This window comes from Cricetulus griseus, chromosome 5 (genome assembly GCF_003668045.3).
Source record: "Cricetulus griseus strain 17A/GY chromosome 5, alternate assembly CriGri-PICRH-1.0, whole genome shotgun sequence".
Lineage (NCBI taxonomy): Eukaryota > Metazoa > Chordata > Mammalia > Rodentia > Cricetidae > Cricetulus > Cricetulus griseus.
In genome coordinates this window covers 103,602,392-103,653,398 of record NC_048598.1, presented here as the reverse complement: position 1 = coordinate 103,653,398, position 51,007 = coordinate 103,602,392, and the positions used below count along the sequence as shown (strand labels likewise).

General features: G+C 46.3%; 1 protein-coding gene across 1 annotated transcript; it reads right to left on the bottom strand.

The window, feature by feature from the left end:
- Positions 1 to 1,834: 1,834 nt before the first annotated feature.
- Positions 1,835 to 34,895, bottom strand: Lgmn (legumain). Its single transcript, XM_027419160.2, has 14 exons — positions 34,739 to 34,895; positions 21,677 to 21,845; positions 13,954 to 14,051; positions 12,754 to 12,835; positions 11,370 to 11,455; positions 10,554 to 10,629; positions 9,553 to 9,615; positions 8,851 to 8,917; positions 7,681 to 7,799; positions 7,501 to 7,590; positions 5,785 to 5,985; positions 3,393 to 3,563; positions 2,565 to 2,632; positions 1,835 to 2,308 (listed from the first exon to the last, which is right to left on the bottom strand). Exons 2-14 carry the CDS (start codon positions 21,827 to 21,829, stop codon positions 2,266 to 2,268), a joined length of 1,317 nt encoding a protein of 438 aa, XP_027274961.1. The 5' UTR covers positions 21,830 to 21,845; positions 34,739 to 34,895; the 3' UTR covers positions 1,835 to 2,265.
- Positions 34,896 to 51,007: the final 16,112 nt, after the last annotated feature.

The following is a 51,007-nucleotide window of genomic DNA, read 5'->3' as shown; positions in this document are numbered from 1 at the left end:
GACACCCTCAAAATATAACTGGTAACAGCCCACTGTTGTTGGCCTTACCACTAACATGATAGTCCATAGCATAGGTTTAAGGTTTTGTTGTTAATGTTCTTTTATGTATATGACTGTTTTGTCTGGATGTCCATTGTATACCACATATGTTCATGGTGTCTGTGGAGGCCAGACGATAGCACTGGGCCCCCAGGAACTAGAGTTACATACAGTTGTGAGCCACCATGAGGATGCTGGGAATTGAACCCGGGTCCTCTAGAACAGTCAGTGTTCTTAATCACTGAGCCATTTGTCCAGCCCCATAACAGCCTAGGATGTTATATTTTGTGTCTTATATTTGGTGAAAGGAGTGAGATTTGCATGAGATCACTCACTCTTCACTAGGATATGAAGACACCTGAAGAGACAGGTAAGTTCCATGTCCTTGTCCCAAGGTCTTGAGCTGATAAAAAGAGATGGCTGTTACTGCAGCTAGGATGCAACACTATCTTTCTTTGTTTACATGTCTCTTTATTGTTGGTGGTGCCACGTGTGGGGTGTGTGTGTATATAAACTTCACCTTTTCATTATAGGTCTGTATAACTTACTGTAGTGATAAAATCTTATCTACATATTTTATACATTCATGGAATACCTTTAACTTTATTTCTAGGTTATATAGGTCATCTGTAGTTTTCAAATCTCCAAAAGCAGCCCTACTCCCACATATACCCACATAATTCAAACCCATGGGTGTCGGAGGTTTCAATGACCTTGCATTGCTGAGCCACCACAACGGTCACTTCCTAACCCATCACCTCTGAAGGGAATATGAACCAGGCATGAAGGAGTCCTGTGTCCTGGCTCCTGGGGGTTGGGGGCGGCTGAGACAGGAGGACTCCTGAGTTCCGGGCCTGCCTGGCAACACAGTGAGATCCTATAAGAGGGGGGAGACTGAAGGAGCAGGCTTGTACCTATCAGCAGTCACTCCCATTTAGTCCCTCCTTAGTCCCTTGTACCAATAAGCTTCTGCACATCTCACCTGTGATAGTTTTAGCTACTGGCTTAATTGGCCTAACAATGCTGTACCCTATATAGACTCTGTTCCTTTTCACTGCAGTACAATATTCCCGGGTGGACATAGCAGCACTTGACTTCACGTCTCCAACAAACCTATCACTAGACCTTTGGTGGCCTCAGCTCTGGGGCGTGTCCCCTCCCTGCCTTGCCCTTGACCATGCTGCTAGAGATGCATGACATGTAGAGGGCCTGAGAACAGCTGCTTTTGGTGGTGGTTGTGGGTTAGGCTGTTTCATCATGCTGAACAACAACAAAAAAAAACTTAGGGAGGGAGGACTTACTAACACTTTGCTTCACAGTCTCAGAGGGTTTGGTTCACGGTAACTTGGACAGGACATCATGGGAGCGGGAATGCAGTAAAAGGGGGTTCTATACTTCTCAGTGGGCAAGAAACTGAGCGAAAGGAAGAGCCTTGGGATCAAGCATATCCTCCACAGTAAGTCACCTCTAGCTAGGTCCACATCCTGAAAGCTTCAGAACTTCCCCAAATGTGCTGCTATCCAGGGACCAAGCACTCAGCATTGAAGCCGGTTGGGAACATTCCCCATTCAAACCGTAGCAGGTAGGGAGAGATGGAGAGGCAGAAGCAAATTTAAGGACAAAAAGACCCCTGAAGTTGAAGGGGAGGAAGAACAGCATTCCAGAACACGAGAAACAGCAGTGGAGAACAGAGAGGTGGGAGCCAGAACAGAGCCCACCACGAGGGTAAAACAGGCCATGAAGCCAGAGGCCACTTCACTTTTTTTTTTTTTTAAAGACATCCATCACCACAGAATAAAATACAAAAGCAATCAAAAAATTATATTTTCTAAAAATAATTCTCCCTTAGAGGCTTGCAGCCCTCTTCAGTAAAATCACTGTGAAGATGGAAATGGGTTTCAGCTTCAAATTTCTCAAAAGATTCCTTCAATGGCTACACAAGTCGCAGTGAATTTGCTCTTGAAAGCTAATGGACAAAAAAAAACAAAAAAACAAAAAACAAACTCCTAAACAGCAAAAGTTCCTTCTCCAGAGAGCTTTGCCACCCGAACCGGCTTCTTAGTGGGTCAGTATCCTCAGAAAGCAAGCCCTGGGAGGGGCTTACAGCATTCCTGGCCAGCAGGGCTTAGGTAGCGCCTCTGGCCCCACCCTTTCAGTCTCCAGGTTGGTACACATTCCAATGGACCGTGTTCACTCTTCCGGAAGCACCGGGAAGAAGGCAGCTATTCAGTAGTGACTAAGGCACACCTTGTCCATGGCCATCTTTATCCTGCAAGAGACAGGAAGATGAATTTGGTGAGTTAGGCTAACCCTGAATAATGCAAGATATAATCAAATCCTGGGCAGGAGTCATTTAGGACAAAGTCCTTGGTCATCACCACTGGGACCCTGGCCCCTCTGATTCCACTGAACAAAACTGGGCCATGGAACTACTGTCTACTTAGGCCAAGTCTTCCCAGGCCAGTGGTGTGTTCCCAGATCCATTCGGAATGATACCCATCTTCCTAGTGCCAAGTGCTGTTTACCTGTCAATCGGATATGGCTTCTCACAGAGGTTGGCCAGCACATACAAATGCCTCAAGGCATACTCGTACTGCAAGAGAACAGAGAGCCACACATGAGCATCTCAGCATGCGGTCCGCTTGCCTAGCTTCTGCTTTCAGACACAAAGCCATTTACTTTAGCCAGGGCTTCTAGGTCTGTTTAGGTCATGGATCTTCCCTCTTTTGTCAATCTACGGGTATTTACAGACTCTTCCCAGGAGAGATACACATATGTAAGGGCCACACACAACCTCAGGAGAGTCTGCTAAAGTGCTGTTGAGTGGAAGGGTAGGACTCGCTGGCCAATGCCGGATGGTGGGGGACCCCAAAATCAGGGGAAAGGAATGGCATACCAACGCCAAACAGGATGACAAAGATGCAAAAAGCAGGCTCTGCCAAGGCTTGGTCTACAGGCCGGTTTGCCCACGTTTCTCCAGCAGGATCCAAGCATTCCATTGTAACCACAGGACTTTTTAGGGGACAACTAGCTGACTGACACACTACAACTGGCAGAAGCATCATTCTTGCCTCTCCATGAACCAGGGTGTGCTTAGGGAATGATCAGGAGGAAGAAGCCAGCGTTAGCAGATGTGAGGGTCAGGTGAGGGGTGGGGCCACATCATCGAGAAGCAACAGTCATGGGAGCTGTCACCCATGACTCTGGTAGACTCTCTGGGACTATGACATATAATCTCAAACTGGGGCGTCTATGTCCCTAAGCCCCAGACAGAACTTCCTATAAGCCAATGCACCTGAGCTTAGCTTTCAGAGCTCAGCTGCAGGGAGGCCTGAGGACCCGGCTGGACTCACCGTGGGGGAGTGCCAGTTAAAGCAGTGTGTGCGGAAGTGGGTCACAGCCTCCTGGTAGCAGTCATGTGCCATGAGCACAGCTCTTTCCGACAGAAGTCTCTCAGCAGTTTCCCCGAACCCTGCCAGCAGGGAGACGATCTTATGCACAGACTTCTCAATGACGTGCCTGGCCTAGGAAGAAAAGACAGCATTTCAAAACCGTCCTGGCTTAATGTACTCTCTCTGAGCCCTACGGTAAGAAACACATGCAAAGAACTCCCTTGACACAGCCTTCGACCCATGATGGATTAAAACAGGCCGAGAAATGCATTCAAGAGAGATGGAAGGTATGTGCTTGGTTTCTGTGACACTGGAAAGATCTGGCCTTCTTGACCTTCTACCACCATGGAAAAACTGACACCTGACACGTGGAGGGAGCAGCCTGTGCCGCATTTAAACCTGCTTCGGAAGCACACCGATAGCCTCCTCATTTGATGATGTGTGCTCCAGGGGCACCTTTTCCTGCTCAGGACACCACGGTTGGTTGAATAGAAAGCAGAGGCCCCAGGTTCCTCCCAGAGGATAAAACAACACTGTAAAGAAGACACTGCTGACCCCGCCGATGACTCCAGCATGGTCTCTGGATACACACATTCTTCACATTTACCACCCACTGTGTGCTGGACCCACGTGTGGTCCCGAATCCAGGGTCCCTAGAGCTCTGTGGGCCCTGTAACAGCTTCCCTACACTTCAGCCAAAACCCCAGAGCTGCAGAGTCAATATCAGCACAGTGTCCAGCTGTCTTCTCTCATGCTGGGCATGGAAAGGTTTGTATATGTGTGTGAAGCGATGCTATTCTGCACACACACAAAAATGCTTTTGTTTTTTAAAACAGTTACTTTTCAGAAAGCATACAAGGGAGTTTCTTATGGTTATTTCTGAATAAGTTATATTTTTTTAATCTTGGCTTTTTTAAGATTTTATTTATTATGTATACAGCTTTCTGCCTGCATGCCAGCAGAGGACACCAGATCTCATTTAAGGTGGTTGTGAGCCACCATGTGGTTGCCGGGAATTGAACTCAGGACCTCTGGAAGAGCAGTCGGTGCTCTTAACCGCTGAGCCATCTCTCCAGCCCCCTAATCTTGATTTTTTTAAATTATTTTGCATAAAAACGTAATGATGCAACCGTTACCAGGAAACTGTTAAATCCAGTAAGAGTATAGGCTTAGAAATAGTTTTCAGAGAAATTTTACCATGTATACAATTACTCAATGAAACTCTGGTTTAGTTTCTGTGACTACCCAGAGGATAGCGACAAAATGACCTTTTGCATAATTGTTATTTGTTTTGAGACAGGGTCTCATGTAATGCAGGTTGACCTCTAACTCAGTATGTAGCTGAGAACTCTGACCTCCCTGCCCCCACCTCCCAAGTGCTAAGATTTAAGGCATTTGACACATTGCCTGAATCATTTTAACTCTTAATGCAGTAACAAGAGACATAATAACCACCATGGACAACAAAACCTCCTTAGGATCAATAAACAAAAGCTATTAAGAGGCCAAAGATTAGAAAGGAAAAGGACAGTTATTCCCACTGTGTTTGACACCAGTTGAAAAACACAACCTGGCCACTCAAGTTGTTATTTTCAAGGGAACAAGTTTCCAAAAACAAAACAGCAACTAAAGCTAAGCTGGGGAAGTGGCTCAGCTGGTATAGTGCTTGCCCACATGCATGAAACCTTGGGTTCAATTCCTAACCCTAAAGGAGGATCAGAAGCTCAAGGTTATCCGCTGCTACACAGCAAGTTGGAGAAGGCCAGCCTGGGATATATGAGAGTCTACTTGAAAGAAAATAAAATGGGGATTTTTTTTTAAAAAACCTTTCCATCAATGTGCCACATTGACTGGGGAGAAGCATTAACACAGAGTGGCTTTGTTGGAACAGACAGGCAGGAAGGAGAGAATACACAGCTATGATTAAAAGGATCCTCCTGCCAATTCCATCAATTACTGAACATAGCAACAGTGGTGACAGACAACAGTTGCAGGAAGAGCTTCACGCTGTGACCATGAGACAACCTGGTTGGATTTAAAAATTGACTAGTGACTAGATGTAGTGAAACAAACACTGGAAGGGGTGACCCACAGGCCAGAGCATCTTAGCAGGGTTCTGAGGAGTTGGACCTCCAATTCTTTCCTTTCTGCCATTAAAGAGGTCAAGTCATTATAAATAATGAAAACAACTGCTCTGCCATTTCCTCTGCTTTCCAAGAGCAAAGAGACCATTTCTCTATCTGGAGAGGAAGGCACTCCAAGATCTTCAGGGGACACGCACGCACGCGCACACACACGCCTTCTGTCTAGACTGGCCCAGCCTCTAGGAAGAGTCCCTTTGGCCACTGCTTACATCCAGAAGCCGCTGGATCTGCCCGACAAGATTCTGGGATTGCTTCAGGTCATTGGTGCTCATCAGCTTCCTTTTCAGGATGGTCAGGGGCACCTCTGGGCTGGGAGTGAGGTCAAGGCGTGTGACTGGAGGCAGAGAGATGGGGGAGCTGGTGCTGTGCTTCATACCCTGAAACTGCATCACTTTCATGGTAGAGATAGACTGTGGAGGGGAGAAAATACAAACACAAACCATTTGGTGAGGAAAGCAGGTGTGCCAAGCATACCCTGGCTCGACCCCTCTGTGAGGTGGTCACAGTTCCCTCCTAGCTTTAGGAACTCCTAAGGACCCTAGTCACCTGAAAACTCAGAGACACAGACAGGCAGGATGACACACTTGTGTGGCTGAAATCCACCACTGAAGAACTTCAAAAATACCCAGTGTGCTTTGCAGCAAGAGCTCCTTCACATGCAAAGCCAGCTGCAGATCCACAGCTGTGCAAAGTTTGTTTTAACTTTGGCAACCCTGGATGTGCTCATCACCCCTGCTCCCCTGCCTATCTCCAGGGACCAGCAACAAGGAGGTTCCAGGTATCTGTCCAGGCTGGAGCTGAAGTCTAGATCCCATGAGAAAAGCAGAGCTAGGACCATGGGCCTCAGGTACTCACAAAATACGCACAAAGTGCCAGTCTGTGTCTACTTACACAGGTCAACACAAACCCAGGGAAAGAAATGACTTAAGTTTTCTCGTTCTCAAAGCAAGCAACATTAATGGGAAAACAGCATGTTCCAAAAGATCCACCACAGACAGACAGACACACCCTCTAACCCTAACCAACTGGAAATGGTCCAAGGTAAGCACCTGTACTGAGAATGGGAAGCTGAAGACAAAGCCATATAGCAGGGCAGGGCATTCCCAGAGTTCCCTCCTCCACCCACTCAAGTGCCAGGCCAGGCCAAAGCAACCTGGACACACTTCTTGTGTGCTGTGGCTATTCTCCCCCCCCCCCCCCCCCCCCCGCTGACAGGCTCACAGTCTCTCAGGCCCCCACTCTACAGAATGTGTTAAAGAGAGCTGGTCTTTCTGCTATGAATTTTCTTCTAGAATGCCAGAGCTTGCACCCAAGAACAGATCTCAGTTGGCAAGCTCTTAGGCCTGGGGAATGGCATAATTTTAGGGTTTGTTTTGAGCCTAGCTATATATCCAAAGCCTTCCCACCCAAGGCTCAAGGTTTCTGTAGTCAGAGAGCAAGCCCCTGAGTACAACTATCTGACCATGTTGGTCTTTGCTGGACAGAGTTACCAGTGGGGTATGTGTGAACAGTCTCCAACTTCTAGCCAATAGGTAAACTAACGACTTGCAACTTGGCATGCAAAATATGGGATTCAGTGGGCAGTCATGAAATAGAACATATGCTTTCAGTCTCCATAGCCTCTTGTCATGTGACAGGCCCTTGCTCACCGCTTCCCACACACAACCTTGTCTGGTGTACCTGGCTACCCTGCAAGCAAGGGCACAGGTCCAAAGAGCTCACCCCAATGCCCTGGTCTGTAAGTACGAACCTAGCAGGTCTGGTTCCTGAGCCCGAGCCCCCGGGGAGAGAGTGGCTCTATGAGGCAGAGCCATTCTGAGACCATTCCACACCTGGATCCATTTCTCTTTATCAAGAGACAAAGTTCTAAATGAGCATGCTTGGGGCTCCAGGACTAGGAAATTAGCAAGCAAGGCCCTACTCACTTTGTTCCCATACTGCATGACATGGCTAGTGTTGGTGTGGGATTTCACCAGGTGGTACTGCTTGTGGAGCGTCTCTTTGGTCAGATCTTCCTGCAAATAGAAAAACATGGAAGTCCTTTGAGGACCGAAGCCTGAGGGCTACACTGTAGCAGGCTGGCCGGCCCTGACCAAGGGTCTTACCACATCGGAGTCTTCCATCCAATTGACACTGTACCAGTCACCCAGGTATGTGTTTCTCTCCTCATCATAGTAGCAGGCGTAAGAGGACTCGTGGGGGTTGGCCGCAGTAGTTGCATAAACTACAATGGATTAAAGATATCTTTGAAGCATGTTTTACTCCTGGCCTGGGACAACCCTTGAAAGTGGGGTCCCTCCTTTACCCTGGTGACATCAAAGCTGTACTCAGCACTGGTAGAGCATGGCCCTGTCTATTCAGAACAATAACTCCTCTCAAACATGGAGGGAAGATAGAAGGGACTCTTGATGCAGCTATGAGCAAAATCTTCTGTACTTGTGTGTTTAGAACATAATTGAGGGGAAGATGGCTGACAGGTTTTAATGAATTGAGAAACTCGAAAATGGGCCCAATTTGGTTTCTAGGGAGGGTTGACAATTATTTAGAAAACCCTGAAATAGGGGACCGGGGGTGCAGCAGAGTGTTTGCAGAGCAAGTGTGAGGCCCTACAAAACAGTTAAACTAAAAAAAGCCAAGCATGGCAGTGCATGCCTGTAATCCCAGCACTTGGGAGGCAGAGGGAAAATCAGGAGTTCAAAGTCATCCTCAGTTATACAGCAAGTCTGCGATCAGCCTGGTCTGTCTCATACAAACCACTCAGCTGGCCAGGACCTTTAGAGTACATTTAAGACGTGACTCTTACCATGCAGTCACTATCCCCACATTCAGGGACCAAGTCACCTGCCTGAGATTAGAGAGACTGGGTAACCAACACATAACAAAGGAACAGAGCTGGTCCAGTCTGGGCAGCCATTGTAAAGCTTGCATAGAGACTCTTCTTGATACCACTGTTTTGGGGGGTTGTTGTTTTTAGAATTTATTTTTATTTTGTGAGTATGAGTGTTTGCCTGTTCATGTATCTCGAACCTAGGGAGCCAGCAGAGGGCATCAGCTCCCCTGAAACTGGAGTTATAGGTGGTTATGCACCTCCATGGCCCCAAACCCAGGCCTTCTACGAGAACAGCAGGTGCTCCTAACCACTAAGCTGGATCTGGCCACAAGCATGTCCTCCATCTGCCTATCAGGCTGCCCTCAGTGGCCCTGTGCAGGTGGAGCACTTGGTCTCAAACAGTCAGTATCTAAGGACAACCACCCTCAGCCTGTTCAACACTTACCATTGATGTCATTGGGCAGGTGGTTCATCATGGAGCCAGACTCACAAGCTTCAATGTAGAACACCATCTGCAAGGGCATCCAAGACAGGTGAGCTCCCAGCAGGCAGTGCCAGCCATTGGGCTGTCCTGTCACTCTCCATCCCTACCCACTATCCTTTGCTCTGGATTTGGGGAGTCACTGTTGCTGGACGGAAGCCATTTGGCAGAAACTAATCACATTTCTTCACTAATGGAGTAAAGTGGTCTGTGTTAGCAGAGTGCAGGGAAGACTGGAGCTGTACAGCGCTGAAGACAGTGGTTCTAATACCTGACAGTGAGCAGCTCCAGGGAGCCAGGCCACAAGGCGGCCATCTTTCTGCATTAACATCATATATACCCCACCCTCTACCGTTTGTATAGAGGGTACAGAGAGGAAAATGCCAGGGGGGACAGAGAATAAGGTAGTGGGTGTCCTTCCAATTGTCCCAAACTGCAGCAGCTAATTCACAGCCCCTGTCAAGTCCTGCTAGGTCCAAGCTGGGGGTGGGGCCCACACTGTGTTGTAACAAGCTCTCCAGGAGGTACAGTGAATCCTGGGAACCCACGGGTCAAAAATGACCAAGTGAAAACGCTATCCAGAAAGCCCAGCTGTGCCAGCGTTGGCTTCACTCCTGTACCTTCCTCGGGCTCCTCCTCCCCAAGGCACTCAGGAACTTAAGTTACCTTCTGGTACATTTTGTGTTCATACATGTAGCGAATGGTCTTGTTCAGGTCCTTGACATGAAGCTGAAAGGGAAGAAGGTGGACATTCAGACCAGCACCCCAGAGAAGCCACCAACACCTTCTAAAGTCCTTTTCCCAATCAGTAAAAGAAACCACGGTGAGCTGGGCGATGGTGGCGCACACCTTTAATCCCAGCATTCGGGAGGCAGAGGCAGGCGGATCTCTGTGAGTTCCAGGCCAGCCTGGTCTACAAGAGCTAGTTCCAGGACAGCCTCCAAAGCCACAGAGAAACCCTGTCTCGAAAAAAAGAAAAAGAAACCACAGTAAGCCGTAAAATCTAGATTGCCATCTCAGCTATCCCATTTACACACTGAAAGACAAGAGACACTTCTCCATGTACAGCTTTGACCTTGGCACTCAGACTTTCTTGTACTGTGTTGTCTGTAATGGACTCAGCCCTAACTGACACTATGTGGCATAGAGAGAAACAGCTAGAAAATACAACTTCCCAACTACATTTGTCCCCCCACACCCCACTACAACATTGCTACCAACCCCAGCAGAACATCAGAAAACATAGGTTTAATCTCAACACTCAGGCCTTGTTTTCTATTTTCCTTTAAATTTTAAAGATAAAACTATTCTTTTTATGTCTCTTTAAAGAGTTAAGAAGAGGGCGGTGAGATGACTCAGCAGGTAAGAGCTTTGCTGCCAAGCCTGATGACCTGAGTTCGATCCCCAGGACCTGCAGGATGGAAGATGAAAACCGACTCCCAAAAATTATCCCTAGACCTCTACATGTGTGACGTGGCATACATGCACATAAAATAAATAAATGTAAAAATCAATATTTAATACTTAATGTTAAGAAAAATCGCTAAAGGCATTGGTGGTACATCAGTGGTACAGCGCTTAGCTAATGTACACAAGGCCCTGCATTCAATCCCCACTATCTAATGACAATAACAAAAACTCATGATCAAAATGGTAAGAAGACTCACGTCCTCATTAGGGAACACAAGAAGTCCAGTAGCTCCATGGTCCGTGAAGTAAACAAACACATGATCCTGGGGACCACTGCCAAAAGAGGACAGAAGAGAGTGAGCCAGAGAAACCACAGCTTCCCTCCCATGTTCCTGAAAAGCTGCCTTCATCAAAAAGTTAAGTTTGAGCAGAGACAGGCATTGGTATTGCACGCCTTTAATCCCAGGAGGCAGGGGCAGGTGGATATCTGTGAGTTCGAGGCCAGTCTGGTCTACAGAACGAGTGCCAGGACAGCCTCCAAAGCAATACAGAGAAACCCTGTCTCAAAAAAACCAAAAAGAAAAAAAAGGTTTGAGCAGGGCATGGTAGCATGTGCCTTAATACCAGCACTTGGGAGACTAGGAGGCAGCCTGATCTATCTAATAATGAGTTTCAAGTCAGCAAGGACTAGATAGTGAGACCCTGTCTCAAAAAAAGTAGAAAGGGGAAAATACACACACATACATGAATGGCAGGCTCATGATAACTTTAGAGGCTGAGTTGGACAACAAGTTCAAGAGCGGCCAGGACAATTTAGTGACACCCTGTATCAAAAAATAAATAATGGGATGGTATGCTAGGGAGAGACAGGCTGGCTAGGGCTGTAGCTTAATGAAACGTGGATGAAAGGGGTATGTGACACAGAAACAACCCTGTGTGACTTTATCCCAGCTCAGGACAAAGCTGTCCTAACTTCTCAAAGGTGACAAGAGCAAAGAATTGCGCCCCTTTCGGTCCTCTGTGTAAGGCTGCAGCTCTAAGAGTGTGGAATCCGAAAAACAGACAGTAGGTACCTCCTCAAGACTTTTCCCGATCCTTTGCCCTTCACAGCCTCTGCGTCACCTCTCAACACGGCGAGGAAGTTCTCCGGAGTCACATCCTACAAGGAATTGGGAGTCAAAGCCAGAGCAGCTGTTACTTCCAGGCACATTTGATAGAGTAAGACAGGCCCAGGGTACCCAGCTTTCCAGCTCAATAGCAACACTTCGACACCAGGCCAGGATGACGTTCCTCGAGCCCAGGCCCTGTGAACTGTGAAAATGCCATCTTATCTTGTTTGGGACTAGTGGCAACTCACCAAGCCTTTCATTCCTTCTCAACAACTATGAAGTGGGGGACTGCCCCCCCTGGAAAAAAAAAAGATTCTGCTAGCTCAGAGAGAAAATAGAGAGAGGGCAAGAGAAGAGCAATGAGTTAGGGCCTTGATTTGCCTCCAGCTTGCTACCTCAGATCACCAGTCCCAAGGATCCTAGATGTCCAAGGATACTTGATCATCAAAAATAATGCAAAAGGTAGAAAGAAAAAACAAAAACACATCACCCCCAATTCTACCGCCTAGGATTTAAACATCCCTATAGACCTATAAAGAAAGAAATTATCTCTTGAGATGAGATCCACTATATTGCATATATATTAAATTTCCATTTGAATTTAAGAGACCATAAAGTGAAACAAAACTGAAAGAAATGTTAAGCTTTGGGTCAGTGTTTCTTTGCCTTGTAAGACAACCTTAGAAAGTTAAGAAAAGTATAAAGACCATAAATGACAATTTACATGGTATCAATAAACTGAGAGGAAATTAACCATTTGGGGAGAAACGTATTAGAATATTAATTTTTTAAAAAAAGATCTGCCAGGCGTTAGTGATGCATGCCTTTAATCCCAGCACTTGGGAGGCAGAGGCAGGCAGATCTCTGTGTGTTCGAGACCAGCCTGGTCTACAAGAACTAGTTCTATGACAGCCTCTAAAGCCACAGAGAAACCCTGTCTCAAAAAACCAAAAATACAAACAAAAAAGATCTATCTTTAAAGCCAGGCAGTAGCTCACACCTTTAATCCCAGCACTTGGGAGGCAGGGGCAGGTGGATCTCTGTGAGTTGAAGACCAGCCTGGTCTACAAGAGCTAGTTCCAGGACAGCCCCCAAAGCCACAGAGAAACCCTGTGTCAGGGAAAAAAAAAAGGAACCCATCTCTCAAAAATTGGCACAAACAACTAAGGCTGAGGATGTGACTCTGTGGTAGAACACGTGACTATATTATATGAAGCCCTGGTTACAGCCCCAGCTCCCTCTCCCCCAGGGAATCCCTCTCCACTCACTTCTTAAGCACAAATAAGGGAGGGGAGATATCAATGAACTAAGACCCAAAGCCACTGGCTTCAGGTGAGCATGCCCTTACCTCTCCTGTGTAGTCCTTCAGGACCCCTGCATACACATCTGTACCATTAGGTCGGTTGATCACAATGCCTGGAGTAGGGTTGCTGAAAATTAAAGGTAAAGGACACAATTAAAACACATATGTGTTTCCCCCTCAAAACCCGCCATCATATGAACAAACAGCAGACAACTCTGCTCCTGAAGATACTTCCTGTCGCCTGGATAGGCACCAGTGCATGTTGCTTGAGCAGCTGGGGATCTCAGCAACCTGTTAACAGGCCCTTGAAAGTCCTAAGCAACTTGTTTTCATATTCCATACCACATCAAAGTGCAAAAGCATGAATTCGGTTCTCAAACAGAGTGCCCCAGAAGGATGAAACAAGTTCACAGCTTCTGATTCACCCAACAGTCACTGTTCTGGCAAGTGTGACATCACTGGTGAGAGCAGAGAGGAAAAGAGATCTTAAAACCCTGGAGAGGATCCAAAGTGCAGGTGTCCTGCCCCTGCTGGTAACCAGAGCATCTTAGAGTAAGATCATGCAAACAACACTGCTCTCAAAAAAAAAAAAAAAAAAAAAAGCCTGTGGTGCTGACAAACAGCTTTAATCCCTGTACTCAGGAAGCAGAGACAGGTGGATCTCTGTGAGTTCAAGGCCAGCCTGATCTCCAGAGCAAGTTCCAAGACAGCCAGGGCTACTCAGAGAAATCCTATCTAAAAAAACCAAACAGGACACAAAGCAAAACTGAACACCCAGGCTCAAGTGCCACAATCAGAAGGGACTCTGCCAGAGCCCAGGAGTTGCTTAGCTCAGAGCCATACCTGTCTTTTCTCAGTTCCCAGAAAACTTGGGCAAGTGTGCAAGAGAACTGTATATAAGACTAAACACATGCCAGAAAGGAGCATGGTGGGAGGTCCTGCACAGACTAGAACCATCTTCAGGCAAGTGCCTCAGCTCAGAGATTGAGGACAGCTCCCAACTTCGGGGTGCAGTGCTTTAACCTCTCTGCTTTGACCCTCTCAAGAGTACCTCCTTTTGCTCGTCTCCAGTTTCCCACCACCCCCACGGTGCCCTAACACATGCTGGGAGCTCAACACATGACAATCCCTGTGGCTTTTATCCCGGGGCCACCATTCCACACTGGGCCACTGTCCTAAGGAGCCCCATAAGTCTGACTGTTTTTAAATTCTGTTTCATGGCCAAGTTCAAAGCTCCCCACTTACTCTTCAGAGTTGGCAATGTCGTCGTACATCATCACTATGATCTGCTCATCAGGAATCCCGTTCCGGTGAATGATCTGGTAAGCGTGGCATGCATCTGCCTGGAAGAAATTATTCCCCTGGCTTTTAGATATCACAGGGGAGGCAGTCCATTTCGAGGTGCTTCTATCTTACAGAAGGCTCCCTACTGGCCAAGGTTTGAAATGATTATTTTTTACAACATTCATTTTTTTTTAACTTCAATTTTAAAAGATCCCCACTCTTATCCACATACGTGTCTGATAGTAAGGCAGTACAATCAGGCCCATGTGTGGAAACACATGGGCACAGATATGCATAAATACACAGGCACAGGTGTTTATACACACAGGCACACACTATCACACCTGCAGGTTAACAGGCCCTTGAAAGTCCTAAGCAACTTGTTTTCATATTCCATACCACATCAAAGTGCAAAAGCATGAATTCGGTTCTCAAACAGAGTGCCCCAGAAGGATGAAGCAACAAGTTCACAGCTTCTGATTCACCCAACAGTCACTGTTCTGGCAAGTGTGACATCTCAAAGTCCAACTCAGAAGGCAGGCTTGTGAGGCACATCTGTAATCCCTGTTCTTTGGAAGTATATGCAGGAGAAACAGGAGTTCAAGGCCAGTCTGGACTACAGAGCAAGATAGATAGATAGATAGATAGATAGATAGATAGGTAGGTAGGTAGGTAGGTAGGTAGGTAGGTAGGTAGGTAGGTAGGTAGACAGACAGACAGACAGACAGATAAATAGACAGACAGACAGAGCAAGCAAGCACAATTTAGGAACTGCTGTTTTGGTGATGATGGTTAGGAATGTAGCTCAGTTGGCAGAGTGCTTGCCTAGCATGCCAAAAGCTCTAAGTTCAAGCACACCACCACACAAACTGGTATGATGGGGCACACTTGCATTTGTAATACATTTTGGGGAGGTAAAGGCAGACAAGAAGATCAAGTTCCTTAGCTGTGCAATGAGTTTGAAGTCAGCCTAGGCAACATGAGATCCTGTCTTTAAAGAAAATGATTAGTGCCTGGCAGTGGTGGCGCACACCTTTATTCCCAGCAATCAGGAGGCAGAGGCAGAGAGGCAGGCAGATCTGTCAGGGCCAGCCTGGTCTACAGAGCAAGTTCCAGAGCTGGCTCCAAAGCTACAGAGAAACCCTGTCTTGAAACACCACCAACAAAAATGATTAGTATCATAATTTGAAACAAAAAAAAAAAGGCAATCAAAGGGAACAGAAACCATCCCTGTTGGAATTCCTGGTTTCAGTTGGTCACACTACACTCTGTGCAGAACAACTGAGGTCAGGGAGGAAGGAAACACATTGCCTAACTTTTCACTAACAATGTCATTCCAGGAACAGACTCCTATATAAACACAGCTGTGACTAGCAGCAGCACCCTTAGGCAGACACTGCAGTATATACAGCTACAACACAGCACCTCACGAAACACATGAGGTGTCGAAGAAGAAAATAAAGCATGCACAATGCCAGGCTTCTGCCTGCAGATGTCCATTCAGACGGACCTGTGTGGTGGCAAATACTTGGGTTTAGCATCCATTTGCTGTGACTGCTATGGGAAGCATGGGTTCAGCACTCAGGAGCTGTCAGACAAGTGGGCCCGCTAAGTGTGAGACCAAGTGCGGCGACCTTTCCATCTGCTCTGGACTGACCTCGGGCCCCTATCTCATTAGTTCTCAGTCGATAAAGGTCCAACGTACAGCTGGGGGACAGGGGGTGACCCACTCTAATCACAGTAGGCTCGTGGAGAAAAAAGCCAAGCATTTTGACTACAGATCTCTTCATGCAAGAAAGAGCAGCAGGGTCCTCGGAAGTAGCCAGCTGCCCCTGCCTTACTTAGTAAAAGGGCTCTGCCCTGAGTTACTATGAAATCAAGTGGAGTTCAATGAACTCAGATAATGTGGAATCAGCACAACTGGTGTTTTCCCCTCAGAAAAAGCCAAAGGAGGTGATGCTGAGCTGAGCATGACCTCATTACAGGGAGCAGAAATCACTGTGACTCAGCTGACTTCAAGGCTGACACTGGGAGTTGGCCAGCCTCACTGAGGAATCCCGTACTGAAGCCTCTCACAATGTCACGGGTACAGTGGGCATCACCCATCAGCACCAGCTGTAAGCGCAGTAGATAGGTCACTTGAAGCGAAGGCTAAATACAGTTGGTGTGTGCTGTATTTATTCCTGGGGAAAAGCTTTCTCACCAGGTATGCTTGCCTGATAGGTGCATGCAGCTCCCCCCTCCTGACCTCCTACATCCTGCTTCCTCAGAATCCTGCCTCCCAGGCTATCTGCACCCAAGTGCAGTGGTGGGGAGGTGCTGAGCTGGGGGGGGGGGGCGTCTGCAGTGCCTGGCCCAGCCTTCCACCAAGTCCAAAGGAAGAGGCTGAGGTTTAGTGAGCTGATGTCCTTTGTTCCCGTTATACAGCAGGTACTATAGGGAGAGCAACTCCAGCTACCCCAAACACTCACCATCTTCATCACCGTTGGGTTCACAGCCCCACCCCAGCCCCACCCAGGGCTCCCCAACCCTCTCCCTGCATGCCTTCTTCAAAGGATGCTTTGCCTCAAGCACAGGCAGCTGACCTTTGCACAAATGAAGACTAACTTCAAAGCCTAAGTGAACAGCTTGTCTCGAGGACAGACTGTATGGCTGGCACTGTCTGCTGCTGCCAGCACCCTGCGGCTTCCCCTCCCCAACTCCTGCTGCCTGAATCCAGTCCCCATCAGTCTGCATTTTGCCTCTCTGCACTCCAAACACTCAAACACTTACTGCCTGGCCCTTCCTGGAAGAGTCTGCTGATTGGTCCTAAGACAGGCAATAGTGGTGAGGATGGGGTTGGGGGAGGTCTAAGCAGGCTCACAGGGTCCGGGGTGCCACACCCCTGTTAGTACTTACACAGAAATCAACCCAACTTCTCTATAAAAAAAAAAAAAAATTGTATTAGCCAGGCATGGTGGCACACACCTTTAATCCCAGCACTGGAAGGCAGAGGCGAGTGGATTTCTGTAAGTTTACATAGTGAGTTTCTGAACAGCCAGAATTTAAAAAAAAAAAAAAAAAGTACAGAGTCTCACTATATAACCCCAACTAGGCTAGAAATCACTATGTAGATGAGGCTAGCCTCAAACAGATCCACCTGCCTCTGCCTCCTGAGCACTGAGATCAAAGGCGTGCACCACCATGACAGTGTCCATCAAATTTCAGCTGCCTGGTTCTGTCAAAATGAAGAAAATGAGGCTTGGTAAGTTTGTCCTTCTAAGTCAGCTCACTGTTCACTTAGTCCCGCTCTCCCCACCATCCCTATTCCAGTCTCTCTGGACTGTGAATCACTCTAACATAATCCCATCAGGAACTTCTCTGAGTCAGAACCAGAAACTCCCTTCCCTTCTCCAGGAACTGATGTTAACATAAGCATGTGATCTGTGATGCAACTGTCGCCGGCCAGACAGGGCAAAGTCCCCCACTGTAAGGAAATGCTTACACGAGAGAGAGAGCCAGGCGGATAACTGGCACAGGTGGCCTCTCCTCTACAGAGCTGCTGTAATCATTTTGTAACAAGGAGCACTTATCTGGACACAGGACCTCAAAATTGGAAAACGGATGAGTCAAATGGGCCTGAGTTTAGGTGGCCAACCTAGGGCTCTCCACACTTGCCATTTAAAACACGGAGGAGGCTCTGGTACCTAACAGACTGGCTACTGCCTTGCTGTGGTTTTGTGTTGCCACAGCTCACACACAACACTCAGCTCTCCCACAGCCCCTTCTGCAGAGGCTCCCTGCCCTCCCCTCTCTTACCCCCATTCTCCAATTGTCTCTCTCTCCTTCTCAGCCCCCTCTCTCTCTCTCACACACACACATCTTACGAGTCTCTATTGCTGCAACGAAACACCATGACCATAAAGCAAGTCGGGAAGGAAAGGGTTTATTTGTCTTACACTTCCAGATCACTGTTGACTAAAAGAAGTCAGGACAGGAATTCAAACAGGGCAAGAACATGGAGGCAGGAGCTGATGCAGAGGCCATGGAGGGGAGCTGCTTACTGACTTACTCCACATGGCTTGCTCAGCCTGCTTACTTATAGAACCCAGGACCATCCCCCCCACCATGGGCTGGGCACTCCTCCATTGATCACTAATTGAAAAATGCCTTACAGCTGCATCTCATGGAGGCATTTCCTCAACTAAGGCTCCTTTCTCTCTGATGACTCTAGCTTATGTCAAGTTGACACACAAAATCAGCCAACACAGCTGGGCGTTTATGGTGCACGCCTTTAATCCCAGCACTTGGGAGGCAGAGGCAGGCGGATCTCTCTGAGTTCGAGGCCAGCCTGGTCTCCAGAGCAAGTGCCAGGATAGGCTCCAAAGCTACACAGAGAAACCCTGTCTCAGGGGGAAAAAAAAAAATCAGCCATCACCCCACACATACACACCTGACCAAATATCTGATACTTGGGTGTTCCCACAGGAACCAGTTTTGTTAATATGAGGCCAGTGGGCCTTTTCTCCTGGTTCTGTATCCCCTACCACATCACTTGCAAAGCATGGGCCCCCAAGTAAAAAAGTTAAATGGAATGGTGAGCCAGCTCAAGTCAATTCTACCTTAATGCCTCAGGAGATGCTATGGGGAGGACAGTTTAGAATGTTACACACTGTCAGACACTGACAGTGGAAGGCTAAGGAACACAACTGATCCGTTCCCTTTGGTTTACCTGATTTTTCTAAGTCTTCTGTGCTAACTTTAAACACATGTTAATTTTAAATCAAAGTGTAATCCCAAGCACTCAGGAGGTTGAACCGGGAGGATAGCTTTGAATTCAAGGCTAGCCTGGACAAGAGCATGAGACCCTGTTTTGAAGAAAATGCAATAAAGTAGGAGATGGCCGTGAGTTAGACACCAGCAGTGGCTACAAACAACCAAAACAAACCATAATTAAAAAAAGAAAAAAGACTTAGAAGCTAAGGCACTGAAGGTAATGTTTAACGGGTGTCTCTTCCTAAGTTGGTGGTATAAAAACAAAGTGACTGATGAAATAGCAGGCTTGCCGCCTGTGGTCTGTGCTTAACTTATCTTTTCACTCAAAGGAAAAGCAATCAGTATGATAACAGCTCTTACTCAGGCCAAATTTCCTCTCTGGCCAGCACACAAAGGCCATCCAAGAGGAGTCAGAACTTCACCTAAGCAGAGAACCTTGATTACACACAGACAAACGTACGGACACACACAGGGAAGGACATGGCTCCATCTGTGCCAATCTCACTGTTCGGGAGCCAAGTGCCTGCGCCACGGACACTCTAAACTGAGACATCCTGGACTCATATATGCACTGGATTTCAAGGATCTAGCATCAGGAAAGCACATAGGGGCCAGCAAGATAGCTCTACTGGGAGAGGGGCTTGCTGCCACGTCTGACAACCTGAGTTCGATCCCTGCAAGTTGTCCTCTGGCCTCCACACATATGTGCCATAGAATGCTTGTAAATAAATCTAATGAAAACTTTAAAAAAAAAAAGAATGTAGGCTATCTCAACAGTAATTTTTATATTAATTACATGGTGAATTGATATTCATCTGGACATCTGGTTTAAATGAGATGTGAAAATTAATTTCCTATATCTATTTTCTGTGTTTATACATTTGTGTAGAGGGGTGTGTGTGTGTGTGTGTGTGTGTGTGTGTGTGTGTAGGCAAATGAACAATCTGGGCCTCAGGTGCTATGGTGGTTTGAATAAGAATGATTCCCATTAGGCTCATCATATATTTACATGCTTGGTCCCCAGTTGGTGAACTCCTTGGAAGGATTATGAGGTGTGGCCTTATTGGAGTAAGCGTGTCACTGGGGTGGGCTTTGAAGTTTCAACAGCCCACACCAATCCTCTGAAACAATATGCAAGCCCCCAATTAAATACTTTCTTTTGTAAGAGTTGCCTTGACCTATGACAGGTAATATTCACTTTATTTTTATTTGTGTATGTTTATGTCTGCCTAGTTGTGTGTACATGTTATGTGTAGTTTCCCAGGGAGTCCAGAAGAGGGCATCAGATCCCCCTGGAGGCTGTGAGATGCTTGATATGGAAGCGGAGACTCAAACCCAGGTCCTCTAGAAGTGCTATTAACCACTGAGCCACCTCTCCAGCCTACCCAACACTACAGACCCCCTTTTTGAGACATGGTCTCTCACTGGCTGGCCACTGAGTCCCAGAGATCCACCTACCACCACCTCCTTACATCGAGTCGGGACTACAAGTGCACCCCAATATTCCTGGGTGTTATTTTTCTAAGCGGGTTCTAGGGGTTGAACTCAGGTGCTAGTGCTTGCACAACAGACATTCCACTGAACACATGATCTTGTTAGCCCCTCCTACATATTTTAAGCTTTTTCAAATGTGGCTGCTAGGAGTTTTTCCATGACTCATGCAGCTCTTCCTGGAGCAGGCGGATCTAAGCCAGCAGGCTGGGTCTGTAGTCTGCCCAACCCGCCATGATATACTGCTTGCCTGCTACACCACACTGAACAGGCTGCTGGCCACCTCCACCCAAATGTTGATGGATACAGGGGATTAAGAAAGGTTGGGCTCCACACAGCCACACTGAGAGGATTAAGGACCTCAGAATGCCCTGAGGAGAGCCTACAACACGATCCTGTGAAAATTTACACACCTTGCATGGAAAGTTTAAATTAACTTGTTGGTTTGGTTTGGTCTTTTGAGACAGTTTCTCTGTATAGGCCTGGCTGTCCTGGAACTAGCTCTGTTCTGTAGACCACACTGGCTTCAAAGACCTGCCTGCCTCTGCTTCCAAGTGCTAGGACTAAAGGTGTGTGCCACCACACCCGGCTAAATCAACTTTTTTAAATGAGTGTTATCAGTCACATAAAAATCAGCCTTTAAAATACAGTGTGGCCAGGCAGTGGTGGCCCATGCCAGCACTTGGGAGGCAGAGGCAAGCAGATCTCTGTGAGTTCGAGACCAGCCTGGTCTACAGAGTTAGTTCCAGGACAGCCTCCAAAGCCACAGAGAAACCCTATCTCCAAAAACATTAATTAATTAATTAATTAATTAAAATACAGTGTGGTAGTTTCCCGTTCTCTACCCATGCAGCCATGACTAGAACATTCTCCTTGGAGTGGGGTCTCTGGATACGGGGTAACTGGTCACCTTTCTCCAGCACTGCCAAGCTGCTGCCCCAAGGCCACCCCTTCTTCTTCCTGGCAGAAGGCTGGCTGTTAACTGGGCTTTTCCCTCCCTCTCACTTCCACACTACCTTGCAGGAAATACCAGGAGAGATGATGCAAGCAGAGGGACAGAGGTGTTGGGGGCAGAGGGGCCAGGACCGTTCCTCAGAGCTTCAGCCTTGCTTGCCTCTAGCCCTCAGTGTCCTTTCTGTAAAGTGAAGGTGTTAGCCCAAGGGCTCTCACCTGGTAACCTTGCACCCAGGATATGTGGTGATGTCTGAAGACGTTTTGATTTTAAATTGTGACAGGCAGGCAAGTGATGCCGCTATCAGTTCAGACACAGTACTAACCCAAAGGGAATAATACTGGGTCCTGAAGGCCACCAGTACGGGAGGCAAAAAAAAAACAAACCCACATTAGATTGAGGCAAAGGCAAAATTGTCTTCCACAATGACCACTTCAATTCGTGGACACACAGCCAGTGAGTGATAAAGAAACCTCAGTTTCTTACCTGGTGCCGGTAATTATACCAGCCATTGGAGCCCGCCACAATCACCACCCAGTGCTTGCCAGCATCCTCAGGATCATCCACACCGACCGCAAGAGCACCAGCACCCAGTGCCAGGCTGAGCAGCACAGCCGCTTTCCAGATCATTCTGCACATCGTCAGCTACAGAAGGCTAGAAAGGGAAATGCAGAGCCGGTTTTAAAGGGAAAAGAATTACCGGAGATAACGTCACAGCACCTGGGTCAAGAGGGTGGACCGCTTAGCCCAGAGGAATGTGCTGAAGGTAACAAGGTTGGCGGAAGAACCTCTTGGAGCTGTGGTCACTGGTAGGGGGCAAAGGGCAATCCTGTCCCTACCTCCCAAACCTCCGCACAAGGGCCAGAAAGCACCTGGGTCAACTTCTCAAGTTCCTACCACAACCCAGAATGCAACAGATGACATCCCAGCAATCCCGTGCTAGTGATATGTCCACAGCGCACGCACTCTGAATTGTTTGTGCAAGAACACACATGTGACCTGGCTGCGCATAGGAAAAATGTGCAAAGCAGACATAAACTTTAACAGGAAATTTTTGTTGTTGTTGTCGGTTTTTTGCTGAGTGGTGAGTGGAACAGGGCAATGTCCCAAACTGCCTTTTTTTTTTTTTTTTTTTTTTTTTTTGGTTTTTCAAGACAGGGTTCTTTGGAGCCTATCCTGGCACTCGTTCTGGAGACCAGGCTGGCCTCGAACTCAGAGAGAGCCACCTGCCTCTGCTTCCCAAGTGTTGGGTGGGATTAAAAGCGTGAGCCATCAACGCCCGGCTAAACTGCCTCTTTTTATTATAACAAATGTTTATTACTTGCCAAATGTATTTACATTTTTTTAAATTTATTCATGGGGGTGGGGTATGTACTGCCATGTTGTGGAGGTCACATGACAACTTTAGGGCATCAGTTCTCTCCTTCCACTCTGGATCCCAGGGACTGAATTCAAGTCAGCTGGCTTGGCAGTGAGCACCTTTACCACTGAGCCATCTCACCAGCTCCAATTTAGATTACTTATAAACTGTATTCAGTACAATGAACAATAGTGTGACCTCATGTTTTCAGGAAGGGGGGGAAAGGAAGAGAGGGAGAGGGGGAGAGGGGGAAAGGGAGAGAGGGAGAGAGGGAGAGAGGGAGGGAGGGAGAGAGGGAGAGAGGGAGAGAGGGAGGGAGGGAGAGAGAGATGCTGCACCTGTGTTAAAGATTCTACAAGACCAAAGGCCTGAGTTTCAAGATTATGGAGTTAAAATGTTACAGACTGGAGCCAAATTACCTTGGGCTACTTTTAGCCCTTTGAAAGTCACTCATTGTCCTCCCGTGTCTAACTTAACATCCTTGTGACTATCAAAACTTTAGAATATAGGCTTAGCAGACTACTAGAGTCCACCAATCCAAAAGCCAAGAATGTCATCAGTTAGCATCTGAAGTCTACAGCAGTGACGCCCTTTGCTGTCTATGGTCCCCACCACTAGATATGGTAAATACTTAGGTTAATGACTTTGTTTTGTCCCTAATGAAAATCACATATAACCACCTCCACACGGTATTTGTATTCCCTGGGTCATGGTCACTCATACGTGGCTCCAGAACAAAAGCTCTTATTCCCTCTGAGGTGAGGGCTGGTTTTGGGTCAACAATGGTGATGGACAATTTAACCCTCAGTGTGAGCCATCTGGATAAGTTATAATCAAACTGTGATTCCTGTTTTTGTCTGACACTTAACAAGTACATATGTCTGTGGACTAGGTGAGCAAACATTTTCACGGGTTTTACAAGAAGGGAGGTTAAGAGCACAAGTGCCACTCTTGCAGGGGAGCTACACTCGGTTCCCAGCATCCATGTTGGGCGGCTCATAACTGCCCTTAACTCCAGCTCCAGAAGTCTGGCACCCTCTGCCACAGGCACCCACACTCATTCACACATACCCATATACATACATAATTAATTAATAATACAAATAAGTATTTCTTCTTTTTCTTTACTTTTTGAGACAGAGTTTCTCCACGTAGCCTTTTCTGTCCTGGAACTAACTCACTCTGTAGACCAGACTAGCCTCGAACTCACAGAGATCTGCCTGCCTCTGCCTCTCGAGTGCTGGGAGTAAAGGCCACCACCACCCAGCTAAAATAAATATTTCTTAAATGAAATGAGGGAGCCAGGAGGAGGTCTGAAGTGACATATCCAATGTTTCTGGAGAGTTATCCTTGGCCAAAGACCAGTCTTATGTGTTCTAGATTCCTGGCTCATTCGTTTCTGTCCCAGAGTTCTTCATCTCAAGACTCTATGCCTCAGGAATTACCCAGTCCAAATTATACTCTAATGCCAAAACTTATTTTGTATTGTTTTGAGACAAATGTCTTGATTTGTCTCCAACACCTAGGAAACAATCCTCCTGCCTCAGCTTCCAGAAAAACTCGGACTGCAGGCACATCCCACCACACATGCTAATGCCAAAACTTTAAAAACCCTCAAAAACCCTTTTAACATACAAGGTAGTAATAAGGCCGTATGCTGGCCACCACACATTGTGACACTAGCCTCTCCCTGTGTCCTGACTCATGTGTTCTGAAATGACACGCCCAGGCCTGTGACCCTGCGATAAGAGGTGTGAGGACTCAGCAGAAAGAGCCCGTGGGGCAGCCTCTGCCTTGCTTCTTTCTGCCCTCAAGAAAACGCAGCAGCTAAGGCACATTCTATGGTCTGTCTCTAAGCTATAGGAGCCCCATCCTCTATCCTAACTCTCCCAACATCAGAAAAGACGAAGGAGAAAAGAGGTGAAGGCAGCCAGGGCATCTGGGGTGCAGCCTCTAGTGAGGATACATCAGGTACAGTTCACATAAGGGTCTCGTCAGGTACAGACTGTGACCTGGGACTGCAGCCCAGGTCCATGAATGGCTTGCATTTCTAAGGCGCTCCTGGATGCCAGCCTCAGACTGCACTTGGATGCAGAGGCCTCGGGCATGAACTCAGTGAGCTCCCGTTCTCCTTGGCCATAAACCCAGCATCCTGGGACTGGAACTAGAACTCTTGGTCACTGTGAATGTTTCAAATTCAAGAATAGATCCTGAGTCTGTAAGCCTTAAGTCAGTGCAAATTAAGGTTCCTTTTTCCCCCTTCCTCCCGACCCCCATACCTTAGAATCCCAAGTCTGTCTGTCTGTCTGTCTGTCTGTCTGTCTGTCTGTCTGTCTGTCTGTCTGCTGTCTCTCCTCTCCCTCCCCACCCCCAGACCTTAGTATCCCAAGTCTCTCTCTGTGTGTCTCTCTCTCTGACTCTGTCTTTGTCTCTGTCTGTGTGTCTCTCTCTCTCTCTATCTCTCTCTCTCTCTCTCTCTCTCTCTCTCTCTCTCTCTCTCTCTCTCTCTCTCTCTCACACACACACACACACACCTTACCATCTCAGTGTCTGCCCACCCCCCGCACCTTAGCATCGCAAGTGCTGAGATTATAGCACACACCACCAACGCCCAGCTTGAATTCCCTCCTCTTTCACCGCACTGCACCGCAGTGTTCACAGAGGAGAAACTCTAGTACACGCTCCCAGGTTTGCTATTTGGTCGCCAGTTGTGGGGTGGGAAAGTATGATATTAACAAGCGGGGTTAGTGAGCTGCTGAGGTGGTTTCATTCAATGCAGGGACTTGCTGATCGGTTAATGTTAACCCAGGGAGGCTCCTCCACAGTCCTGAAGGCCTGATTAGGGCCCCCATGAGGCACATTTGGACAAAGGACAAGCAAGAGGACACTAATGAGCAGAAGCACATGGTCCCAGAGCTCTCCAGAGGCCCCATCGGAAGGTACCAATGACCACCAGCAGCTCCTTCACCCCGCACTCACTTAGCTTCAATTCAGCTGCCTGGAAGCTTTCCCCAAGATCCAGTCAGCAACCCTTTTCTTCTTAGTTTTTCGAGACAGGGTTTCTCTGTGTAGCTTTGGAGCCTATCCGGGAACTCGCTCTGTAGACCAGGCTGGCCTCAAACTCACAAGAGATCCGCCTGCCTCTGCCTCCCAAGTGCTGGGATTAAAGTTGTGTGCCACCACTGCCTAGCCCAGCAATGTTTTTCTGTAAAAGGCCAGACAGGGGGCTGGAGAGATAGCTCATTAGTTAAGATCACTGGCTGCTTTTCCTGAAGACCTGGATTCAATTCCCAGCACCCACATGACAGCTCACAACTGTAACTCCAGTTCCAGGGGATCTGGCTCCCTCACATAGACATACATGCACATAAAATAAAAATAAATCTTAACAAAAAGAAATAATGTGTTTGTTTAAAAAAAAAAAAAAAAAAAGGCCAGGCAGTAAATATTTTTGACTTTGTAGGACAGATCATCTCCAACATAATCATTTGACCTTGTTGTTATTTCATGAAAACAACCATAGACAATATGGGAATGAATGAATATGGCTATTTGAATAAAACTTTATTAAAAATGGGGGCTGGAGAGATGGCTCATCAGTTAAGAGCACTGGCTACTCTTCCAAGGTCCTGAGTTCAATTCCCAGCAACCACATGATGGCTCACAACCATCTATAATGAGATCTGGCTCCCTCTTCTGGTGTGCAGGCACACATGTTGGCAGAACACTGTATACAAAATAAATAATAAGTCTTTAAAACAGACAGACAGACAGACAGACAGACGCACGCACGCACGCACGCAGCAAGTTTGACCTATGGGCCGTTTATTGACTTTGCCCTGGAGAAACAGAATGAGCTCTTGGCCCCAAGGACAGCCTGAATAGCTATTATAATCTTCCATCAAAATCACCAGACTAGTTCCTGGTTTACAGCAGTCTCTGCTGAGTTTGGTTCGTGTGACTTAGTTCCAAAGAGGGACTCATTCTGTGGATGGCATTGATAAGTGATTTTTCTCCTCATATTTAGGGAGGGAAAGAAATAAAATCTGCTTGGCTTTCAAAGTTCTAAGGCTCCAGATCCACAGATTTAACCAATTTTGAATCAAAAACACTGTGAGGGGTTGGGGAAGGGGGATTGTTGGGGAGGCAGCTCAGTGGGTCAATCTCTTGCCACTCGTGCTTGAAGATCTGAGTTTGAATCAACAGAATCTATTCAAAGTTGGGTGTAGCAGTGGTAACCTATAATCCCCCAACTCCTACAATGAGACTGGAAGTAGAAATGGGAGAACCCACTAAGCCCATGGGTCAAATAGCCTGGTAGTATGCCCAGTGAACCAGAGACTCAGCCTTACTGAAACCAGAAGACAAGGATCAATATCAGTGGTTGCCCCATGGCCTCCACAGGCACCTGAAGCATGCACACACCTGTATACACACACACACACACACACACACAAGCACATCATATACATCTGGTATGTATGTATATGGGGGTCACATCTATGTTGGATCTGTAATAATAGCCTTTCTTTTCTTGTCACTATTCTCTAGAGCACAAGATGACAATTAACTTAGCACCCGTCAAAGTCCTAGGTTTTGGAAGTCATTCAATGAGAAGTTAAAGTTTTAGGACAATAAGCCTAGGCTCTATACAAATGATGCCATTTCAAACGAAGGACTTGAGCATCCTATTCAGTATCCAAGGGAACCTTGGAAGCAGGCCCAAGGACACCCACATGACTGTTTGGGAATCAATGTCCAACCTGACTGTGAGCAGCAGAGCAGACGAAGCCAGTCTGGCCACCTCAATTAGCCAGCACTGTGGCAGCTGTACAATCCCAGCCCTTCCTAGGTTGTTTTCATGGCTTATCTTTCATTCCTCTTGCACACATGTCACTGTACTGCTAGGAAGGAGTAGCAGAAGGGCAGAGGTCTGCCTCAATCCCTTGACTCGCTCATCCTCACCACGGATGACCCCTGTGAACACTCAGACAAGGAGAAAATAGACTGGGAGAAGGGGACACATTTGCACGTCAGTGACATGAGTCTGGCTGAGTGGGCTACTTCTGTCCCACCATACCACCTGCACTGCTCCTGGGAAACCCTGGTGGGTCCATGACCATAGACTCCAGACAACGGCTCCAGCCTGGGACCCAAACACTGAGTGGGTCTTCAGCCCTTCCCCCAGGACACCCATAACCTCTCACACGGTGATTTAAGACACTAGTGGGAGCTCTTGTGTGCCACCATGGAAGACCTTGAGCCACATACTCCCTAACAACCGAAAAAACTTAAGGAACTTTCCCAGCTGTCAAAGGTTCATCCTTTGCCATTCCCACCATGACACTGTTCAGCCCCAGAGCTAGACCAGAAAGTCAAGTCAAGGACTCAAGTCAACTTCAAGAAATAGATCATCAAATGGGCTTAATTCAACTAGGGACACTGGGACAGAGTGAGCATTCTAGATAAACTGCCATGAGCCATACAGGTAAAAAAGCCAAGGGCATGGGGTCATCTAAGTAGAGAGGTCAAGTTCAAAGTCAGGTATGACACCTCAGGTTTGACACTCAATACCGGCTCTCAGTCAGATGCAGCAAGCCAAGCCAAGAAGCTAGTTAGATGATGACATCATTGAAGAACTTCCAAACAGGAAAGTCTTCATCATACTCTGTTTTCTGGGAGGTTAAAGTAAAAGCATCCTGTACATGGCTGACAGTAAAGAGCTGGTATGGACTGTCTGCTTGTTTTGTTGGGTTTTTGACACAGGGTCTCATTATAGAGCAAAGACTGACCCAGAACCCACAATCCTCCTGCCTCCAACTCCATGATACTAGCATTACAAGTGTGCATAAAAACTTATGGCCAGCTAGGGCTGTTTCCTTAAGTCAATTTTTTGTTTTGTTTTGTTTTGTTTTTGTTTTTTGTTTTTCGAGGCAGGGTTTCTCTGTGTACCTTTGGAGCCTATCCTGGCACTCTCTCTGGAGACCTGGCTGGCCTCGAACTCACAGAGATCCGCCTGCCTCTGCCTCCGGAGTGTTGGGATTAAAGGCGTGGCCACCAACGCCTGGCATATTCTGTTTATCTTGAGACAGTCTCAGATAGCCTCGGCTGGCCTCAAATTCACTACGTAACTAAGGATAACTTAAAATTCCAGATCCACAGCCAGGATTGCTGGCAAACATCTTTAATCCCAGTGCTCAGGAAACTAAAACGGGCATATCCCTAAATTCAAGGCCAGTCTGGTCTACAGAGTTCCAGGATAGACAATGCTACACAGGGAAACTGTATCTTGAAACACCCGCCCACCCATGGTGATAATATTGTTATGGTTAAATAAGACCAGTGGAGATCAAAATGCAAAGCTAGCCACAGCATAATTAATTCCAGCAGCCATACTAGTTAGCCACATTAGTCAGGTGGTGGTGGCACACACCTTTAATTCCAGGACTCAGGAGACAGAAGCAGATAGATCTCTGTGAGTTCAAGACCACCTAGGGTTACATTACAGATCTCAGCACTTGGGATCCCACACCTTTAATCCCAGCTCTAGAGAGGTATATAAAATAGGAGCAGGGCATTCAGTTTTCATTTCAGAGATTAATTCTCCAGCCACGCTGAGGACAGGACAGCCTTTTCAGCCTGAGGTAGAGATAAGAGCTGGTGGGCTTCTTTGCTTCTCTGATCTTCAGCTTGAACCCCAATATCTGTCTCTGGGTTTTTAATCATTCATACTACATGTTATGGTGGAAATTCCACCCAAGCCTCCCCTCCTCTATCGCCCTCCAAACCCTCAAAAAGCCAGCCAAATGATGACTCCACCCCAGAGATGCTCAAGACCACTCCTACAGAGTATTTAAATTGCCCACCTCCCCAGAAAATAGACATGTGATTTTCTGGTCTTTCTTTCCCGTCTCCTCTCTAGGAGTTAGAAGGCAATCCATTAAACATGGGCTTTTTCTAATTCGGTTTGATTTGGTTTAATTTGGATTGCTGCATCGGCAGAGAGGCTTACTGGGATGTAGAAACTTTTTGCTACACCCAACCACCACCACCCCCAAAAATTCCAGATTCTTCTGCCTACACCTTCCAAGTGTTGGGGTTACAGTGTACCAGGTATCCAGCCTTGTTTTCAGGGGCTAGGAATCAACCCCAGGCAGGGCCTCACAAGTGCTAAGCAAATGTTCTATGACTAAGCTTCATCCTCAGCCCTAATTTCTCTCTAAAACAGGACCCTCTGCTACAACACAGGGCAACCACTCCCTCTCCAGGACTACAGGATAAAGATCTCACTCTTTTGTTTTTCCTGTTGAAGACTGCTGGTAACTAGATCCTATCTCAAATGAAAACATCTTACCAGATGAGTTTATCATTTTCCTCAGCTAGGAGAATTTGTGATTTGGTGAGGAGACAGACTGAGTGTCACCAAACCTCCTCTCTAGGCCCAGCTAATTCTGGTTCCATTACTGTCTGTCTACCTATGCAAATGACTGTCAGGTGGACATGCAAATGGTTCTAATGAAGGAAGGCTACGCTGACTTCCTTTGACCCCCAAGCGACCCCACCCCCATTTCCCACTCCAACATTTCCACTCTACAGACATGGCTGCACTTGGGAGCACCCTTGGAACTGGCTATAATTCCTCAGCAAGTTAAGTGAAGCCCTTAGCATATGCTCATTTTTAAGATGTGTACAGAGATAACTTTACCTTTAAAAAAAAAGTCTCTTTTACCATTACAGAAACCTCAAGCATCTACCATACTCCTAAGCAATAGGTAGGAAGCCTCGGATGTCCAGTGACACAACCTGAGTGGATGGGTGACAACTCTTTTTTTTTGTTTTTGTTTTTTGGGTTTTTTTTGTTTTTTTGTTTTTTTTTCAAGACAGGGTTTTCTCTGTGCAGCTCTATAGACCAGGCTGGTCTCAAACTCACAGATCACCTACCTCTACCTCCCGTAGTGCTGGGATTAAAGGTATTCACCACTGCCACCCAGCCTGGTTGACAACATCTTAAGACTTTTATCTTCAATGCCTATTTGAAATTTAAATTTTTTTTTAAATCAAGATTATTATTTTTGAAACTTGGTTTCATTACAGTCTGTGGTCTTTTTCCAAAAATGACTAAAGGAAGTTTTCACGGTTATATGCTAATCTTTTTAGACTTTTTTTTTTTTTTTTTTTTTTTTAAAGAAAACCCTGGCTAGCCTGGAACTCAAAAAGATCCACTAGCCTTTCTAAGTGCTGAAACTAAAGGTGTGCACTACCACATCCAGCCTTAAAATTTGACTTTTCTATTTGACTCTGATTTTAGGGCTAGCTACATAGCCCTAGACATAGCTGTCCTGGGACTCACTATGTAGACCAGGCTGGCCTAGAGCTCACAGAGATTGGCCTACCTGACTCCAGAATGCTGGGATTAAAGCAATGTGTCACCATGCCTAGACCTGAGGTTGGACTTTTTACTGTATCTCTTTTTTTCTATTAACTTCAAGAATTTTAAACCAGGTATAGTGGTGCATACCTTTAATCCCAGCTCTCGGGAGACAGGTAGGCAGATCTCTGAGTTCGAGGCCAGCCTGGTCTACAGAGTGAGTTCCAGGACAGCTAGGGCTGTTACACAGAGAAAACCTATCTCAAAAAAACCAAAATAAATTAATAAATTAATAAAATTTTTAGAAGTACATACTAAGCCACAGAGATGTACAAAATAACAGAGCCACACTGCCCCACTCATCTTCCCCTATTACCTGAATCGTCAGCTGCTAGTCTCTTGTAAATACACTAGGTCTTCATCCTCCATAAAACAAACATTACAGATGAAATCTCCACCCTGCAGTCCCATCCTTGCCCACCTAGTGATAATCATTATTCTAAATTAGTATTTCTGACCTATTAATTCATTATACTCTTAAATAGATCTATAGCCATTCTGGAGTTTTAGGCTGCTTCCAGTTTCTTTTTTTTTTTAACTAGTTTATTTAAATTTATTTTATGTGCATTGGTGTGAAGGTGTTAGATCTCCTGGAAATGGAGTTACAGACAGTTGTGAGCTGCCACGTGGGTGCTGGTGCTGGGAATTGAACCCGGGTCCTCTGGAAGAACAGCCAGTGCTCTTAACCGCTGAGCCATCTCTCCAGCCCTGCTTCCAGTTTCTTAACCACTATAGACAATGTCACAAACACTGCAACAAACCTTCTCTAGGATATTTACAAGAACTGCATTGGGGCACGGGGGAGGGGGGCTCTGTTCTAAGACAAGATCTCTCTGTATAGCCCTGGCTGTCCTCGAATTCTAAGTAGACCAGGGTGGCCTTGAACTCACAGATCTTTCTGCCTCTCTGTCTCTCCAGTGCTGGGAATACTGGGGTTTTGAATTCACCATTTTTTGGAAGTGGCTACTTTGTTCTATGGCAGTAGTTCTCAGCCTTCCTAATGCTGCGACCCTTCAAAATACAGTTCCTCATGTTGAGGTCACCACCAACCATAAAATTATCCTATTGCTACATTGTAACTGTAATTTTGCTGCTGTTATGAATCATAATGTAAATATTTGATATGCAGGATATCTGATATGTGACCCCATCCATGGGGGGTCGAAACCCAGAGGTTGAGAACCCTGTTCTAAGACAAATAGTCATCTCATTTTCTTCCACCTTTTCTTCTGATAGCGTCGAACTTTACATTCTCTATTCTGGATACATAATTATCTAATATGGTAGGGGGTTAAATAAAAATGAGTCTTATCACATGCTTATTTAATCATTCAGATTTCAACATCCTCAATGCTGGTGACAACTTCCTCATCATAAACTGAGATTTGATTTTTGGTCTACTAAGCAACTTTCCGCAGCTTAAAAAAAATTGCATTAGAGGACCATGCAGATAATTCAGTGGGTAAGGGCACTTGCCAAGAAAGGCTGATGGCCTGATTCCCGGAACCCGGGTAAAATACTGAGTCATGCATGTGTAACCCCAGAACACCCACCCGAGGATAGAAGGACATGGGAGAATCACTCAGACACTGGAGGACCAGCTAGCCTGGAGAAAGCTGTGTCTTCTGATCCACATGAGCTGTGGAACGAGTGCAATTGTATACACACACAGCATATAGTAAAACAATTCAGAAAAAAAAAAATGCTGAAGCCAAGAGTGTTGTCCCAATCTAAAATCCCAGCATTCTAGAGGCCGAGGCAGGAGAATCACTGCAAATTAAAGATCAGCCTGGGCTACTGAACAAAACCCTGTCTCATAAAAACAACAAACGGGCGGAAGTGGCACACACCCTGAATCCCAGCACTCTGGAGGCAGAGACTAGCAGATCTCTGCGAGACCAGCCTGATCTACATAGTGAGTTACAGGACAGCCAGGGCTACATAGAAACACTGTCTCAAAAAATATAATAGAACAAAATATAATAAACAATAATAATAATAATGAGCATTCCTCCAAAGAGAGTCACAGGAAAATTCCAGAGACAAAGTTTTCACTTCAACACAGTGAAATGTGACTTTTTCTTGTTGTTGCTGTTACTAGCAACCACATCACATATACAATGGTGGACTCAGAAGATCAAGAGCCAGAATGTCCCATCACTATTGTCCCTGTAGTTGTCACAATGCTGTGACCCAACGACCACTCATGTGTCTCTGGCGATGCTGGTAACAACAAGCCACTGTGCCGCCAGTGACATATAATTATATGCCAGGCATGAGCCTTCACTAGTTAATTACTGCAGAGTCCTCCCAGTTACTATAAATAGGAAATAGTCTGTAAAACAGCAGCCAGGTTGGCTGGGCAGCAGCCTCTAGCCTCACACTTCTCATGCACAATACATTATCTCTGACCATACCTAACAGCTGGTCCAGTGAGTAACCTACACCATCCAGCTCCTGTGAAAGCCCCCCCCTCCCATGGTGTATACAGAGCAACATGGCCTACAAACAGTTCTCACTGAACACATCCCCATCAAAAAGCAATGTCCTGGGCATGATGTGGTCTACTTAACAGATCTGAATCTTCTTTCTTCCTAGCTCAGCTGTAACTCCCTTGGGGGTTATTGTGGCGCCCCTTGGTCTTCAGTGTGGCCTCCTCTAATATTTCCTACCCAAAACCACTTCAAGATAAAGAGAAATCTACACTAAAGGCCCCTCACTGGGTATTCAGGACAACATCCAAATTTCCCACCCCAGTAAAGGGCACCTGTCTCCTCCTAGATCAATTGACTCCCCACATGTAATCCCTTACTCCAAACAGACTCCACAATTCCAGGTCCAAAGCATTGTCCACAGATTTGCCTTGCTGTTTTCCAGGTATTGGGCATTTCTCCTCTGCCCCACTAGCCGCTACCCATCGCCCATCGATCCAACTTACTCCACTCCCTTCTGCACGAAGTCCTACTTCCTCCCAAATGACTATCTCCATACTTGACAAAATAAACTCATGGGAGGCATGGAGGCCCAGTCCTGTAATCCCAGCCTTCAGAAAGCTGAGGCAGGAAGGTCACTGAATTCAAAACCAACCTGGGATATATGATGAGTTTAAAGCTCTGTCTCAAAGCCAAAACCAAACAAAAGCTTACTATATAGCCCAATAAATGTTTGCTTTGCAGCCTCAGAATAAGGAATATCCAGTCGCTATAGACCACGGGGCGAGTCTCAAAACCTGACCACTCATTTTCATCTATAAAACGGAGCACGTGACATAAATTCCTAAATTGCTTGCACAAAGTAATCCTAACCCTAACAGGGGCCGGGGACCACACAAGGCTAGCTTTCACTTTCAAGGTGGATGTGAGCCATCCTGAAACCCACCAGCTCTTCTCGAAAGGAACATTTAGGGGTATTCCTATCGGGGTATTTTTGTTGTTGAGATCGGGAATTGCCCCTCTCCACCGGTGCAATGCTCCAAGTTAAAAGCATCAACAATCACGCCCAGGACGCTGCCAGACCCTGCCAGGCGCTGCCCGGCTATGGGACACCAGTGTATCGACTCCTCCTCCTACCTCAGTTTAACCTAGCCCTCCAGGGGAACCCGCCGTTTCAGCAAAACACACTCGCGACACAAACAAGCCTCTGGCTGGGTGGCCCCAGGAGGGAAACAGTACTCAGAAAGGGTTGAGGGACGGAAAGCCTATCCAGGAGCCCGTAAGTCACCTCTCACGGGACGTGGGTCCTCCCGGGGGCCCGAGATTACCTGGGCGGGTGACCGCCTTGCAGACTGCAGGACCGTGGGAACTCCGGGAATTGCGCAGCCTCAGACCAAGGACCTCCAGAGTCCGCCCCGCAGTGATTGAGCTGCGCCTCCACCGCTCCCTGCGCTCGGATATCTGCGTACCCTGATTGGTGCGGCCTCGGGGCGTGGCGTTTAAGAAAACCAATAGGAGGTGAGACTGAAGCCGGAGAGCCCGAAGGAATACGAATCCCAGAGTGCATGGGCGGGGCTTCAATGCCCTGTGGGCGTGGCCCAGGGCCCTGGTCAGGGTTAGGCCTGCTTTCCTACAATGAGCTAAGCTTGAGCTCCTAAGTGTCTGGAGACTAGAACAGTGAAGGGACTCGCGTACTCACTGGTCTCCTGGTTTGTCAGCACACTGGACCTACTGATGCTCCCCTGATGACCTCACCCCCAGGGTGTGTTGTGATTTTGTTGGTCTATCTCGACCTGTGATCACAACCCGGAGAGATGGGTGACCACTGCAACTTAACAAACAGGACACCTGACAAAATCATGGAGCTTAATGTTTTTCAAGAAGTCTGGTTCCTGAATCCCAAGATCCGAATCTGCTGTTGTGTCTCAATGTTGGGTGTCACAGTGAGCTGGAGAAAATAAAATACTGTATGTGCAAGTGTCATTAGCTGGTGCTCAGTAAATTGAATTGATGGAGTTAATGTGATAAAATCCATGCAGTCTTTCACGAGTGTATCAGGAATCAAGACTAAGATAGGGCCCCCTTCAGGGGCTTTTTCTTTGATCTCTCTCTTTCTCTCTTTCCTGGTGTGTGTGTGTGTACGTACACATTCAGGTTCGGTAGACTACTGGCCAGCGAGTGAGTTCTGGGGATCAGTCTTTGTCCTTCTCCCTAATAGTGAGATTACAAGCATGCCCCCATCACACCTGGCTTTTTTCTTTTTTAATATATGGATTCTGGAGATCAAACTCACATTTTTCACACTAGCAAAATATGTTCTTTGCCAATTGAGCTATTTCCCCAGCCCTGAGTTTTAGGGCTTTGGTGTTTCTCAGTAAATCTTAGGCCTGTCAACCCACACCAGGCCTGCTCCCTATCTTGGTTAATAAAAATGTGTAAAATCACAGCCACACCTGCCAGCTTAGTATTGTCTCTGGAGATTTTTGCAAACAAGACAGCCTTGAATAGACTATAAGGGCATCGGCATGAAGATAATGACTGACCCTTTGAAGAAAACATTTGTCAGTCCTTGGCTTTAGCTTACAGCTACATGGCCTAGGATCAAAGCTTGGAAGTGACCTTGGGGGCTTCAAGTCAGGACCCATGACTAAACATGTACCAGGCCCCTTTACATGCTTTCAGGTCTCACGCATCTCATTCAATGTATTTACCAGGAACCTTTAAGTACCACATGTTGTGAAGTGCTGATATAAATAGGATTTTGTTTCTTTAGGATTTTGTTTCTTCCTCTGGGAATTGACAGTCCAGTAGGAGATACAAAAAATGTGCTAAACCACTCCCTTTCACTCAAAATTAATGGTAGACTTTGCCTGTTTAAGCCTTAATGACTAAAGGGAAAGTGGTGACCTGTTCTGATATGCTTAGACAAAGGGCCTGGGACAGCCCCTGTGCTCTCCCTCACAGCAACAGCTGAGCTGAGTGGACCAGAAGAGCAGGCAATGTAAGTGGAAATGCAATGGGAGGAGCTACTGGGGGTTGCCAAGGTGATGGTCAGCCTTGGTGACATCAGAGAGGCCTGGGAGCACAGGTGAGCTCTGTTTTCAAGTTATCTGGATTCAGATTTCAACTCCATGACTGCTATAAGCTGCATGACCCGAGCAAGCTCTTAATCTTCTCAGTGCTGAGCTTTCCCCATACTTGGCATCAACTAAATGGTCTGTAAATATTAGCCACCACTTAGGTCCGGTGATCCCTTGGGCAGTGGTTGTAATTTGAGAATTCTAATGAGAAAAACAGGGTAGCTTGGTATGGTGGAACACACATGTAAATCCCAATGCTTAGGAGACTGAGGCAGGGGGGATTGCCCTGAGTTCAAGGCCAGCCTGGGTTACATAATTAATACCCTGTCTCAAAAAATTAAGAGAGAGGGAAGGGAGAAGGGAGGAAAAGAAGGAAGGAGAGAAGAAGGCAAGGAAGGAGGGGAGGGAGGAAGGGAGGGAGGGAGGAGGGAGGGAGGGAGGGAGGGAGGGAGGGAGGGAAACAAGGAAATCTGTGACCTTGGGAACTGCCTTCACTCTGGTAAGGTAGTGTTGAACCAAAGGAAAGCACCATTGGCTCAAGCAAGCACTAACACAGCCCCTAAGGCCGGCGGGCGCCAGACTCCCTGCAGACGCCACCCCAGAAGAATTTCTCCCAGAAAAATCCTGGTTGTGGCTCCAGCTGCCATCTTGGGGTTAGAGTTTGGTGAGACTTGATGTCAGAGTGTGGCAGCCTCCTGGCTCCCAGAGATACCAGCAGAGGGCCATTTCAGAATAGGGATTTTGTTTGGTTTGGGTTTTTTGGTTTTTCAAGACAGGCTGGTTTCAAACTCACAGAGATGCACCTGCCTCTGCCTCCAGAGTGCTGGGCCACCACCACCACCTGGCCAGAATAAGTTTTTTGAAAGACAATCAAACAGTGGGAGATTAGATGAGAGACCAAGATTAGACTTGAGCAAGAGGACCCCTAAATTCAAGGCCAGCTACACAGTGAATTCCAGGACAGTCAGGAGTACATAGAGCAGGGGCTCTCAGCTGTGGAAACCCACAGAACTCTGCCTAAGGAGATAACTAATGATGTCTTACAGGATATTTGGCCTAGGGTGTGGTTACTTGATGTTTTAGACATTAAGGAGGTAGTTACATTTGATTCTTCCTTGTATCGTGGTAAGGAAGTCTTTTGCCTCCCCCTCTTTTGATTGAGGTACAAAAGAGCTTTGAATAATAAACTTGGGGCAATAGTTCCTGGGGTTCACCAGGTACCCTCTGGACTCTATCCTGTGTTTCTATCTTTTCTTTAACACCATTAATATTTCTATCTGCCATTTCTTAATCCATACACTTCCCCCCAAGCACAAATAAGCCAGGAGGGACCCAGCTGTTGTCCTCTTCTGGATGCAGGATACAACAAGCGGCTTCTCGAGGTGAGACACAGGCAGATGTCCCACAACAAGGGCTACTACACCAACCTTCCTTTTTTAAAAAAAGATTTATTGCCGGGCACTGGTGGCGCATGCCTTTAATCCCAGCACTCGGGAGGCAGAGGCAGGCGGATCTCTGTGAGTTTGAGGCCAGCCTGGTCTCCAGAGCGAGTGCCAGGATAGGCTCCAAAGCTACACAGAGAAACCCTGTCTCAAAAAACAAAAAATAAATAAATAAAATAAAAAAGATTTACTTACTGATTTATTTGTGTACTGGTGTTTTGCCTGTATATACTCTATGTAAGGGTGTCAGTTCCCCTGGAAGTGGAGTTACAGACAGTTGATAGGAATAAAGAATAATGGGTTGGTACCTCGAGTGGCAGTATCCTAGTCCTGAGCTGAGACTCAGAGGATCTCGGTTCTGGGCAGGTGGTGGATGGCTGGAGAATGGGGAAACAGAGACCTGTAGATATGACTCATATTGAAAGTTTTACTGAAGGGAAGGCAAGAAAATAAGGTAAAGAGACAGAGACAGGACAGAAGAAAGAGGGAGACAGGAAAAGTCCTGTCTGCCCCCAAGGGAACAGCCGAAAAGAGAGCATAAGTAGGCGGTGATCTTTCTTTTAAAGGGGTCCTTTGCACCTGTGTGCAGACTATGCAATCATGGAACCTTGAGCTGACCAGGGTACTGCCTGAATGCATTCTGCCAGGTGACAGAGGCAGGCCAGCATAATGCCTTAATCCTTTGCTGGGAATTGAACCCAGGTACTTTGAAAGAACAGCCAGTGCTCTTAACTGCTGACCCATCTCTCCAGCCCACACTCAACCTTCCTAATGCTGCAACCCTTTAATACAGTTCATATTGTGGCGACCCCCAACCATAAAATCAATTTCACTACTACTTCCCAACTGTAATTCTGCTATTATGAATCATAGTGTAAATATCTGAAATTCTAGTCCTGTGAAAGGGTTGTTCAAAGGGATCTTGGCTCACATTTTGAGAACCACTGGCACAGAGAGAAACAACAACAAAAAGATTATATGAAAGCTCTGAGTTAGGGTGAGAGCGGTTTCCCTACCCCAGCACTACGGACATTTGGGAAATGAGATTCTTTGTTTTGGGGAGAGCTGTCCAGTACACCCCTCTGCCAAGTTGTGACAAACAAAAAATGTCTACAGATGCTACCAAAAACTGTCTAAGAGAGGCAAAACACACACACACACACACACACACACACACACACACACACACACACACACAAACACATCGATCCACCCTGTTTAAACCCACCAATCTAGTAGAGAGGGGGCTGAATATACTCAGCACGCATGCATTTAGTCATTCATTCTGTCTGAGCTGACTGTCGAAGGTCCAACTGGTTCCAGACTGGCTGGATCTCAATCCCAGCTCTAGGACTTCCTGCTGTGCAAACCTCAAGCAATCATTGCTGCTCATTGAGCTCCAGGTTCTGCATTTGTGGCATAGCAATGTCAGTCACAGCGCTCTGCTTTAACCCCCAAGGGACAGTACGGTCTTTAATATATGGTCTCTAAAAGTTCAGAACCCAGGCCTACACAGAGAAACTCTTGTCTCAGAAGAAAGGAAGAAAAAAAGTTCAGAACCCAGCCAGGAGACAGAGGCAGGATGTTCTCTGTGAGTTCGAGGCCGGCCTGGTCTGCATAGTGAGTTCCAGGATAGCCAGGGCTATACAGAGAAACCCTGCCTCAACAAACCAGAGACAGAGAGAACCAAACTACAAGCTCCCAAGAGTTGACCCCTGACCTCCACACACGTGCTGTAGTACACAAACACATACTCTAAATAAATGTAATTTTAAATTTTTCCAAAAATTCTATAGCTTATAAAGGTTTTCTGCTTTAGAAGCACAGAGAAGACATATGTAATGAAAACCTTAGGACAGGATCTAGCACTGTGTGAACGAATTACAAATTATACGACAGAGCCAAGCGCACTTAGCCTGAGCCCTCAAGATCCATAATCAATTCTTCCCACCACACTGTAGTGACTGCTACAGTTTGACTAATGCCCCTGAAAGGTCCTCTGCTACACCGTATTTCCCAGTGCAACAGTGTGAGAGGTGAAGACATTGAAGAGGTCTGTAGGCAGCAGGGCGGGGGTGGCACACACCTTTGTTCTCAGCACTTGGAGGCAGAGGCAGGCCCATCTCTGTGAGCTGGAAAGCAGCTTGCTCTCCAGAGCTAGTTCCAGGACAGTCAGGACTACATAGAGAAACCCTGTCTTGAAAAAAAAGTAGGGGGGGGGCAGGCTGGAGAGATGGCTCAGCAGTTAAGAGCACTGACTGCTCTTCCAGAGGACCTGGGTTCAATTCCCAGCACCTACATGGCAGTTCAGAACTGTCTGTAACTGCAGTTCCAGGGGATCTGACACCCTCACACATATATGCAGGCAAAACACCAATGCACATAAAATATAAGAATAAATAAATCATTTAAAAAAAGAAAAGCAAAGAGGTATGTAGGTTGCAGACCTATAGTGTGGAGATTTCTGCTCTTCTCTTAGGAGTGAGTTAGTTCTCATGGGAGGAGGCTAGTAATCTTGAGACAGATTGCCACAAGAATTTGACTTCCTTGGCTTTGTCTTGCTTCACTTAATACCACATGAGTTCTTCTTCCCTTCCACCATGTCCCAAGATAGCTCAAGGCCCTCACCAGAAGCCAAGCCACAAACCAAGATAAACCTCTACTCTACTTGTCTGCTGGTCTCTAAGTCAGTTTCCCTGGGGGGGGGGATATTTGCGCTCTCTCTCTCTGTCACACACACACACACACACACACACACACACACACACACACACAGGCACACACATTTTTAAAGACACGGTTTGTTTGTATTTAGCCCTGGCTGTCCTGGAACTCACTATGTAGACCTGGCTGGCCTCAAACTCAGAGATTAGCTTGCCTCTGCCTCCTGAATGCTGGGGCTAAAGGCGTGTGCCACCACTGCCAGGCTGACTCTCAGGGAAACTTAATAGTATCTTCTCCTGTCTTTACTTATTTTTATTTATTTAGTTGGTTTATTTATTTACTTACTTACTTACTTTTAGTTTTAGTTTTTGAGACAGGATCTCACTATGTAGCTCTGGCTGGCTTTGAACTCACAGAGAACTGTCTGCCTGCTGTCTACTAAGTGTTCGAATTAAAGACATGTACCACCATACCCGGTGTGTTTTCTTCTCTTGCTCCCAACTTCCTTTGTCATTATCCCTATCAAGTACTATATGTCTTTTCTATTCATTGTTTTACAATGTGGTGGTTACATGCAACATAAAAATTTCCATTTAGCCCCCCCTTTTTTTTTTTCATTTAGAGTTTTAAAAAAGTAATGTGCACCTACATGTAGGTGTATGGGGGTGTCCAAAAGAGCCTGAAGAGGGAGTAGGAGCTCATAGAACTGGAGTTACAGGAAGTTGGATCTGCCTTTGCGGGTGCTGTGAACTGAACTCAGCTCCTCTGAGGAGCAGCAAGCTCTCTTAACAGCTGCACCATCTCTCCAGACCCCTCCCCTATTATACCCATTTTAAATGTGTGCTCACCGGCATCAGTGACACCCACATGCTCATGCTACCATCACCACTATTTGCAAACCTTCATATCACAGTCTCCAACACAAAGCATCCCTCCAGGAACAGTGGGTGGTGCTGATACCCTCTGATCCCAGGTTCTCCTTGTGACTTCATTTCCTGCCATTTCACAACTGGCCCAGCCCCAGCCTTTGCCCCTCTGCAGCCAGTTCCCAACCTTTGTATCTGTGCAGTCAGTTCCCAACAAGCCCTTCCTCTTCCTCTTGCAGCTGGTTTCTATGGTCATGGGGGCAACCCCACCCCGAAAGCATTGGTTTTGAGATAGCTGACTTACAATAACCTATGTGCCTTTCTTGAGTTAGCCTTCTACCCAGCTTTAGTATCCAAATTGGTAGCAAATAGCTATAATGCCAACTCTAGGAAGGCTGAAGGCAACTACCACATATTTGAGGTCAACTTGAGTTGAGTTCCAGAATAGCCTAGAACAGGCTCTGCCTTAAAAATAAAAAAGAAGGTGCTGGAGAGATGGCTTAAGTGGTTAAGTGCACTGGCTACTAATCTTCCAGAGGACACATGTTCCATTCCGAGTGGCAGCTCACAACTGTCTGTAACTCTAGTTCCATGGGACCTGACACCCTCATACAGACATACATGCTGGCAAAGTACCAATGCACATAAAAATTAAAACGCCTTTAATCCCAGCACTCGGGAGGCAGAGGCAGGTGTATGGATCTCTGTGAGTTCAAGGCCAGCCTGGTCTACAGTGTGAGTACCAGGAAAGCCTCCAAAGCTACAGAGAAACCCTGTCTCAAAAAAAAACAAAAAAGGAAAGAAATGTAAAAGGGATGGAGGGAGGGGCTGGGGATATAGACATCTGGGAAAATGCTGCCTTGAACATGTGAAGCCCTGAGTCTGATTCCCCAGCACAGGGATAGGGAGAGAGAGAAGGAGGGAAGGAAGGAGAGGGAAGGGGAAGAGGGAGAGAGTAACTAAATTTGTTAGTTTCCAACTAGCTAGCTTGATGGCTAGCACTCAACTATTTTCTAAGCCCTCAAACCTGAAATAGTAACTATTATCACATAGTAGGTGCTTAGTAAAAAAAATATATTAATTGAATTAAACAAACAGGCATGGCTTCCTACGCCTATAATCTGGACACTTAAGAGATGGAGGCAGGAAATCAATAATTTAAAGGCCAGCCTAGCCTATATGAGACCTTATCTCAAAAAAAAACTAACTAAATAAATTGTGTTATAAGGCTGGGGATGCAATTCGATGGTAAAGTCTTTGTCAAAGGGCTGACATGGGATAATAAAGGCAAGTAGTTTTCTATATATACTTAACTCAGTGGTAGGCTGTATTCTGGGTGCCCTCCAGTAACTCTCACCATTAGGTCCTCACCATTGAAACCTCTGAATAGAGAGAACCAGGCTCCTGCCATTATGTCCAGTGGCAAAAAGTGACCAGTAGGGCAGTGCACTCTTTAAAGGAGGAGAATATTTAGTGGGCAGTAGTAAAAAGGTTTGATGTTGCCTTGATGAGGGAACCGCCAGGCACATGCAAACAGACATGAAGAGCTAAAAGCATCCCCTACTACACCTTGGAAATGGGGACATCAGTCCTACAACCTTGGGAAACGAAGGAATTCAGTCAACAACACAAAGGGAATTGAGAGGTGGCTCTTTCCCAGATCTTCCAGGGAAGATGCTAAGCCGTGACCAAAGAAAAACAGCAGCCAGGTGTGAACTCTAAGTCCATTTTGCAGGTAAATGAATAGACTTGCCTTAAAAGTCAAAGCCATACCTAGTGGCCAGCCTGATCTACAGAGTAAGTTCCAGGACAGCCAGTACTACAGAGGGATCTTGTCTCAAAAAGAAAGAAAAAAATCTTAAAAGTCAATGAGAGCAAGAGAATGAATGAATCTTGTCATCTGATCAAGTAAATTTGGGTTTCTGTTTTAGACTGATCTGGTTTGACTCCTGGTCTCATTGCTTGCCTGTTAGACACACTTGTCTACATGATGGAAACAAAGATTAACTCTTCTGAACTGCTTAGTCATTGTCCTGTTTCTTCTTCATTCATCCCCCTTTCCCGTCCTGAGCATACCTCACTGTCAGCTTCAAATTCCACACAGCAGCCAGAGTGTTTATTTGGTTTGTTTGTTTGGTTTTGGTATTTTTGAGACAGGGTTTCTCTGTAGCTTTGGAGCCTGTTCTGGAACTCACTCTGTAGCCAGGCTGGCCTCAAACTCAGAGACCCACCTGCCTCTGCTTCCCAAGTGCTGAGATTAAAGGTGTGCGACACCTGGCCAGAGCCACATTTTTAAAAGTTTAACTACACTTACTTATTTATATGTTATTACATGCTATAGCAGGCATTTGAAGGTCGGGGACAGGGGTTGGTTCTCTCTTCCCACCATGTGGATCAGCCATCAGGCTTGACAGCAGCCGCCTTTTTCTGAGGAGCCGTCTCTCCATCCCTAGAATCACATTTTTTAATATTCAGATTAATTATCTGCCCAAGTCATGGCTTCCTGGGGCCTCTGAGGCCTCCGTGTCCTCCTTCCCAGCTTCCTCTGTCACTGCTCTCTATCTGCTGGCTCCCACCCACCCAGCCAAATCCACCTCTTAACTGAAATTCAAAAGTACCAAATTCTTCCTGCCTGAGGCCCACCCTTGGACTTTTTCCTAAATAGAGGCTCTTAAAACCAAATCCCCAAGGTTTTGTTAATCCCAACATCGAGAATAAAACCCCTACCACAATTTGAGGCAAATTTGAAACAAACCTGATTTTTATTAGGGTGCACCCAAGAGCTGACTAGCAACTGCCTCCTAAATTGGGTTAAAGAGAACAACCCCAAATTCACCTCCTGGGTCTGTTTTATGAAGTAAAATTGGGAGTAATTTTATAGAATGTAGACAGCAGAGAAATAAGGAAATAAAAAGTTCTAAAAACTCATGTGATCACCCACCATGTGATTAGGAGGAGTTAGGGAGAGTTGGGGAGGGTCAGGGCCAGGGTATTCTCAAAAACAAATCAAGGGCATGGGTTGGGGAATATCAGGTTCCAGGAAACAGAGCTACTTAACCCTCACAGTCAATAGAAACTTATTTTTAAAAATACAGTATAATGTCTCCTGCCCTTAAAATGGAGTCAGATTGGTTCCTCGTTCTGTTTGCTTATTAGTGTGTGCTGTAGAATATAAAGAATACAGAAAAATGTATAAAATATATTTGTTGTGAGAAAATTCCTAAAAAGAAGCTATGTCTGGCTGAGAACAAAAAGCTCCTGGAAGGAGTTTCTGTCTGCAGAGACTGATGGACCAGTTGGAATTCAGTTCCGTGGAGACTTTGGACTTTTACAGGTTCAGAGGCTAATTACTTAATCTTTCGCTAGTTTTAGCCTCTGGAACAGCCATGCCTTGCCCTACTCTGTATCTGAACTAATGTCTCATGAGAGTAAATAAAAACCTCTTAGAAGCTATGATCTTAGCAGGACACTCTAGCTTCTCTCAATCCAAGAGTTAAGGATCCATCAGGCCGTACCTTGGGCCTATTGAATCTGCTCCCTTCCTCTCGATGTACCTGCCTTTCTGGTGAACTCACCAATGTGTTTTAAACTTGTCTTTGACTGTCTTTGTTCTATAAAACTATTTAAAAAAAAAAAAAAAAAAAGCCTATGACACTGCTTCCTCGTTGGGACATGGAATTTCGAAAGCCATGGTCATTGGAAATGGCTCCAGAATAGACCGTCTCTCATCTTTTTTTTTTGGTTTTTCGAGACAGGGTTTCTCTGTGTAGCTTTGGAGCCTATCCTGGCTCTCACTCTGGAGACCAGGCTGGCCTCGAACTCACAGAGATCCGCCTGCCTCTGCCTCCCGAGTGCTGGGATTAAAGGCCTGCGCCACCAACGCCCAGCCTGTCTCTTATCTTTAAGATAAGAGCCGTAAGCCAGGCAGAGTTCCAGGACAGACAGACCTGTTACACAGGGAAACCCTGGGAGGTGGGGGGTGGGGGCTAGGGCTGAGGTGGGAGGATTCTGAGTTCAAGCTAACTCTGAATATTTACAGAGACCCGGTTTCAAAAACTTGTAGCTGAATAACCTCATCTACTCGATACCTGGCTCAGAAACTAAAATAACCATTGGCTCCTCAGAAGCCCCTTGGGCTCGAGCTCAGTCACAGTTGCTTCCCACACTACGGAGACTGATCTCTTTGCTTTTCTTCTTGTATGCAAACATGAATCTGTATACATATCCATATGTATACATGAGTGCTGGGGATTGAACTCCGGGTCTTCATGCTTGTGCAGCAAGCACTTTGCCAACTGAGATATCTCCTCGGTGTCTCTTTGCATTTTTTCATGTGTCTGGCATCAAGCCTGTAACCCAACAGCCACAGAAAACTATTACGCTGGGTCTTGTGGTGACCTTCCCCCCACTTCCAACTTCATTTTACACTGGGAACAGACCCATCAGGGAGGTTAGGGTTAACACCACAATCTTCCAGGCATAGGAGTTTAAATCCAAGTCTACTGCATATTTTTGGCAATCTTGAAAGTGTTATCTTCCTGTGCCTCAGCTTGCCTGGTTGAGAAATGGGGCTAATGATAATTCCTTCCTCTGTGTTGTGAGGATTAAATGTGTTCACCTCTGTTGGATGAAGCCTGGAATTGTGTGGGACATGGGGACACAATGACAGCATTTACTCTTTACTCTTGTCCTATCTCACGCGGTCTTCTAAGAAGGAACAATAACCGTCTGAAAGAGGAATAAGAGATCCTATCTGCTTCAGCGTTCACAAGCCATCTCCCTTCCATCAGCCCATTCAAACATTCAGGTTCCCAGGAGCTCAGGCTAAAAGGTTTGAAGATGGTCTCCTCCCTAGAGGGTCGTCTTCGAGAACACTTTCTCCAGACTCTGCACAAGGAAGGCAGGGTTGCTTCGCTGTTTTCCTGGACAGATTGTTCTGCTTCCTGAAACTGTGTCTGGCTCGGAAATCACTGCTTAGTGCACAGTGAGGTTCCAAGATGTGCTTTCACCCAGTTCCGCAAAACACCATGAGCACTTAGCAAATGCTGGCTGAATGTCAAATGAGGAGCAGACCTCATGGAAGAGAACTCATGGCAGTTCTCATGTAGCCTAAACTGGCCTCAAACCCACTGTGTAAAGTTAGGATCCCCCTGCCTCCACCTCCCGAGTCCTGGGATGACAGGCATGCCCCTTCACTCTCAGTCTTGAGTGCTGCTGCCCTGAAAAGCACTACCGCTGAGCCGCATTCCCAGCCCTGAACTCCTCTTCTGACTTTTGGTCACATAATTTTACAGCTGGAATACCTTTGGCCATGACTAGTCCAGGACCCTGGTTTTTCAAATACATGAATTGAGGCCCTGAAGGGTACAGGCTGCTTGGGTTCAAGCAGCAGTGACCTAGTGAGCTGCTGGTTCACAGCCAAGATACCTCAGGGTAGGAGAGAGAGGCTGGGCCAAATCTGAGTAGGTACAACCTGACTTGTTGAATGAATTCCTGTTATCATTAGGCCTCCTTTTGTTTTGTTTTGTTTTGAGACAAGAGTTTCTCTGTGGCTTTCTTAGAGGCTGTCCTGGAACTCGCTCTGTAGACCAGGCTGGCCTTGAACTCAGAGATTTACCTGCCTCTGCCTCCAAAGTGCTGGGGTCAAAGGCATATGCCATCACTGCCTGGCTAGACCTTCTTATTCTACCTTCTCCAAAAATTGCCCCCCCCTTTTTTTTCAAATTTATATTTTAGTACAACACAGACACAGAACTACTACCAATATTATCTTTCTTGTTCATCCCTTTTCAGCCCCTTATGAGCTGGAAGAGGGTTGGTGAAGTCCCTCATTGCTTCCTGTTGGTGTACTGGAACCCCAACTTTCCCAGAGGGGTCCGAATTGTACAAATAGTAAAACTGACTGGTGGTGTTCAGGAAAATGCACACATGATAGCTAGCATTAGCTCAAAAGTAAAAATAGTTAACACGAGGACTGAGTTCCTCTTTTCTTCTTCTTTCTCTAAAACAAGCATTTGTTTAAAAGTCAGATCACTACTGAGGAAATACAAACTCAAAACAGGAAGCAGAAAATATCTGTCAAAGCAGTGTGCTCAGCGAAAGACTCTCCAGACTTGGGTTATCGTGAGACCTGAATCAACATGAAACTTAAAACAGCTGGTGTAAGCAGATTCGACACACCCTGTAAGGATGCATTATGGTAACAAACACCCAGGGACCTTACCTTCTCTTCAATCATTCAGGCCAGGAGTTCACACATCCTAATTGTATTCCCACTTCTGAACAATTAACTGCCCCTGTTTTTGCTTTTGTTTTTGTTTTTTTAAATCCCTTACCCAAATCCCTATTGTTTTTCTTTTTATTTTTTTCTGGCCTTTTATGCTACAGCTACCCTATTCAGCAACTGCAACTCCACTGCTCCCAGCAAAAGCTGGGCCATAAGAGCCGAAGCCTGAGGAAATTCTATTCCTTCAAGCATGACTTTCAAAGCTACTAAGGAAACTTATTTAAATCTCTGTCCCGATAAAGAACTCATGATTCAAAGACTGAGGTAGGATCCTGTTCCCAGAGAGGCTGAGTAGCAAGCAGCTCACCTAGTTCACCTCCTGGCATCTCCCAAGAAGTCCTCGAGCTTTTTCTCGCCCCTCCATATAAACCTTCTCCACCTGGCTCCTCCCTACAACTTCCTGTCAGCTAGTTGCTGACCCAGCCTCCTGACTGCAGGTGAATTTTATTTAATCAAACACACCTTTGCATCATTAAACAAATGTTCCAGAGCATAAACAAAAGTAACGCACCTTAAAATAATATTCTACAACAAATCCCCTAAAAGATCTTATTTCAGATACTATGATAAGAGCAGGATCATTTGCTTCAACTTGAAACATTTTATTTTCCTCTTTTATCATGTTAGCTGTGGCTTCAGGTACAATAAATAGTGTAAGTCAGGACATTAACTCAAACAGGGCCTGGAGGCAGGAGCTGATGCAGAGGCCATGAAGGAGAGCTGTTTACTGGCTTTCTCTACATGGCTTACTCAACCTGCTTTCTCTCCTTTCTTTCTTTCTTTCTTTCTTTCTTTCTTTCTTTCTTTCTTTCTTTCTTTCTCCCTTCCTTCCTTTCTTTCTTTTTTCCTTTATTTATTTTATTTTTGGTTTTTTCAGATAGTGTTTCTCTGTGTAGTTTTGGAGCCTGTCCTGAGACTCACACTGTAGACCAGACTGGCCTCAAATTCAGAGATCTACCTGTCTTTGCCTCCAGAGTGCTGGGATAAAAGGTGTGCACTACTGCGCCCAGCTATAAAACTATTTTTGTTGCTACTTCATGACTGTAATTTTGCTGCTGTATGAATCATAATGTAAGTATCTGTGTTTTCCGATGGTCTTAGAAGACCCCTGTGAAAGGGTATTTTGGTCCCAAAGAGGTCTCAACCCTCAGATCGAGAACTGCTGGTATAGTCTCAGGTTTAACTGACTCCACTCTGTCCTTCTTTGGCTCCTTTTGCCTCTTTAAACCCTTCTTGCTGAGTCATTCCTCCAGTCACTTTGGAGTGAGGATGGACTGAAGATATACCCCAGCATCTGCAGGCCTAGTGGGGCAGACACAATTATCTCTGCTGGTGAGGTTGCCCCCTGGGGCAGGAGTAGCCAGGTTAAAGGAACTGAATCACTCCCTTCCAGCAATGACAGTACAAACTACCCTAGAATTGAGATAAGGGCTGATCCTTAACCAAGAATGAGTAATTATGAAAACTTCTCATCCCAGGCTCCTCTTACCCCTCTAAACTTGAGGTACTTGGGCAAGGTGGTGATGGTGCACACCATTAATCCCAGCACACAGGAGGCAGAGGCAGGTGAATCTCTGTGAATATGAGGTCTACAGAGTGAGTTCCAGGACAGCCAGGGCTACACAGAGAAACCCTGTCTCAAAAAAATGAAGAGCAAACAAAAAAACTTGGAAGGTCACAGGACCTCTTTTTTCTTTTCCCAAAGTGGCCATTCTCTGACTTTCACTGCTACTTATCCCTTTGTCATATTGGCATGTGTGACAGAACCTAGTCAGGCTGGACTCACACCACCAGTAGCCTTTGTCCTAAAACTGGTGACCCAGATCTGACACGGTGGCTTTGCATTGCCGTCATAGCTCACCTACCCAGAGTATCCTAGCAAGTTACTAATGTTATTTTCTCTTCCTGGCGGTACTGTGCCCTCGGAGTGGCGCCTCATAATCTTCACCTCCTGATGCTCAAGCCCTGGAGACCTCTCTTGCCGCACTGTGAAATCAGTAGGTTGCAATAGAAGCATTGCTTTCTCACTTCCACGATGGCCATAAAAGACACTGTGGCTTCCTTTTTGGTCATGGGATGGTTTTGCTGAGGGATAATAGGCCAAGTGCAGCTCCTAGAAGGCCAATTTTTGGGACACATTTGTTCTCAGGTGCTGACTCTTCATTTGGCACCCTTGTTGGTAAAGTGTCCTGGCTCTGGCTGTAGAAGCCAGCTGATTCAATCAGGGGTAGTGGGGAGACACACCTAAGCAATGGCTGTAACAGCCTGAGGGATTCCCACCCCGGGGCCCTCCAGAAAAGAATTTTAGGGACTAACACTCAGTTTATAGAGCGTTCCCCTGGTATGTATGAAGCCTAGGGGTCAATCCCCTGCAGCACATAAAGATAGGGTATACCAGTGTGAAGTGGGGTATACCAGTTATCTCACCTGGGATGCCTGAGGTTCTAGCTCAGCAGAAAAAGAGAATTTTAATGCAAGTCATTGTGAAAGAGCACAGAGTGGATTAAATAATCACTTCGGGTCTGGCAGGGAAGAGGGGTGGGCAGCTAGGTGTGTCCTCATAATCAACACACACAATGTGTTTTTAAAAGTCACATTACTCCTAAAGTAATTTGCAACAAGTTTTAAAGATTAAGCCAAGTTTAGAAATGAAGTACAAAAGAACAAGCTGGTCTCTCTTATCTTAATAGATTTCCTTTGTAAATGAGGCTTGTGGGGTGGCTAGGGATGAGCAGCCGAGTGCTGATAAAGCGGAGTTCTAAGGTCACACTCGTTCAGCTCACACCGGGCCCTGCGTAAACACAGTTTGATGTTTTCAACACCCGTGCCCGAAACATCTGCAGGAAAATTAAACACTGTCTCTGTAGGCGATTTTGATTTTATCAGTCCTGCTGTTTTCTCTCTGCTATATTCTGGCGTGAGGGGTGTCTTTCTCTTCTCGTGTCTCCTTCCTGTCTGTCTTCATACCTCAGATAGATTAGGATGCCATGAAATGAAATCTTTGGGGAGGAGAGGTCCTGGAGAGATAGGTAGCCAGTGATTAGTATCGAGCACTGCTCTTGCAGAGGACCCGAGTTCAATTCCTAGCACACATATCAGATGGTTCGAGACTCTGTAACTCCAGTTCCACTGAGATCCAATATACTTCAAGGCCTGTGTACACACATACACACAATTTAAAAATAAAAGAATGTAGCCGGGTGTTGGTGGCGCACACCTTTAATCCCAGCTCTCGGGAGGCAGAGGCAGGCGGATCTCT

Bases quoted from the DNA above. Each gene is read 5' to 3' on its own strand.
- Lgmn (XM_027419160.2), bottom strand. From the start codon at position 21,829: ATGTGCAGAATGATCTGGAAAGCGGCTGTGCTGCTCAGCCTGGCACTG. The intron at 5,986-7,500 runs GTGAGTAGGGCC...TCCCCTCCACAG, and splicing joins TCATGCAGTATGGGAACAAA to TCTATCTCTACCATGAAAGT. The intron at 3,564-5,784 runs GTAAGCAGTGGC...TTTTCTTCCTAG, and splicing joins AGATCCAGCGGCTTCTGGAT to GCCAGGCACGTCATTGAGAA.